The following is a 69,933-nucleotide window of genomic DNA, read 5'->3' on the forward strand; positions in this document are numbered from 1 at the left end:
GCCAGCTAACTATCAATTATTACCGCCCTTTATTACACATTATTAGCTAGCGACAGGACTCGTTCTCAAGAAAATTGACTGAAACTCACATTAATTCACCTAAATACACAACTGTGTTCTGAAATCCGACATGAAATATAGCTAACGTTGCCTTTACGACCACGACTGAAACTCACCTTAATTCATCCAAATGTTTCCTGAAATACGTGATGACAACTAAATCAACGACTGAAACTCACCTTAATTCACCGAAATACACAACTGTGTTCCGAAATCCGCGATGAAATATAGCTAACGTTACCTTTACAACTATCTTTCTCACAAGTACTCGGAATGATGGAGAACTAACTGCAAAGAACTTCTCCGTGGATTTTGGGGGAGGCGGGACATGAACGACAGACTCTCTTTTCGTTCTTTTATCTCTCTCTCCATTCTCTCTGTCTTTTCTCAGATTAATTTTTTTTTCAAATTGAAGCTGCTTTATTGGCATGAAAAACATTGTGTCAATATTGCCAAAGCAACAATGTATACAATCTAAATGTTTGTGTTCTGCAAAGTATTTTTATTCTCAGTCCGCAGAATGGACCACGTATCATTGAACCATGATACCGTGAATTACCAATTGATATACACTATTAGTTTCTGGGAAATACATCCTTGTTTCTATCACTTCTAGCATATTTATTGTGACCCCATTCCTGAAAGCTCACCCTTCCAGGAACACATATGTTTGTTCCCCCTCAACGTAGACCCTTTATAACAATCACATATGTTTGGACTTTGTCTGGATTTAGGACTAGCAGAGGATACCTATAAACCATAAAAGCAAGGGGGTCACAGTTGAGAAAATTGGCTAAATAATGAAAAAGAATCTAATCAACAATTACATAATAGTCAATTAACTATTGACTTTTTCATTTGTAAATCATTATTATAATGCAAATGAAACCTAGAGTTGGGTTTATATAGCCATGGGGGGAATGAGAAAAGTTGTATATGTATTAGGTTGTGAAGATCTTTGATTACATGTAAAACAAAACGACTCAACGCTGAACTAAATCAAAATATGTCTACAACTCACAAGTTATTAAAAATGTGTAAAAAATTGAAATACATAATATATGTAACCCATCTCAATATTCCCTAGAGACATATTCTGAACTTTTAAACAAAATTGTAAACTCGTTACACATACTTATGCTACTTTCACATAATACAATGTCAGTGTCAGCATCCTTCGATGCTGTGGGGAATGTGTTATATCTTGTACATGTTCCCCCCTATAGATATTCCTTAACATCCTAGATACTAGAACTTTAGTAGTACATAACAGTGTAATAGCGTAGTACTACAGTACGGACCTGTCTTGACATCCTCGTTTGAAACGTTAAAACTTCTTGTTTATTGTCAGAACTAGCCTTCTGGATATGTGTGGTACTGTATATAAAACATCAGTGACTAATTGATTCACCAAAGGTTCTTGTTCTCTACAGTTTAACATAAAACATATTTCCCTCCACTCTAAAAATATACTTTCGAATTATAAACATGTAAATAAAAAAGGAATACTAAAATAGCCAATGTGTCGTCATGTCATATACATTATAACCCGAGGGGGTCGAAATTGTTGTTCAAATGTTGCATATACATGTTTTAGTATCTAGATATTGTGTTATGTTAGAATGTCTAATAAACAACTATTTTATACATTAATAATATTGTTTTGTCAGAAATATATAATAATAATGTTTTACCTGCACTTGTATGCAAACGATACGGTTGAGTACTCTATCGCCCGCCCTGCTGATCATACTCTATCTGAACTACATTATGCTTTCAATATTTTGCAGAAAACCTTTGACCTTAAATTATTATTGAATACATGGAAAACTAAGTATGTTTTTTTCTAGAGTACACAAAAATGATTCTAATGATTGAAGTGTACGTCCCTAGTATGGTGGTGTATCAGTAAATACGTTAAGTTGACTTTTTTTAAAACATATTTTTAAAAACATATTGATGAGTTAATTAAGATGCTGAATATTAAAAGATCGGCGCACGAGTAGCGAGTCAAGGCGTCCTTGTTGGCCTATCAGGGGATGCTGGGAAACGCTGCCCTCTCCTTCTGATGCACTGTTACCACGTACACCATGTAGCCCACGTCGTTCTCCATCATCCACTTGAAGGTCTGACCCCGGTACTTGCCGAACTGAACCGTGCACCGGCTCAGGACGACCATCTCTGCACTGGGGTCACCTCCCTCGGAGACGACGCGGGCTCGAGCCTCTGCCTCCACTTCCTCCCACTTCTTAGTCCTCACAGGAGGGCCCTGAGCACCAGAAGCAGGGCCCTCCTGAAGCAGCCACTCTTACTGCCTGGGGTGTGGCCTTGAGGACCAACTCCTGTGAGGGCGTTGTGAGGTTCTGAATAATGCACTACAACCCAATACTATATGTGATTGTGATTGAATACTCAATGTGATTGAATATTAGCAACTGTTGGCCTGGGCGCCTGGGTGTCTGTGTGTGTGTGTGCTGGAAGTAACAGTTAGCCCCAGATAAGTGTGCTGGGAAGCTGTGGTTAGCCTTGAGCGGGAACAGTGTGCATTTGTATACAGGTGGAAATAGCGCAGACAATGTTGCAGAGCTGTCTGACCTCAGTCTCTGGGGTGAGGGAGTGTAATCTACACAGCAACAGCGCCGGGACACCAAAGAGCGCAAAGAGGCTAGGACTAGCCTGAGCGCCGGCGATAGGCTGGGTGAGTCTAAACCACGCCCAGTCTCTACTCTGACAGGCCGGCTCGGAAGCGGGAACTATCTCTGTCATGAGTATATTATAATATCTTTGTCAGGAACAAGTCAGTTCCTTGTTCCACCCTGCGGGGTGGTGCAGTGAACCCGTATATACGAAAGTTGCATTTGCCATTTATTACTTAGTTAATAAAAAATGCATAGCATACAATTAGTGACTCTTTGTCATACTTGTCCTTATACCAGATTGAATTTACGCAACCCTAACAATGTGAAACGGAACCTTGGATTTTTCATTTTAGGAGGCAAGAAAAAAAACTATTATCATGACTGATGAGTGCAGTGACAAGTGACAGTATAACCATATTAGATACATATAAAGGAACTTACGTTTGCTTGATAGGTCTGCTAGGAGAAGGACAGCAGTGGGGGGTTATGGGTAGGGTTAGGGTGATTATTATTTCATATGCAGTTAAATTCAGTTTACATAGAAAGACACGTTTGCCCTCAATGACCATCAGGCTGTCACATATCATACAATGCATTCAAATACATAAACTTCAAACGCATGCCATCAAAAAACGAAAGAAAATAGACAATTAAATAGTATAGAATTGCAACTTTTAGTTGATATAGATGTTAGCTAAGGTTTTACAGGATTGTCAGTGGTCAAATAAACTTTGTGAATTTTGTACACCTACAGTAGCTAGCGATATTAAGTAGCCATGTGCTTTAATCACCAGGTCAAAACAGTGATGACAGACACAGAAGCCCAGTGTAGGAGTTTTAATGATGAACCAGAGTATACATAGGGAAACAGGATGAAATGGAAGATAATTATTGCAATGTAAATCCAATAAACATTAAATAAATGTCAGCAATCTATACACACAAAATAACACACCATAGTTCACGAGTTGGAGCATCGGCTGTAGCTGTCATCCTGCGTGTAGCTGTCATCCTGCGTGTAGCTGTCATCCTGCATGTAGCTGTCATCCTGCGTGTAGCTGTCATCCTGCATGTAGCTGTCATCCTGCATGTAGCTGTCATCCTGCATGTAGCTGTCATCCTGTATGTAGCTGTCATCCTGCATGTAGCTGTCATCCTGCATGTAGCTGTCATCCTGCATGTAGCTGTCATCCTGCGTGTAGCTGTCATCCTGCGTGTAGCTGTCATCCTGCGTGTAGCGGTCATCCTGCATGTAGCTGTCATCCTGCATGTAGCTGTCATCCTGCATGTAGCTGTCATCCTGTATGTAGCTGTCATCCTGCATGTAGCATGTAGCTGTCATCCTGCATGTAGCGGTCATCCTGCATGTAGCTGTCATCCTGTATGTAGCTGTCATCCTGTATGTAGCTGTCATCCTGCATGTAGCTGTCATCCTGCATGTAGCTGTCATCCTGCATGTAGCTGTCATCCTGTATGTAGCGGTCATCCTGCGTGTAGCGGTCATCCTGCATGTAGCTGTCATCCTGCATGTAGCTGTCATCCTGCGTGTAGTGGTCATCCTGCGTGTAGCGGTCATCCTGCATGTAGCTGTCATCCTGCATGTAGCTGTCATCCTTCTCCCAGACCCATGGTGACCAGAGGTTGGAGTCCAACCTCGGTAAGGACCCGGATGTCCCAGACGGGACACCTGATCTATTTGAGGGGGGAGAGGGAGAGGAGGATGACCTGAGAGAGCTTGAGGAGGAGGATGACCCCACCATGTCCTTGCCCGACCTCGATGACCATCTCCCACCAGTCCCTCCACTCAGGAAGGCCGCTCCACCGCCCACTCAACCCAACCCATCCCAGGTACCTGTCGTCACACCCCCTGATGACACTATGGAGGAGATGGACACTGCACCAGCTGCCAGTCAGGACCCGGAGGATGACGTAAGTGCCTATCCACATCCTAAACAGCTCACTCTCAAGTTTCTTTCCATTCATACCTATTAATCTGACTATTAATCCAACCCTTCCCCACAACTCTTCTAATTTCCAGGAGTACATAGGACCTGATGGGGTTAGTGGATACCAGCACGTGGTCCTCCTGGCCAAGAGTCTGCTGAGGCTGCTGGAGGGGCCATGGATCTCTAATAGGCAAATAGAGGAGATCATGGCTCTCTGGGGAAATCTTCCGGAGAGAGACAAGGCGGCAGTCTCCTACCCCGAGAGGTTCCGGGACCGAGTCCTGCAGGGGAGCTTCAACAATTCAAAGAGCTCAACCGTGACGGGGGAAGAGAGTATGAAGCGGTATGTACTGCACATTGTTCTAAACTCACTACACACATAAAGACATAAGTGTATTTCTCATTAACGTGATGTTTCCTTTTGTTAACTTAATCTACCTTCAGCTCCCTGCTTGGCCAAGACTCTGGACCTGCTCAGTGGCCCAACACCAGCAGGACAGTGGAGGCCATTTTTGTGGAGCTGTGCCACAAACACCCTGCTGGCAAGACGGTTCTTGGTAACCGGGTCAACAGGTGGGCTGCTATCCTGGGGGACTACAGGAGAATCAGGACCATGGTGCTGGGCAGCCCAAACCTCAATACCCACACAAGGCTGCAATTATTCGAGGTCAACAAGCTGACCTTGACACAGTGGTAAGTTTAAAAAATAAATGTTGGTATATTTTATGTGTAGTTCACTGGTTGACAGTGTTCCTGATAACAGTAAACATATTTCACGTTTTTCACACAGGTACAACAAATGGATATCCTCTATGGAGAGAGTGGCCCTGCACCAGAACCGGGACAGCATGACTGCAGAGAGGGAGGAGTCAGGCCCCTTCCACACTGCAGTCTGGAGCACTTCACCGCTGTCAGCCCCATCAACCAGCAGCACCTACCAGCTGCCAGAGGACAGAACGGGGCAGGCTACACAGCGTGGCAGAGCAGCCACTTGTCAGCCACTGCCACCTCTACCGCCACCCAGTCTGCCTACCACCTCCCTCCCTATAACGCCAGTCTCCCAAGACCTGCCCTCGACCTCCACTCCTCTTCCCCCTCCTCCTGCTGGTGGACCCAAGGTCTCCAGGACCACTGAATGGAGAAGGAGGAAGAGGCTGGAGTCTGGCATTAAAGTCAGAGCGCACAAGCCATACGAAGGCTATAAGTGCTCTAAATGTGGCAAGCCGAAAACTGCAGAGTTTGGACACAGTATGTATGGTTCTGTGAGATTCTGTGCCGCTTCCTCTGGTGGCCAAACTGTGGAGGAGTGGCTGGCACTCATGAGGGCCCAGCATGGTGCTAGCCAAGGCCAGTAAACTCTGACTGACTGACTGATTGGTGTGTCAATTGTAAAGTCGTTTTTGTACATATGTTCTTTGTTGTTTATTTATTTTTTAAGACATTCATTGTTAATCTCTTGTACATTTAGCTCATTTCAAATCATCTTAACTTGTACAGTAGGTGTAGGGGACATTATGCTGGGTTGTTTCACATGTAACATTCCCTGTGAAATAAATAATAATTGAATGCAAGCACTTTTTCTCCCTTGAAATTCATTTTGATTTATTGTCATACACTCTCTTTAAAGTTCAACAAATATAAAGACAAGTAAATCTGTCATCATTTTCTTAGTCAATAAACACACTGTTTACAGAGTTGTAACACACAAAAAAACAATAATACAGTCAAGTTCTACTTCTAGATTTGAGATGACCAGCAGATACTACAGGTGACAGCAGGGAGTCAAACCCCCCCAGTGACGCCCACTAATCTCTGATTGATTGCTGCACACCTTCTCTCCCCCTTTCGCTCTCTCCCTCTTTTTCTCTTTCGCCCTCCCCCTTTTTCTTTCTCTCGTTTTTTCTCTCCCCCTTTTCTGTCATTTTTTCTCTCTCCCTCCCCTTTTTGTCTCCATCCCCTTTTTGTCTCCCTCCCCTTTTTGTCTCGCTCTCCCCTTTTTCTCTCCCTCCCCTCTTTTACTCTTGTTCTTGCAAGAGAAAGAGGTTGCAATTTTCTGAGGCCTCTGCCTCAGAGAGTTGCAACGTATGCTGGGTTATATCGCTTCAGCTCTACGAAACAAATTACATCTTGTTTTCCTGTGTAGAGCAAACCAAAATTACAGCCTGTTTGTTTTCCTGTGTAGTGCACCCAAATTACAACTTGTTTGCATCCAAAATGGCTCCCTATTCCCTATTTAGTGTACTCGTTTTGCCCATAGGGTCCAAAGTAGAGCACTATATAAGGAATAGGGTGTGATTTGGTATACATCCTTGACTGACTCATCTTGGGGATACCTAGAAAGTAGGCTACTATGGGGTTATACACTCTCTTTAAAGTTCAACAAATAAAAAGACAAGTAAATCTGTCATCATTTTCTTAGTCAATAAACACACTGTTTACAGAGTTGTAACACAAAAACAATAATACAGTCAAGTTCTACTCAGAGATTTGAGATGGCCAGCAGATACTACAGGTGACAGCAGGGCGTCAAACCCCCAGTGACGCCCACTAATCTCTGATTGGTTGCTGCACACCTTCTCTCTCCCCCTTTCGCTTTCTCCCTCTTTTTCTCTTTCGCCCTTCCCCTTTTTCTCTCGTTTTTTCTCTCCCTCCCCTTTTTCTGTCATTTTTTCTCTCCCTTCCCTTTTTGTCTCCCTCTCCCCTTTTTCTCTCCCTCCCCTCTTTTTCTCTTGTTCTTGCAAGAGAAAGAGGTTGCAACTCTCTGAGGCAGAGGCCTTTGCCTCAGAGAGTGCAACGTATGCTGGATTATATGCGAAACGTATGCTGGGTTATAACTGACCATCCTACCAATCCTCGACTTCGGTGATGTCATTTACAAAATAGCCTCCAATACCCTACTCAATAAATTGGATGCAGTCTATCACAGTGCCATCCGTTTTGTCACCAAAGCCCCATACACTACCCACCACTGCGACCTGTACACTCTCGTTGGCTGGCCCTCGCTTCATACTCGTCGCCAAACCCACTGGCTCCAGGTCATCTACAAGACCCTGCTAGGTAAAGTCCCCCCTTATCTCAGCTCGCTGGTCACCATAGCGGCACCTACCTGTAGCACGCGCTCCAGCAGGTATATCTCTCTGGTCACCCCCAAAACCAATTCTTCCTTTGGCCGCCTCTCCTTCCAGTTCTCTGCTGCCAATGACTGGAACGAACTACAAAAATCTCTGAAACTGGAAACACTTATCTCCCTCACTAGCTTTAAGCACCAGCTGTCAGAGCAGCTCATAGATTACTGCACCTGTACATAGCCCATCTATAATTTAGCCCAAACAACTACCTCTTTACCTACTGTATTCATTTATTTATTTTTGCTCCTTTGCACCCCATTATTTCTATCTCTACTTTGCACTTTCTTCCACTGCAAACCAACCATTCCAGTGTTTTTTTACTTGCTATATTGTATTTACTTCGCCACCATGGCCTTTTTTTATATTTTTATTTATTTATATATATATATTTTGTTTGCCTTCACCTCCCTTATCTCACCTCACTTGCTCACATTGTATATAGACTTATTTTTCACTGTATTATTGACTGTATGTTTGTTCTACTCCATGTGTAACCATGTGTTGTTGTATGTGTCGAACTGCTTTGCTTTATCTTGGCTAGGTCGCAATTGTAAATGAGAACGTGTTCTCAATTTGCCTACCTGGTTAAATAAAGGTGAAATAAATAAAATAAAAATATGCGAAACGTATGCTGGGTGATATGGGAGTACACTGTCCCATCTAGGACGTTGATAGGGTAGAACATAACGACGTAACAAAAGCCCGTGCACAAAACCCCACCCACTCACTGAAACCCGACACGCTCTGGGGCTGCATTCACAAAAGGTCCTCACACACAGATGTAGAAGGAAATAAACATTACAACACACAAGGTAGCCATTTAACGATGCATTATTATCCCTACCAGGTTCACGTCTATACAATATCCTGTGGGAATCTTCAACGGGTGGTTTTTGAGCCTCCAAAGATCCGTTTGACCCCAACCAGGATACAAAACGTCAGGGGGTTGTGCTCTATATATGAGGGCCTCTCCTTTGTCCCTAATGTTCTCGATTCAGTAGAACGATGGACAGAGAAGAATGGGCAATATCCTTGGGCAATTTGCACAATTTTATCTGTTCCAAATGTTCCAAATACCCATATTGTACCATTAGTTCTCTCCTCCAATCAGAAGCTTCAGTTTGTTCCAAATTGGAGAAAGAGAGCAAAAATCCATCAATGAAGAACCTAGCTTGTTCCAAAAGTTTTTAAGCCAATCATCTTCCTCTGAAATTTTCCTAACGTCACTTCATCACAAAATATTTTTCTAGGAAGCCATTTATGCTACTCGGTGAGTATCTGAGGTAATTTTGCTTAATTTCCAACGAATTTAACGTCGATGACTATAAATGTGATGAAATATGACAATAACACCTCTAGTCAACCGACTTGTTTGACAACATGGTCTACCCAAATTGTGTAATTTAACAACGGTCATAACGTTATATCGCTAGCTACTGTAGGTGTACAAAATTCACAAAGTTTATTTGACCACTGACAATCCTGTAAAACCTTAGCTAACATTTATATCAACTAAAAGTTGAAATTCTATACTATTTAATTGTCTATTTTCTTTCGTTTTTTGATGGCATGCGTTTGAAGTGTATGTAGTTGAATGCATTGTATGATATGTGACAGCCTGATGGTCATTGGGGGCAAACGTGTCTTTCTATGTAAACTGAATTTAACTGCATATGAAATAATAATCACCCTAACCCTACCCATAACCCCCAAACCCCCCACTGCTGTCTTCCTCCTAGCAGACCTATCAAGCAAACGTAAGTTTCTTTATATGTATCTAATATGGTTATACTGTCACTTGTCACTGCACTCATCAGTCATGATAATAGTTTTTTTTTTGCCTCCTAAGATGGAAAATCCAAGGTTCCGTTTCACGCCCTCACAGGAGTTGGTCCTCAAGGCCACACCCCAGGCAGTAAGAGTGGCTGCTGACGGCCCCCCTGCTTCTGGTGCTCAGGGCTCTCCTGTGAGGACTAAGAAGTGGGAGGAAGTGGAGGCAGAGGCTCGCGCCCGCGTCGTCTCCGAGGGAGGTGACCCCGGTGCAGAGATGGTCATCCTGAACCGGTGCACGGTTCCGTTCGGCAAGTACTGGGGTCAGACATTCAAGTGGATGATGGAGAACGACGTAGGCTACATGTGTACGTGGTAACAGTACATCAGAAGGAGAGGGAGCGAGAGCGCAGCGTTTCCCAGCATCCCCTGATGGGCCAACAAGGACGCCTTGACTCGCTACTCGTGCGCCAATCCGGCCTTCGCTGAGATGGTCAGGTTCAACCGGGCACAGGAGGAAGCTAAAGTCCTGTCCTCCCAGCCAGGTGAGTTTGTTTAATTCTCCTCATTGTATGTAAGATGTAACTCTTTTGCTCTGACAGTTAATTGGTTCCCGTGCTGATTTCAGGCCAGGAGGGCCTGGCCCTTGTTGGCATCAGGAAGTACAAGTGGGACTCGCTGCAGGACCTGTATGAGACTACAGGTGCAGACAGGATAAGGTAATGGGCATGTGTCTTTTGTGTTTTCTATGTTCAGCTCAGTGTGTTTTATGCAACATTTTACATCTGAAACGTTCCCTCTGCTGTGTCTCACAGATATGTCAGGAGCTTGAGGATGCAGACACCCCGTTATCCTGGGACTGCAATGGCCGCCTTGATTGGCTACATTCAGCGCAGAGACCAGGAGGGGGTAGCTGCTGTGGCCCAGCCCGCCTCAGCCAGCACCACCCCCGCCAGTAACACCCGGCCCAAGAGTGCGGCTACGTAAGTGTTACATATCATCTTAAAGGAAAATATAATTCTACTTGTTCCACACAGTTGGAAATGATGACATATTTGCTATGTTTCGTTTTCAAAGGCCTCTTGGTCCTGCGATCTCTGCGTTCCTGTCAAGGCGCTCTCTCACCCAGGTGAACTGCAGTCGAAGATGAAGAAGCTCATTGCCTCTCAGCCTGCAGTTCAAGGTGAGTGTGTAGTTACACATGTAAGATAATATGAACTTTTTGGATAAGCTGTGTAGCTCACGATCCTTTCTCTCTCCACGTGATATAGGGGTGTCTTTCCCTCGACCAGCACTGCCACCAACAGATCTATCGGACTCAGAGCTGGTCAAAGCAGCTGCTGACATAGACACATGTATGTTTTTACGTCACTATTCATTGACAAAGGACATTTAATACGTTTTCAGTTAACGTTTGCTGACATATTAAAGTGTGTTCAATGTTTCCCTATCATCAGCCCGAGGAAATGTATTGGTAAGAATCATCTGGGTTTAGAGGAGAGTCACTGCATGTATGAACTATTAAATATCGTATCTTGCCACTGTAGCTGTCATCCTGTATGTAGCTGTCATCCTGCATGTAGCTGTCATCCTGCATGTAGCTGTCATCCTGCATGTAGCTGTGATCCTGCATGTAGCTGTCATCCTGCATGTAGCTGTCATCCTGTATGTAGCTGTCATCCTGCATGTAGCTGTCATCCTGCGTGTAGCTGTCATCCTGCATGTAGCATGTAGCTGTCATCCTGCATGTAGCTGTCATCCTGCATGTAGCTGTCATCCTGCATGTAGCTGTCATCCTGCATGTAGCTGTCATCCTGCATGTAGCTGTCATCCTGCGTGTAGCTGTCATCCTGCATGTAGCATGTAGCTGTCATCCTGCATGTAGCTGTCATCCTGCATGTAGCTGTCATCCTGCATGTAGCTGTCATCCTGCATGTAGCTGTCATCCTGCATGTAGCTGTCATCCTGCATGTAGCATGTAGCTGTCATCCTGCATGTAGCTGTCATCCTGCATGTAGCTGTCATCCTGCATGTAGCTGTCATCCTGTATGTAGCTGTCATCCTGCATGTAGCTGTAATCCTGCGTGTAGCTGTCATCCTGCATGTAGCTGTCATCCTGCATGTAGCTGTCATCCTGCATGTAGCTGTCATCCTGTATGTAGCTGTCATCCTGCATGTAGCTGTCATCCTGCGTGTAGCTGTCATCCTGCGTGTAGCTGTCATCCTGCATGTAGCTGTCATCCTGCGTGTAGCTGTCATCCTGCATGTAGCTGTCATCCTGCATGTAGCTGTCATCCTGCATGTAGCTGTCATCCTGCATGTAGCTGTCATCCTGCATGTAGCTGTCATCCTGTATGTAGCTGTCATCCTGTATGTAGCTGTCATCCTGCATGTAGCTGTCATCCTGCATGTAGCTGTCATCCTGCGTGTAGATGTCATCCTGCGTGTAGCTGTCATCCTGCGTGTAGCTGTCATCCTGCGTGTAGCTGTCATCCTGCATGTAGCTGTCATCCTGCATGTAGCTGTCATCCTGCATGTAGCTGTCATCCTGCATGTAGCTGTCATCCTGCATGTAGCTGTCATCCTGCATGTAGCTGTCATCCTGCATGTAGCTGTCATCCTGTATGTAGCTGTCATCCTGTATGTAGCTGTCATCCTGCATGTAGCTGTCATCCTGCATGTAGCTGTCATCCTGTATGTAGCTGTCATCCTGCATGTAGCTGTCATCCTGCGTATAGCTGTCATCCTGCATGTAGCTGTCATCCTGTATGTAGCTGTCATCCTGTATGTAGCTGTCATCCTGCATGTAGCTGTCATCCTGCATGTAGCTGTCATCCTGCATGTAGCTGTCATCCTGCGTGTAGCTGTCATCCTGCGTGTAGCTGTCATCCTGCGTGTAGCTGTCATCCTGCATGTAGCTGTCATCCTGCATGTAGCTGTCATCCTGCATGTAGCTGTCATCCTGCATGTAGCTGTCATCCTGTATGTAGCTGTCATCCTGCATGTAGCTGTCATCCTGCATGTAGCTGTCATCCTGCATGTAGCTGTCATCCTGCATGTAGCTGTCATCCTGCATGTAGCTGTCATCCTGCATGTAGCTGTCATCCTGTATGTAGCTGTCATCCTGTATGTAGCGGTCATCCTGTATGTCACTTAATCATGACTTTCTCTTTTCCATTTTAATCACTCATTTAATTTCAGTTTTACACTCAAACTTGACCAACACTCATTTCATTGTTTTTTGTTACATCCTATCACTGATTGATATTCATCTGGGCATGTTGGAATGTGCTATTAACTTAATTACTGTTATCTACATTTGTAATATGTCTGTCCATTCATGCACGCATTCATGCCTGCCCCGGTCCCTGCTCCTGCCCCACAGGGGCAGAGCGAAGAGGAGGATTTGCCCCGGCAGTACTTCCTGCCTCCAAGGCCCTCAGAAAGTGCTGAGGTAAATTCATCAACTGTAATTACTCCACATTGTTAAGATATTAACCACGATGCCAAATTGGACACAGTTGTCTCCTCTCCTGCATATTCTCTCCCTGTCCGTTTCTCTGAAACATTACCATCCATTCGCCCCCGCCCCATCACTCTCTCGTCTCACTCAGCTGCTGATTCCAGAGAGTTGGCATTCATCTCTCACCAAGTAGCAGCAGTGGTGGATCGGCCGCACGCTGTTCACCAGGAATCCCCGACCCCTTCTTCGCATGTCAGCTGTTCCTTTGGATGCCCGTACCTATATGGGCATACAAGCTGGCACGCCCCCAGTCTGCAAGACTCTGCAAGACCACCCGGAGGGTCTTGGACATCGACCTCTTGTATCTCATGGCCACTGAGTGCCTGGAATGCGGTCGATGTAAGAAGGTGGCGGGGTGGTCACGGGACCTTGTCAGTCAGCTGGACGCTCGGCATCTCTGCCAGTTTCCAGCAATATTGACATAGAAGTAACTTCACAAGATTTAGTTAGTTAGTAATAAAGTAAAATAAAAGCGTGTCATTCATATGCTTTATCTCTCTCTCTCTCTGGGCTGTCCTGTGACCTGCGGGTTGTGAGGATGCTGAGGTCGCGCACTTTGGGGAACAGTGCGTCACAGACCTACAGCAAGCTGTGTGAAAGTCACAGCGAGTCCTGGATGCGGAGTGGAATACGGTACCTCGGGGAGTGCGAGCAGTTTCTGGCCTTGGGCACTGGGCGGCAGTTCACTGATCTACCGGAGATGCCCCCGGTGCCCTCACCTGTCTGGCTGCTGACAGTCTACAGCCATGACGTGTTGTCGCGGCTGGACGAGGTGAAGGCCAGGGTCACCTCCATCTTTGGGTCCATCTTAAAGATGGACTCTACCAAGAAGGTGAGTTTTCACTTAGAAATGTGAAGATAAGTCGTGTCTGATTTTGTACATCTATATTTAAATAATGTCTTGACCTTTCTGTCTTTGTGTGTCCGTCTCCAGGTGACTAAAAAGCTTGCGGGTACCGCTGCAGACACGGCCGCCTGGGTTACCAACGTCGGTAATGAGCATGGACTGGTCCTCGTCAGTGTCGTCACTGCCGGTGAGGGCGAGGGCTGCTCCCCAAGGCGGCTGGTCTCATGGAGTGGTACAGGCTCGCCGGGGTGGCGCCCCCCCAGCTCATGTACGTGGACTGAGACTGCTGCTCCAGCTTTGGTGGATCAAAGACAGCTGCCATGTACAATGAGTGGGACCAGCTGGTGATTCGGCTGGACATCTGGCACCTGATGCGGCGGTTTGCGCCAGGTGTCACCACTGAGAGCCACCAGCTCTACAGTCCCTTCATGCGGCAGCTGTCAGCCTGCATCTTTGAGTGGGATGCAGGCGATGTCCGCCGACTGCTGGAGGCCAAGACGTCTGCGCTGGAGGGGAGGCACGGGATGGTCGGCCTCACCGAGGAGGAGGTTTCGAGGCTGATCGGCAGGAAGGAGATTGCACTTCACTGTCGGGGTTGTACGCGTGGAGCTGCGGCGACCGAAGTCCTTCTCCTTGACCTCCTCGAGACCTTCAACAGCGAGAAGGGGGTCGACACCCTGGGCATCCCGTTGCTGGACTCCATCCACATCCAGGCAATCTGGCAAGAGCAGAGGCGCCACCTCCACTGCATACAAGACCCACCCGGGGTATACAGGTGTACACCGAGACCGGCAAAATCACGCCACGCCTTGGTTTATCTCTGCGCACCGGGCTCCACATCCTTGGAGTCATTCCACCTCAACCGGTAAATGTCATTGTGTAGCTTAAAGTAATGCTTAATGTTTAATGTTAACAGTAACAGCTCTCCCACCCTAATCATGCATTGTTCTCTCAGGTACCAGGGCAAATGCAATGCATTTCCAGGCATTCCTGTTGGATGGACTGGTGAGGTGAAACGAGGACCGTGCGCATGCAGCAGTGGAGGGAAAGAACAGGCAGTCCCTGCTCTCCTACAGTGGCCACCTGCAGCACATCCTTAACCTTAGCAGCCAAAGGGTGCTTGGCAAGGAACAGGGTAAGGACTACTCCAAGCCTAGCGAGTACACGGGTAAGTCGAGTAAGAGAACGAACATTTACATCAATCTTATTAATTACATCCCATTAACACTTCCCTACTCTGCTTTTGCCAGATTTTTATTTTTTTGCTTAAATAGGGGAACTCCTCGGAGTGGAGTACCTGTACTCGCAGACTGGCAGAGTGCTGCAGGATGTCAGCGTGGACCCTGACCTTCCTGGAAGAGGCAGCCACCGTCAAGCAGCTCGATGAGGAGGACGAGGGCTTTCAGGAGGATGTGGACCCGACAATCCACATCCCTCATGTCACTCATATGAGCGCCCCGTCCTCCAGCTCAGCTGCACCTCTGTCAGGGGAACCCGCTGACGCATCCAGGTCTGGGCCATCCAGTCCCACCGCCCCTGAAGACGGAAGCTCTCCTGAGGCCCCTGATCGACACGGTTCTCCTCACCCTGACAACTCCTCTGATTCAGAGGTAATTATAATTGACCTTTTGTGTTGTTGAAAATAAAAATGTTATTGCAACCTCTTTGAAATAAGAAATTGAGACAAACTCAAGACAATTTTCGGTGTTTAATACCAAGGATGCCCTCAGCTGAGTGCATTCGTTTAGAAAGCTCACAACACGTCTTATACTCTTCCCTTGTAGACGTCACCTCCCTAGTTATACATTTTATGACCCCAATGACTCTCCCCTTCTTTCCCCTGTGTAATGTCCACGGTCCTCTCTTTGTTTAGCTATCCATCTTCTGGGCCTGACCCTGATCTCTGATCCTAGGCAATTTCCTCTTGTCTGATTAGGTCATGGTTTGTAAATTAGCATACACAAAGTTTCTTGACCTAAACTCCGTTAATACTCACAGTAATCATTCACTAAACAGGATTAAAAAACTACAGTTTAACTTGAAACATGTTACATTTTAACAGATTCCATCTGTTGATTTTCAGTTACACAATATAAAACATCTTCTATTTCCTTTGTAGAAGAATCTTATGTGTTACCCCTAAATGTTTGACAACGTCCTCATCGATTCTTCCATGTCTCTTTATCTTCAGGGGGAGACGCAAGGCCCTAATGCAATGCCTGGCTACCAGCATGTCCGCAGGCTTGCCAGGGCCTTGGTGGGGGTGAGGAACCGTCAGGGGCTGTCGGACCGCAGGGTAGACGGTCTGGTGGCGCTGTGGCTGGCGCTTGATCTACCCTGCCCGACACCAGGAGAGGATCGTTCAGGGGCGGTTCAAGGCAACGAAGGGGAAGTCGTCCATTGTCATAGTAAAAGACTCTCTCTAATGGTATGTTGTTAGTGTTCATGTCCTCCACCTTACTATTATATTGCCTGCCTCTACATTAAATGCAAATGAAGGTCAGGCGATGGCTATCATTATTTTCAATGTTCTCTAATTATTTATCTCCTCTGTTTCAGTTGCCTTCTTGGACTCAACTCGGGCCCTGCAAATTGGCCGGGCACCAGCCGTTTGGTGGAGGCCATTTGCAGTCAGCTCTACCAAATCCATCCCAGCGCCATCAGCCTACTTTATGATACAGAATGCAGGGATGTGTACTGAACCTGTACCCATAATAAAACAAAGTGCTCTATGCATCTAAAGGCTTTAATGAAGTGGCATCTGCATTCATATAGATGATTTTGCAATAGTCTAGGACCAGTAAGAACATAGATTGAACTATCTGCTTTGTATTATTAAGCAAGAGGCCTGACCTATTTCTATAGAAGAAGACCCTTTTTATATTCAGCATCTTAATTAACTCATCAATATGTTTTAAAAAAAAGACAACTTAACGTATTTACTGATACACCACCGTACTAGGGACGTACACTTCAATCATTAGAATAATTTTTGTGTCCTCTAGAAAACAACATACTTAGTTTTCCATGTATTCAATAATAATTTAAGGTCAAAGGTTTTCTGCAAAATATTGAAAGCATAATGTAGTTCAGATAGAGTATGATCAGCAGGGCGGGCGATAGAGTACTCAACCGTATCGTCTGCATACAGGTGCAGGTAAAACATTATTATTATTATATATTTCTGACAAAACAATATTATTCATGTATAAAATAGTTGTTTATTAGACATTCTAACATAACACAATATCTAGATACTAAAACATGTATATGCAACATTTGAACAACAATTTCGACCCCCTCGGGTTATAAAGTATATGACATGACGACACATTGGCTATTTTAGTATTCCTTTTTTTATTTACATGTTTATAATTCGAAAGTATATTTTTAGAGTGGAGGGAAATATTTTTATGTTAAACTGTAGAGAACAAGAAGCTTTGGTGAATCAAAGAGTCACTGATGTTTTGTATACAGTACCACACATATCCAGAAGGCTCGTTCTGACAATAAACAAGAAGTTTTAACGTTTCAAACGAGGATGTCAAGACAGGTCCGTACTGTAGTACTACGCTATTACACTGTTATGTACTACTAATGTTCTAGTATCTAGGATGTTAAGGAATATCTATAGGGGGGAACATGTACAAGATATAACACATTCCCCACTGCATCGAAGGATGCTGACACTGACATTGTATTATGTGAAAGTAGCATAAGTATGTGTAATGAGTTTACAATTTTGTTTAAAAGTTCAGAATATGTCTAGGGAATATTGAGATGGGGTACATATATTATGTATTTCCATGTCTTACACATGTTTAATAACTTGTGAGTTGTAGACATATTTTGATTTAGTTCAGCGTTGAGTCGTTTTGTTTTACATGTAATCTAAGATCTTCACAACCTAATACATATACAACTTTTTTCATTCCCCCCATGGCTATATAAACCCAACTCTAGGTTTCATTTGCATTATAATAATGATTTACAAATGAAAAAGTCAATAGTTAATTGCATATTATGTAATTGTTGATTAGATTCTTTTTCATTATTTAGCCAATTTTCTCAACTGTGACCCCCTTGCTTTTATGGTTTATAAAATCCGTTGCTAGTCCTAAATCCAGACAAAGTCCAAACATATGTGATTGTTATAAAGGGTATACGTTGAGGGGGAACAAACATATGTGTTCCTGGAAGGGTGAGCTTTCAGGAATGGGGTCACAATACATATGCTAGAAGTGATAGAAACAAGGATGTATTTCCCAGAAACTAATAGTGTATATCAATTGGTAATTCACGGTATCATGGTTCAATGATACGTGGTCCATTCTGCGGACTGAGAATAAAAATACTTTGCAGAACACAAACATTTAGATTGTATACATTGTTGCTTTGGCAATATTGACACAATGTTTTTCATGCCAATAAAGCAGCTTCAATTTGAAAAAAATTATAATTTGAGAAAAGACAGAGAGAAAGGAGAGAGAGAGAAAAGAACGACAAGAGAGTCTGTCGTTCATGTCCCGCCTCCCCTAAAATCCACGGAGAAGTTCTTTGCAGTTAGTTCTCCATCATTCCGAGTACTTGTGAGAAAGATAGTTGTAAAGGTAACGTTAGCTATATTTCATCGCGGATTTCGGAACACAGTTGTGTATTTCGGTGAATTAAGGTGAGTTTCAGTCGTTGATTTAGTTGTCATCACGTATTTCAGGAAACATTTGGATGAATTAATGTGAGTTTCAGTCGTGGTCGTAAAGGTAACGTTAGCTATATTTCATGTCGGATTTCAGAACACAGTTGTGTATTTAGGTGAATTAATGTGAGTTTCAGTCGATTTTCTTGAAAACGAGTCCTGTCGCTAGCTAATAATGTGTAATAAAGGGCGGTAATAATTGATAGTTAGCTGGCTAACGAGTTAACGTTATATATTTAGCCAATGTAGTTAACGTGCAGTGTTAACTTAGTGTACTACAACGCACACTTGCCAGCTAGCTAACGTTATATGTAGAATGAAATGGACATTTAACGCTGTATGGGCCAGCTAGCTAACGTTATATGTAGAATGAAATGGACATTTAACGCTGTATGGGCCAGCTAGCTAAAGTTATATGTAGAATGAAATTGACATTTAACGCTGTATGTGCTCTACTGTAAGCAGGGTAACTATGTGGTCCACTGTGTATTGCTGTCAACAAATAACGTGTGTGTATGTGTGTGAATAACCTCTCTTAATGAAAGGAAGAATGGATTATGTTCACACCCCTGCTTTCCGCTTGGTGCCCTCACCCTGAGGGCATCTGAAGAGGCTGCCAGGGTTGCCAGGACCATCCAGGAGGAAGAGTGTACAGGTGTAGTCCAGGTGCTGAAGCCACGACAAGTGAAGGAGAAGGCAAAGGCTTGTGTGGTAGCCAGTTGGGGTGACCCGGATGATAGCCGACTGGTGGACAGTGAGAGTGCCATCCAGTTCGGCAAATACCGTGGTCAAACCTTCAAGTGGCTGCTAAGCCACGATGTCGGCTATGCTGTCATGGTCTTGGCTTCTCACCAGCAAGAGAGGGAGAGGATGGACACAGACACGTCTTCTGAAATGGCCAACAAGGACCGGTTTGACTGGTACTCTTTTCCTTAAATAGTTGTATTTTCTTATAAAATTACATAAACATGAAATCAGTCAGAATCACAATACAATTTATAACATTTTCCCAACAATCCGGACAGGTATACTAACCTGTTTCCTGAGGTCCAGAAGGCAGTGGAGGAACGCAGGTTACGGGACGGGACCTTGCCCCCCCGACCTGACCAGGAGGACTCGCGCCTCGTTGGCTTTGGGAACCACAAGTCCCTTACCTACAAAGAGCTTTATGAGGCCAAAGACAAGGAAAGGAAGAGGTATAGTGACCTTACATTGTAAAAATCTCTTTAAGCCTCTTGTTGGCCTGTTTGGAGACTTGTTTATTTCCTTTATCTCAATACAGCTACATGGCCTGCGTTAGGAAATACCAAGTAAAGCCGGGGACCTCAATGGGCCACTTCAAGGTCTATGTCCAGCGCAGGGACACAGCAACAGCTGTAGAGCCTCCTAATCCATGTAAATATATATTCTGTAGTCATCTAAGTCAATCAAACAGTAAATCAAACAGTGTAGCAGTTGACAATATAACTGTGTCATTATGTTTGTCTGTGTTTCTTAAGTGCCGAGCCATCGGATCAGGAGGTGCTGTCTATCTGCGTGGGTTTTGACCAAGGTACTCTATGTTATGGCACTTTATTGTTTTTTTCTGTTGAGAAGAATATACATATGAAATGACCTTTCCCCTAATAACTATCTGTTGTTGTTAGCATTAACAGGATACACTTTAAAGTGGTAAGGTAAGTGGTAAAATTGTTAAAACACCTCCTAGCTGGGCTTAGAAATCACTGTAGAATTTCTCATTTTTGCATCCATTTTGCTTGCCATAGAAAAATCCTTCCTCATCTTTTTGTGGAATGAATTGTTTACTGTAGCTTGTCTTGTCACCATTCCAACCTGTATTTCAGTCTGCATCACTTTGCTTTGCCTATTCCTTGCTTGTAGATGTCTACCCACTATACATCTGTCGTTTGTATCTTTTAAATGTAGATTGTGTTTAACCTAGATTCCTAACCTCTACCACTGATAACACTGATCAAAACTAAACCAAAGTGCATTGGCTGTCAACAGGCTGTTAACATGTTTTGAAGCTGAAGCTCTATTCTAATTTCATTATTTCACTTATTTCTCTGAAATATTTTGTGAGACTAACTCCTGTGCTCCTGTAGCAGTTCCTACTGCTCCCACCCCCACCGCACCCCCTGCTGTGCTAGCTCCTACTGCTCCCACTCCCACCGCGCCCCCTGCTGTGCTAGCTCCTACTGCCCCTCCTCAGCTCCAGTCAGCCTCCCAGCCAACAGCTGGACCACTACAGCCTGCTGCTGACGCTCAGGTAAACGTCTCACCTCAACTATGACTTGGCTATTTCATTTCACTTTTGGTTGTGTGGGGATGGAAAAGAAATGTATTGATTCTCTGCTCTGTTGCAGGTGCTTCTCCCTGAGGGATGGAAGCAGACCCTCCCAAAGGAGCAGCAAGAGTGGGTCAGTCGGGCCATTTTCATCAGGAACAAGCAGCTCAAATGTGTCCTGAAAAGCCAGCTTGAGCTGTGGTACTTCCCTCCTCTGCCTCCTAACATCAGCCATCAGCCTCCAGCTTCTCCCTCCGCCTACTTCCTCCGGCCATTCTGCCTCTGGATGCCCTACCGCCTGTGGGCCTTTAAGTTTGTGTGCACCCAGCCACGGTGCAAGCGTCAAAAGCTCACAGGCTGTGGGGTGTACAAGACAGTCCGGAGGGTGCTTGACATGGACGGCTGGTATTATATGGGGACAGAATACCTGGAGTGCCGCCTCTGTAAGAAGAAGCTAGCAGGATGGTCGCTGGATATCTTGGACCAGCTGGACGCAAGTCATCGCTCCATTTTCCCAGCCATCTTGACTTACAGGTTAGTAATTCACACCTCTGAAAATCAAAGCTCTTGTTCACTTTGAGGAAAAACAGAAAAAAGCATCATGGTGAGAAAAAGAGGCGGTCAGTAGGTTCTTGTCAACACTGAGGTTTTGATTTGTCAAAGCCCCATTGACATGTTAATTAGCTCTTTGCCCCATTGAAATGTTAATGAGCTCTTTGATCTGAATGTCTGACCTTTGATCTCTTATCAGGAACTTCCCAAACAAAGCAAAGTGTTTCAAAGTCACCCTTTCCCAAGCCCCTCCTTCCCTTATCAAAGTGTTTCTAGAACCCCCCTCCACACTCCTCACCCTCTTCTCCTCCTTTCCCCCACAATTGTCTCTGTGTATTAGGCTGTCATGTGACCTGAAGGTGGTCAGGCTGATGAGAGAGAGGACACTGGGGAACAGTGTGACCAGGCTGTACAACCAGCTGAGGGAGCAGCACAGCCAGACCTGGATGAGTCGGACCCTGTACTACCTGTCCGTCTGTGACCACTTTGTAGTCCCAGGTGCCGCACCACTGAGGGTAACACCTCCTCCTCCCTTTTTGGATGTGCCCTCAGCCCAGTGGCTGCTGACTGTCCACGGCTACGACGTTCTGTTCCAGCTGGAGGACTTCAAGGCCAGAGTCACCTCCATCTTTGGGTCCATCCTGAAGATGGATTCAACCAAGAAGGTGATTCAAGATGTTTTGACCAGAAATAATACTAGTTAGTTAGAGACAATCAAATGAATAATAATTTATTATGACTTATTTTATGACTTAATAAATGTATTGTGAAACTTTGTGTCCACTCACTGACATGACTGTGTGTTTGTCTGTCTTGTCTGTCTGTGTTTGTTTGACTCCCCTCAGGTGACCAAGAAACTAGCTGGGGCAGCACACGGGACAGCAGCGTGGGCCACAAATGTGGGCAATGAGTACGGCCAGGTGCTCATTACGGTCCTCACTGACAGCGAAGGAGAGGGCCTGCTCGACATGGCAGCTGGCCTCCAGCAGCGCTACAGTAGAGCTGGAGTGGCACCTCCCAAGCTGCTCTATGTCACCCGGGACTGCTGCGCCCTGATGGGAAAGGGGAAGACGGCAGCCATGTTCAGCCAGTGGGAGGAACTCATCGTCCGGCTGGATGTGGGGCACCTCATCCGTCGCTTTGCTCGGGGAGTGACAACAGAGAGCCATCCTCTGTATGCTCTCTTTTTGCGGCGGCTCTCCTCCTGCATGTTGGTGTGGTGTGCAGAGGATGTGGAGCGCCTGCTGGAGGCCAAGCGAGGTGAGCTCAAGGTGAGCCACATCACGGGGCTCAGCGACGCACAGGTGTTGAAGAGGATCCGCCTGAAGGAGATGGCTCGGCACTGTCGTCGCCGCACGCGCGGGGCGGAGGAGACCGAGCGTCTCATCGGGGAGCTCCTGGAGACCTTCATCGATGCCACAGACACCCTGGGCGTCCGGCTCCTGGACCGTGACCGAATGCAGGCCATCTGGCAGACCCAGAGACAACACCTGGTCTGTATTCAGGACCCCCCTGGTGTCAGCATCTACACCAACAAGGGCAAGGACGTGACCAAGGGAGGGGTCATCCTGCCTGTGTTGCGCTGCGCCCGTGAGTCCACCTCCCTGGAGTCTTTCCACCTCCACCTCAACCACTTCATTCCTGGTATGTTAAATGTAAAACTGGATCATGTTGTTACGTCATGTTGTGTGTTAACAACTGTGTGCATGTGAGGAGTTCTTATTTCTTGTTGTTGTCGTCATTTATAGGAACAAGTGCGTCTGCCGAGCACTTTCAGGCCTACCTCCTTGAAGGGTTGGTTCGGTGGAATGAGGACCGTGCCGAAGCTGCAGCGGAGGGGGGGGGACAGAAGCAGACCCTGCACTGCTATGATGGTGTAGCCCAGCACGCCATCAATGAGCTGAGCCAGAAGCTCCTGGGCCGCAGTCTTGTGAAGGATCACACAAGGCCTGCAAAGTACACTGGTATGTATTTCTAAATTATACACACACACTAAAACATGTACAGTTCTGTTTATGTACAACTCTCTTTTTTTTTTGTCTCTTTGTTTAAGGGGAACTCATTGGGGTCAAGTATCTCTTCTCCCAGAGCCATGGTGACCAGAGGTTGGAGTCCAACCTCGGTAAGGACCCGGATGTCCCAGACGGGACACCTGATCTATTTGAGGGAGGAGAGGTAGAGGAGGATGACCTGGGAGAGCTTGAGGAGGAGGATGACCCCACCATGTCCTTGCCCGACCTCGATGACCATCTCCCACCAGTTCCTCCACTCAGGAAGGCCACTCCACCGCCCACTCAACCCAACCCATCCCAGGTACCTGTCGTCACACCCCCTGAGTGGCTGGCACTCATGAAGGCCCAGCGTGGTGCTAGCAAAGGCCAGTAAACTCTGACTGACTGACTGATTGGTGTGTCAATTGTAAAGTCGTTTTTGTACATATCTTCTTTGTTGTTTATTTATTTTTTACGACATTCATTGTTAATCTCTTGTACATTTAGCTCATTTCAAATCATCTTAACTTGTACAGTAGGTGTAGGGGACATTATGCTGGGTTGTTTCACATGTGACATTCCCTGTGAAATAAATAATAATTGAATGCAAGCACATTTTCTCCTTTGAAATTCATTTTGATTTATTGTCATACACTCTCTTTAAAGTTCAACAAATAAAAAGACAAGTAAATCTGTCATTTTCATAGTCAATAAACACACTGTTTACAGAGTTGTAACACACAAAAAAACAATAATACAGTCAAATTCTACTCAGAGATTTGAGATGACCCAGATACTACAGGTGACAGCAGGGAGTCAAACCCCCCCAGTGACGCCCACTTATCTCTGATTGATTGCTGCACACCTTCTCTCCCCCTTTCACTCTCTCCCTCTTTTTCTCTTTCGCCCTCCCCCTTTTTCTTTCTCTCGTTTTTTCTCTCCCTCCCCCTTTTCTGTCATTTTTTTCTCTCTCCCTCCCCTTTTTGTCTCCCTCCCCTTTTTGTCTCCCTCTCCCTTTTTTCTCTCCCTCCCCTCTTTTACTCTTGTTCTTGCAAGAGAAAGAGGTTGCAACTTTCTGAGGCCTCTGCCTCAGAGAGTTGCAACGTATGCTGGGTTATATCGCTTCAGCCCTACGAATCAAATTACAGCTTGTTTTCATGTGTAGTGCACCCAAATTACAACTTGTTTGCATCCAAAATGGCACCCTATTCCCTATTTAGTGTACTCGTTTTGCCCATAGGGTCCAAAGTAGAGCACTATATAAGGAATAGGGTGTGATTTGGGATACATCCCTTGACTGACTCATCTTGGGGATACCTAGAAAGTAGGCTACTATGGGGTCTGGTCAAAAGTAGTGTAAGGAATGGGGTGCCATATGGGATGCAAACTTATAAAGTATGGTTGACTCTGGACCCCATGTACCCTCCTCTCTTCTAGGGCCCTATGTTGTCTTTTTAGGAGTCCTGAGGTTCCGTCAAATCTCATTCCACCCTAGTCCCTATCAATAAACCGCGATGCTCCGTCTCGTCGAGGGTTAGCCGATGTTCCAACTCGTGAACTATGGTGTGTTATTTTGTGTGTATAAATTGCTGACATTTATTTAATGTTTATTGGATTTACATTGCAATAATTATCTTCCATTTCATCCTGTTTCCCTATGTATACTCTGGTTCATCATTAAAACTCCTAGACTGCGCTTCTGTGTCTGTCATCACTGTTTTGACCTGGTGATTAAAGCACATGGCTACTTAATATGCATTGTTGACACATCCCTGCCAACTCCTCCTCTCACCCAGCAAAACCCCCCATTTCCCCTCCTCCTTGGACAGAGAAGAACGGGCAATATCCTTGGGCAATTTGCAAATTTTTATCTGTTCCAAATGTTCCAAATACCCATATTGTTCCATTAGTCCTCTCCTCCAATCAGATGCTTCAGTTTGTTCCAAATTGGAGAAAGAGAGCAAAAATTCACCAATGAAGAGCCTAGCTTGTTCCAAAAGTTTTTAAGTCAATCATCTTCCTCTGAAATTTTCCTAAAGTCACTTCATCACAAAATATTTTTCTATCAGCCATTGATGCTACTCGGTGAGTATCTGAGGTAATTTTGCTTAATTTCCAACGAATTTAACGTCGATGACTATAAATGTGATGAAATATGACAATAACACTTCTAGTCAACCGACTTGTTTGACGACAAGGGCTACCCAAATTGTGTAATTTAACAACGGTCATAACGTTAAAGCGCTAGCTACTGTAGGTGTACAAAATTCACAAAGTTTATTTGACCACACAATCCTGTAAAACCTTAGCTAACATCTATATCAACTAAAAGTTGAAATTCTATACTATTTAATTGTCTATTTTCTTTCGTTTTTTGATGGCATGCGTTTGAAGTGTATGTAGGTGAATTCATTGTATGATATGTGACAGCCTGATGGTCATTGGGGGCAAACGTGTCTTTCTATGTAAACTGAATTTAACTGCATATGAAATAATAATCACCCTAACCCTACCCATAACCCCCCACTGCTGTCCTTCTCCTAGCAGACCTATCAAGCAAACGTAAGTTCCTTTATATGTATCTAATATGGTTATGCTGTCACTTGTCACTGCACTCATCAGTCATGATAATAGTTTTTTTCTTGCCTCCTAAGATGGAAAATCCAAGGTTCCGTTTCACGCCCTCACAGGAGTTGGTCCTCAAGGCCACACCCCAGGCAGTTAAAGTGGCCGCTGATGGCCCCCCTGCTTCTGGTGCTCAGGGCCCTCTTGTGAGGACTAAGAAGTGGGAGGAAGTGGAGGCAGAGGCTCGAGCCCGCGTCGTCTCCGAGGGAGGTGACCCCGGTGCAGAGATGGTCGTCCTGAGCCGGTGCACGGTTCAGTTCGGCAAGTACCGGGGTCAGACCTTCAAGTGGATGATGGAAAACGACGTGGGCTACATTGTGCACGTGGTAGCAGTGCATCAGAAGGAGAGGGAGCGAGAGCGCAGCGTTTCCCAGCATCCCCTGATGGGCCAACAAGGACGCCTTGCCTCGCTACTCGTGCGCCTATCCGGCCTTCGCTGAGATGGTCAGGTTCAACCGGGCGCACGAGGAAGCTAAAGTCCTGTCCTCCCAGCCAGGTGAGTTTGTTTAATTCTCCTCATTGTATGTAAGATGTAACTCTTTTGCTCTGACAGTTAATTGGTTCCCGTACTGATTTCAGGCCAGGAGGGAAAGGCCCTTGTTGGCATCGGGAAGTACAAGTGGAACACGCTGCAGGACCTGTATAAGGCTACGGGTGCAGACAGGATAAAGTAACGGGCGTACGTCTTTTGTGTTTTCTATGTTCATCTCAGTGTGTTTTATGAAAACATTTTACATCTGAAATGTTCCCTCTGCTGTGTCTCACAGATATGTCAGGAGCTTGAGGACGCAGACACACCGTTATCCTGGGAGTGCGATGGCCGCCTTGATTGACTACATTCAGCGCAGAGACCAGGAGGGGGTAGCTGCTGTGGCCAGGCCCGCCGCAGCCAGCACCACCCCCACCAGTAACACCCGTCCCAAGAGTGCGGCTACGTAAGTGTTACATATCATCTTAAAGGAAAATATAATTCCACTTGTTCCACACAGTTGGAAATTATGACATATTTGCTATGTTTTGTTTTCAAAGGTCTCTTGGTCCTGCGATCTCTGCGTTCCTGTCAAGGCGCTCTCTCACCCCAGGTGAACTGCAGGCGAAGATGAAGAAGCTCATGACTTCTCAGCCTGCAGTTCAAGGTGAGTGTCTAGTTACACATGTAAGATAATATGAACTTTTTGGATAAGCTGTGTAGCTCACAATCCTTTCTCTCTCCACGTGATATAGGGGTGTCTTTCCCTCGACCAGCACTGCCACAGACAGATCTATCGGACGCAGAGCTGGTCAAAGCAGCTGCTGACAGACACATGTATGTCACTATTAATTGACTTAGGACATTTGATAAGTTTTCAGTTAAAGTTTGCTGTCATATTAAAGTGTGTTCAATGTTTCCCTATCATCAGCCCACGGAAATGTATTGGTAAGAGTCATCTGGGTTTAGAGGAGAGTCACTGCATGAATGAACTATTAAATATCTTAGCTGTCATCCTGCGTGTAGCTGTCATCCTGCGTGTAGCTGTCATCCTGCATGTAGCTGTCATCCTGCATGTAGCTGTCATCCTGCATGTAGCTGTCATCCTGAGTGTAGCTGTCATCCTGAGTGTAGCTGTCATCCTGCGTGTAGCTGTCATCCTGCGTGTAGCTGTCATCCTGCGTGTAGCTGTCATCCTGCATGTAGCAGTCATCCTGTATGTAGCTGTCATCCTGCGTGTAGCTGTCATCCTGCATGTAGCTGTCATCCTGCGTGTAGCTGTCACCCTGCGTGTAGCTGTCACCCTGCGTGTAGCTGTCACCCTGCGTGTAGCTGTCACCCTGCGTGTAGCTGTCATCCTGCGTGTAGCTGTCATCCTGCGTGTAGCTGTCACCCTGCGTGTAGCTGTCACCCTGCGTGTAGCTGTCACCCTGCGTGTAGCTGTCACCCTGCGTGTAGCTGTCATCCTGCATGTAGCTGTCATCCTGCGTGTAGCTGTCACCCTGCGTGTAGCTGTCACCCTGCGTGTAGCTGTCACCCTGCGTGTAGCTGTCACCCTGTGTGTAGCTGTCACCCTGTGTGTAGCTGTCACCCTGTGTGTAGCTGTCACCCTGTGTGTAGCTGTCATCCTGTGTGTAGCTGTCATCCTGCATGTAGCTGTCATCCTGCATGTAGCTGTCATCCTGCATGTAGCTGTCATCCTGCATGTAGCTGTCATCCTGCATGTAGCTGTCATCCTGCATGTAGCTGTCATCCTGCATGTAGCTGTCATCCTGCATGTAGCTGTCATCCTGTATGTCACTTAATCATGACTTTCTCTTTTCCATTTTAATCACTCATTTCATTTCAGTTTTACACTCAAACTTGACCAACACTCATAAATGTTTTTGTTACATCCTATCACTGATTGATATTCATCTGGGCATGTTGGAATGTGCTATTAACTTAATCACTGTTATCTACATTTGTAATATGTCTGTCCATTTCATGCATGCATTTATTTTATTTATTCATTAATTAATTTAACCTATTTATTTCTGTGTCACTGCAAAAGCCGTAGCCCTACAGGTCCCCCCCATTGCTCCCTCGGCCTCTGCTTCCAACTGACCAAGCCCCTGTTCCTGCCCCGGTCCTGGCCCCGGCCCCTGCTCCTGCCCCGCTGGGGCAGAGCGAAGAGGAGGATTTGCCCCGGCAGTCCTTCCTGCCTCCAAGGCCCTCCTCAGAAAGTGCTGAGGTAAATTCATCAACTGTAATTACTCCACATTGTTAAGATATTGTTAAGATATTAAACACGATGCCAAATTGGACACAGTGGGCACACACTGCAAGGCTGGGCTCTACAAGACCATCCGGAGGGTCTTGGACATCGACCTCTTGTATCTCATGGCCACTGAGTGCCTGGAATGCGGTCGGTGTAAGAAGGTCGCGGGGTGGTCACGGGACCTTGTCAGTCAGCTGGACGCTCGGCATCGCTGCCACTTTCCAGCAATATTGACATACAAGTAAGCTCACAAGATTTTGTTAGTTAGTAATGAAGTAAAATGAAAGCGTGTCATTCATATGCTTTATATCTCTCTCTCTCCTCTAGGTCTGGGCCATCCAGTCCCACCGCCCCTGAAGACGGAAGCTCTCCTGAGGCCCCTGATCGACACGGTTCTCCTCACCCTGACAACTCCTCTGATTCAGAGGTAATTATAATTGACCTTTTGTGTTGTTGAAAATAAAAATGTTATTGCAACCTCTTTGAAATAAGAAATTGAGACAAACTCAAGACAATTTTCGGTGTTTAATACCAAGGATGCCCTCAGCTGAGTGCATTCGTTTAGAAAGCTCACAACACGTCTTATACTCTTCCCTTGTAGACGTCACCTCCCTAGTTATACATTTTATGACCCCAATGACTCTCCCCTTCTTTCCCCTGTGGAATGTCCACGGTCCTCTCTTTGTTTAGCTATCCATCTTCTGGGCCTGACCCTGATCTCTGATCCTAGGCAATTTCCTCTTGTCTGATTAGGTCATGGTTTGTAAATTAGCATACACAAAGTTTCTTGACCTAAACTCCGTTAATACTCACAGTAATCATTCACTAAACAGGATTAAAAAACTACAGTTTAACTTGAAACATGTTACATTTTAACAGATTCCATCTGTTGATTTTCAGTTACACAATATAAAACATCTTCTATTTCCTTTGTAGAAGAATCTTATGTGTTACCCCTAAATGTTTGACAACGTCCTCATCGATTCTTCCATGTCTCTTTATCTTCAGGGGGAGACGCAAGGCCCTAATGCAATGCCTGGCTACCAGCATGTCCGCAGGCTTGCCAGGGCCTTGGTGGGGGTGAGGAACCGTCAGGGGCTGTCGGACCGCAGGGTAGACGGTCTGGTGGCGCTGTGGCTGGCGCTTGATCTACCCTGCCCGACACCAGGAGAGGATCGTTCAGGGGCGGTTCAAGGCAACGAAGGGGAAGTCGCCCATTGTCCCAGGAAAAGACTCTCTCCATCGGTATGTTGTTAGTGTTCATATCCTCCACCTTACTATTATATTGCCTGCCTCTACATTAAATGCTTATGAAGGTTAGTTGATGGCTATCATTATTTTTCAATGTTCTCTAATTATTTATCTCCTCTGTTTCAGTTGCCTACTTGGACTCAACTCGGGCCCTGCAAATTGGCCGGGCACCAGCCGTTTGGTGGAGGCCATTTGCAGTCAGCTCTGCCAAATCCATCCCAGCGCCATCAGCCTACTTTATGATACAGAATGCAGGGATGTGTACTGAACCTGTACCCATAATAAAACAAAGTGCTCTATGGTCAAATGCATCTAAAGGCTTTAATGAAGTGGCAGCTGTATTCATATAGATGATTTTGCAATAGTCTAAGACCAGTAACAACATAGATTGAATTATCTGCTTTGTACTATTAAGCAAGAGGCCTGACCTATTTCTATAGATGAAGCCCCTTTTTATATTCAGCATCTTAATTAACTCATCAATATGTTTAAAAAAAAAAGACAACTTAACGTATTTACTGATACACCACCATACTAGGGACGTACACTTCAGTCATTAGAATCATTTTTGTGTACTCTAGAAAACAACATACTTAGTGTTCCATGTATTCAATAATAATTTAAGGTCAAAGGTTTTCTGCAAAATATTGAAAGCATAATGTAGTTCAGATAGAGCATGATCAGCAGGGCGGGCGATAGAGTACTCAACGGTATCGTCTGCATACAGGTGCAGGTAAAACATTATTATTATATATTTCTGACAAAACAATATTATTCATGTATAAAATAGTTGTTTATTAGACATTCTAACATAACACAATATCTAGATACTAAAAAATGCATATGCAACATTTGAACAACAATTTCGACCCCGTCGGGTTATAATGTATATGACATGACGACACATTGGCTATTTTAGTATTCCTTTTTTATTTACATGTTTGTAATTCGAAAGTATATTTTTAGAGTGGAGGGAAATATTTTTTATGTTAAACTGTAGAGAACAAGAACCTTTGGTGAATCAAAGAGTCACTGATGTTTTATATACAGTACCACACATATCCAGAATGCTCGTTCTGACAATAAACAAGAAGTTTTAACATTTCATACGAGGATGTCAAGACAGGTCCGTACTGTAGTACTACGCTATTACACTGTTATGTACTACTAATGTTCTAGTATCTAGGATGTTAAGGAATATCTATAGGGGGGAACATGTACAAGATATAACACATTCCCCACTGCATCGAAGGATGCTGACACTGACATTGTATTATGTGAAAGTAGCATAAGTATGTGTAACGAGTTTACAATTTTGTTTAAAAGTTCAGAATATGTCTCTTGGGAATATTGAGATGGGGTACATATATTATGTATTTCAATTTCTTACACATTTTTAATAACACTTGTGAGTTGTAGACATATTTTGATTTAGTTCAGCGTTGAGTCGTTTTTTTATTTTTATACATGTAATCTAAGATCTTCACAACCTAATACATATACAACTTTTTTCATTCCCCCGAAGGCTATATAAACCCAACTCTAGGTTTAATTTGCATTATAATAATGATTTACAAATGAAAAAGTCAATAGTTAATTGACTATTACGTAATTGTTGATTAGATTCTTTTTCATTATTTAGCCAATTTTCTCAACTGTGACCCCCTTGCTTTTATGGTTTATAGGTATCCTCTGCTAGTCCTAAATCCAGACAAAGTCCAAACATATGTGATTGTTATAAAGGGTCTACGTTGAGGGGGAACAAACATATGTGTTCCTGGAAGGGTGAGCTTTCAGGAATGGGGTCACAATACATATGCTAGAAGTGATAGAAACAAGGATGTATTTCCCAGAAACTAATAGTGTATATCAATTGGTAATTCACGGTATCATGGTTCAATGATACGTGGTCCATTCTGCGGACTGAGAATAAAAATACTTTGCAGAACACAAACATTTAGATTGTATACATTGTTGCTTTGGCAATATTGACACAATGTTTTTCATGCCAATAAAGCAGCTTCAATTTGAAAAAAATTATAATTTGAGAAAAGACAGAGAGAAAGGAGAGAGAGAGAAAAGAACGACAAGAGAGTCTGTCGTTCATGTCCCGCCTCCCCTAAAATCCACGGAGAAGTTCTTTGCAGTTAGTTCTCCATCATTCCGAGTACTTGTGAGAAAGATAGTTGTAAAGGTAACGTTAGCTATATTTCATCGCGGATTTTGGAACACAGTTGTGTATTTCGGTGAATTAAGGTGAGTTTCAGTCGTTGATTTAGTTGTCATCACGTATTTCAGGTACATTTGGATGAATTAATGTGAGTTTCAGTCGTGGTCGTAAAGGTAACGTTAGCTATATTTCATGTCGGATTTCAGAACACAGTTGTGTATTTAGGTGAATTAATGTGAGTTTCAGTCGATTTTCTTGAAAACGAGTCCTGTCGCTCGCCAATAATGTGTAATAAAGGGCGGTAATAATTGATAGTTAGCTGGCTAACTAGTTAACGTTATATATTTAGCCAATGTAGTTAACGTGCAGTGTTAACTTAGTCTACTACAACGCACACTTGCCAGCTAGCTAACGTTATATGTAGAATAAAATTGACATTTAACGCTGTATGGGCCAGCTGGCTAACGTTATATGTAGAATGAAATGGACATTTAACGCTGTATGGGCCAGCTAGCTAACGTTATATGAAGAATGAAATTGACATTTAACGCTGTATGGGCCAGCTGGCTAACGTTATATGTGGAATGAAATTGACATTTAATGCTGTATGGGCCAGCTAGCTAACGTTATATGTGGAATGAAATGGACATTTAACGCTGTATGGGCTCTACTGTAAGCAGGGTAGCTATGTGGTCCACTGTGTATTGCTGTCAACAAATAACAACGTGTGTGTATGTGTGTGAATAACCTCTCTTAATGAAAGGAAGAATGGATTATGTTCACACCCCTGCTTTCCGCTTGGAGCCCTCTGGTGCCCTCACCCTGAGGGCATCTGAAGAGGCTGCCAGGGTTGCCAGGACCATCCAGGAGGAGTGTACAGGTGTAGTCCGGGTGCTGAAGCCACGACAAGTGAAGGAGAAGGCAAAGGCTTGTGTGGTAGCCAGAGGGGGTGACCCGGATGATAGCCGACTGGTGGACAGTGAGAGTGCCATCCAGTTCGGCAAATACCGGGGTCAAACCTTCAAGTGGCTGCTAAGCCACGATGTCGGCTATGCCGTCATGGTCTTGGCTTCTCACCAGCAAGAGAGGGAGATGGGGGACACAATCACGTCTTCTGAAATGGCCAACAAGGACCGGTTTGACTGGTACTCTTTTCCTTAAATAGTTGTAATTTCTTATAAAATTACAAAAACATGAAATCAGTCAGAATCACAATACAATTTATAACATTTTCCCAATCATCCGGACAGGTATACCAACCTGTTTCCTGAGGTCCAGAAGGCAGTGGAGGAACGCAGGGTACGGGACGGGACCTTGCCCCCCCAACCTGACCAGGAGGACACAGCAACAGCTGTAGCGCCTCCTAATCCATGTAAATATATATTCTGTAGTCATCTAAGTCAATCAAACAGTAAATCAAACAGTGTAGCAGTTGACAATATAACTGTGTCATTATGTTTGTCTGTGTTTCTTAGCTGCCGAGCCATCGGATCAGGAGGTGCTGTCTATCTGCGTGGGTTTTGACCAAGGTACTCTATGTTATGGCACTTTATTGTTTATTTCTGTTGAGAAGAATATACATATGAAATGACCTTTCCCCTAATAACTATCTGTTGTTGTTAGCATTAACAGGATACACTTTAAAGTGGTAAGGTAAGTGGTCAAATTGTTAAAACACCTCCTAGCTGGGCTTAGAAATCACTGTAGAATTTCTAATTTTTGCATCCATTTTGCTTGCCATAGAAAATCCTTCCTCATCTTTTTGTGGAATGAATTGTTTACTGTAGCTTGTCTTGTCACCATTCCAACCTGTATTTCAGTCTGCATCACTTTGATTGGCCTATTCCTTGCTTGTAGATGTCTACCCACTATACATCTGTCGTTTGTATCTTTTAAATGTAGATTGTGTTTAACCTAGATTCCTAACCTCTACCACTGATAACACTGATCAAAACTAAACCAAAGTGCATTGGCTGTCAACAGGCTGTTAACATGTTTTGAAGCTGAAGCTCTATTCTAATTGAATTATTTCACTTATTTCTCTGAAATATTTTGTGAGACTAACTCCTGTGCTCCTGTAGCAGTTCCTACTGCTCCCACCCCCACCGCACCCCCTGCTGTGCTAGCTCCTACTGCTCCCACTCCCACCGCACCCCCTGCTGTGCTAGCTCCTACTGCTCCCACTCCCACCGCGCCCCCTGCTGTGCTAGCTCCTACTGCCCCTCCTCAGCTCCAGTCAGCCTCCCAGCCAACAGCTGGACCACTACAGCCTGCTGCTGACGCTCACCTCAACTATGACTTGGCTATTTCATTTCACTTTTGGTTGTGTGGGGATGGAAAAGAAATGTATTGATTCTCTGCTCTGTTGCAGGTGCTTCTCCCTGAGGGATGGAAGCAGACCCTCCCAAAGGAGCAGCAAGAGTGGGTCAGTCAGGCCATTTTCATCAGGAACAAGCAGCTCAAATGTGTCCTGAAAAGCCAGCTTGAGCTGTGGTACTTCCCTCCTCTGCCTCCTAACATCAGCCATCAGCCTCCAGCTTCTCCCTCCGCCTACTTCCTCCGGCCATTCTGCCTCTGGATGCCCTACCGCCTGTGGGCCTTTAAGTTTGTGTGCACCCAGCCACGGTGCAAGCGTCAAAAGCTCACAGGCTGTGGGGTGTACAAGACAGTCCGGAGGGTGCTTGACATGGACGGCTGGTATTATATGGGGACAGAGTACCTGGAGTGCCGCCTCTGTAAGAAGAAGCTAGCAGGATGGTCGCTGGATATCTTGGACCAGCTGGACGCAAGTCATCGCTCCATTTTCCCAGCCATCTTGACTTACAGGTTAGTAATTCACACCTCTGAAAATCAAAGCTATTGTTCACTTTGAGGAAAAACAGAAAAAAGCATCATGGTGAGAAAAAGAGGCGGTCAGTAGGTTCTTGTCAACACTGAGGATTTGATTTTTCAAAGCCCCATTGAAATGTTAATTAGCTCTTTGCCCCATTAAAATGTTAATTAGTTCTTTGATCTGAATTTCTGACCTTTGATCTCTTATCAGGAACTGCCCAAACAAAGCAAAGTGTTTCAAAGTCACCCTTTCCCAAGCCCCTCCTTCCCTTATCAAAGTGTTTCTAGAACCCCCCCTCCACACTCCTCACCCTCTTCTCCCCCCCCCCAATTGTCTCTGTGTATTAGGCTGTCCTGTGACCTGAAGGTGGTCAGGCTGATGAGAGAGAGGACACTGGGGAACAGTGTGACCAGGCTGTACAACCAGCTGAGGGAGCAGCACAGCCTGACCTGGATGAGTCGGACCCTGTACTACCTGTCCGTCTGTGACCACTTTGTAGTCCCAGGTGCCGCACCACTGAGGGTAACACCTCCTCCTCCCTTTTTGGATGTGCCCTCAGCCCAGTGGCTGCTGACTGTCCACGGCTACGACGTTCTGTTCCAGCTGGAGGACTTCAAGGCCAGAGTCACCTCCATCTTTGGGTCCATCCTGAAGATGGATTCAACCAAGAAGGTGATTCAAGATGTTTTGACCAGAAAAAATACTAGTTAGTTAGAGACAATCAAATGAATAATAATTTATTATGACTTATTTTATGACTTAATAAATGTGTTGTGAAACTTTGTGTCCACTCACTGACATGACTGTGTTTGTCTGTCTTGTCTGTCTGTGTTTGTTTGACTCCCCTCAGGTGACCAAGAAACTAGCTGGGGCAGCACACGGGACAGCAGCGTGGGCCACAAATGTGGGCAATGAGTACGGCCAGGTGCTCATTACGGTCCTCACTGACAGCGAAGGAGAGGGCCTGCTCGACATGGCAGCTGGCCTCCAGCAGCGCTACAGTAGAGCTGGAGTGGCACCTCCCAAGCTGCTCTATGTCAACCGGGACTGCTGCGCCCTGATGGGAAAGGGGAAGACGGCAGCCATGTTCAGCCAGTGGGATGAACTCATCGTCCGGCTGGATGTGGGGCACCTCATCCGCCGCTTTGCTGGGGGAGTGACAACAGAGAGCCATCCTCTGTATGCTCTCTTTTTGCGGCGGCTCTCCTCCTGCATGTTGGTGTGGTGTGCAGATGATGTGGAGCGCCTGCTGGAGGCCAAGCGAGGTGAGCTCAAGGAGAGCCACATCACGGGGCTCAGCGACGCACAGGTGTTGAAGAGGATCAGCCTGAAGGAGATGGCTCGGCACTGTAGCCCAGCACGCCATCAATGAGCTGAGCCAGAAGCTCCTGGGCCGCAGTCTTGTGAAGGATCACACAAGGCCTGCAAAGTACACTGGTATGTATTTCTAAATTATACAATTATACACACACACTAAAACATGTGCAGTTCTGTTTATGTACAACTCTCTTTTTTGTTGTCTCTTTGTTTAAGGGGAACTCATTGGGGTCGAGTATCTCTTCTCCCAGACCCATGGTGACCAGAGGTTGGAGTCCAACCTTGGTAAGGACCCGGATGTCCCAGACGGGACACCTGATCTATTTGTGGGAGGAGAGCTTGAGGAGGAGGATGACCTGAGAGAGCTTGAGGAGGAGGATGACCCCACCATGTCCTTGCCCGACCTCGATGACCATCTCCCACCAGTCCCTCCACTCAGGAAGGCCGCTCCACCGCCCACTCAACCCAACCCATCCCAGGTACCTGTCGTCACACCCCCTGATGACACTATGGAGGTGGTGGACACTGCACCAGCTACCAGTCAGGACCCAGAGGATGACGTAAGTGCCTATCCACATCCTAAACAGCTCACTCTCAAGTTTCTTTCCATTCATACCTATTAATCTGACTATTAATCCAACCCTTCCCCATGACTCTTCTAATTTCCAGGAGTACATAGGACCTGATGGGGTTAGTGGATACCAGCACGTGGTCCTCCTGGCCAAGAGTCTGCTGAGGCTGCTGGAGGGGCCATGGATCTCTAATAGGCAAATAGAGGAGATCATGGCTCTCTGGGGAAATCTTCCAGAGAGAGACAAGGCGGCAGTCTCCTACCCCGAGAGGTTCCGGGACCGAGTCCTGCAGGGGAGCTTCAACAATTCAAAGAGCTCAACCGTGACGGGGGAAGAGAGTATGAAGCGGTACGTACTGCACATTGTTCTAAACTCACTACACACATAAAGACATAAGTGTATTTCTCATTAACGTGATGTTTCCTTTTGTTAACTTAATCTACCTTCAGCTCCCTGCTTGGCCAAGACTCTGGACCTGCTCAGTGGCCCAACACCAGCAGGACAGTGGAGGCCATTTTTGTGGAGCTGTGCCACAAACACCCTGCTGGCAAGACGGTTCTTGGTAACCGGGTCAACAGGTGGGCTGCTATCCTGGGGGACTACAGGAGAATCAGGACCATGGTGCTGGGCAGCCCAAACCTCAATACCCACACAAGGCTGCAACTGTTCCAGGTCAACAAGCTGACCTTGACACAGTGGTAAGTTTAAAAAATATATTTTGGTATATTTTATGTGTAGTTCACTGGTTGACAGTGTTCCTGATAACAGTAAACATATTTCACGTTTTTCACACAGGTACAACAAAAACAAAGAGTGGCCCTGCACCAGAACCGGGACAGCATGACTGCAGAGAGGGAGGAGTCAGGCCCCTTCCACACTGCAGTCTGGAGCACTTCACCGCTGCCAGCCCCATCAACCAGCAGCACCTACCAGCTGCCAGAGGACAGAACGGGGCAGGCTACACAGCGTGGCAGAGCAGCCACTTGTCAGCCACTGCCACCTCTACCGCCACCCAGTCTGCCTACCACCTCCCTCCCTATAACGCCAGTCTCCCAAGACCTGCCCTCGACCTCCACTCCTCTTCCCCCTCCTCCTGCTGGTGGACCCAAGGTCTCCAGGACCACTGAATGGAGAAGGAGGAAGAGGCTGGAGTCTGGCATTAAAGTCAGAGCGCACAAGCCATACGAAGGCTATAAGTGCTCTAAATGTGGCAAGCCGAAAACTGCAGAGTTTGGACACAGTATGTATGGTTCTGTGAGATTCTGTGCCGCTTCCTCTGGTGGCCAAACTGTGGAGGAGTGGCTGGCACTCATGAGGGCCCAGCATGGTGCTAGCCAAGGCCAGTAAACTCTGACTGACTGACTGATTGGTGTGTCAATTGTAAAGTCGTTTTTGTACATATGTTCTTTGTTGTTTATTTATTTTTTAAGACATTCATTGTTAATCTCTTGTACATTTAGCTCATTTCAAATCATCTTAACTTGTACAGTAGGTGTAGGGGACATTATGCTGGGTTGTTTCACATGTAACATTCCCTGTGAAATAAATAATAATTGAATGCAAGCACTTTTTCTCCCTTGAAATTCATTTTGATTTATTGTCATACACTCTCTTTAAAGTTCAACAAATATAAAGACAAGTAAATCTGTCATCATTTTCTTAGTCAATAAACACACTGTTTACAGAGTTGTAACACACAAAAAAACAATAATACAGTCAAGTTCTACTTCTAGATTTGAGATGACCAGCAGATACTACAGGTGACAGCAGGGAGTCAAACCCCCCAGTGACGCCCACTAATCTCTGATTGATTGCTGCACACCTTCTCTCCCCCTTTCGCTCTCTCCCTCTTTTTCTCTTTCGCCCTCCCCCTTTTTCTTTCTCTCGTTTTTTCTCTCCCCCTTTTCTGTCATTTTTTCTCTCTCCCTCCCCTTTTTGTCTCCGTCCCCTTTTTGTCTCCCTCCCCTTTTTGTCTCGCTCTCCCCTTTTTCTCTCCCTCCCCTCTTTTACTCTTGTTCTTGCAAGAGAAAGAGGTTGCAATTTTCTGAGGCCTCTGCCTCAGAGAGTTGCAACGTATGCTGGGTTATATCGCTTCAGCTCTACGAAACAAATTACATCTTGTTTTCCTGTGTAGAGCAAACCAAAATTACAGCCTGTTTGTTTTCCTGTGTAGTGCACCCAAATTACAACTTGTTTGCATCCAAAATGGCTCCCTATTCCCTATTTAGTGTACTCGTTTTGCCCATAGGGTCCAAAGTAGAGCACTATATAAGGAATAGGGTGTGATTTGGTATACATCCTTGACTGACTCATCTTGGGGATACCTAGAAAGTAGGCTACTATGGGGTTATACACTCTCTTTAAAGTTCAACAAATAAAAAGACAAGTAAATCTGTCATCATTTTCTTAGTCAATAAACACACTGTTTACAGAGTTGTAACACAAAAACAATAATACAGTCAAGTTCTACTCAGAGATTTGAGATGGCCAGCAGATACTACAGGTGACAGCAGGGAGTCAAACCCCCAGTGACGCCCACTAATCTCTGATTGGTTGCTGCACACCTTCTCTCTCCCCCTTTCGCTTTCTCCCTCTTTTTCTCTTTCGCCCTTCCCCTTTTTCTCTCGTTTTTTCTCTCCCTCCCCTTTTTCTGTCATTTTTTCTCTCCCTTCCCTTTTTGTCTCCCTCTCCCCTTTTTCTCTCCCTCCCCTCTTTTTCTCTTGTTCTTGCAAGAGAAAGAGGTTGCAACTCTCTGAGGCAGAGGCCTTTGCCTCAGAGAGTGCAACGTATGCTGGATTATATGCGAAACGTATGCTGGGTTATAACTGACCATCCTACCAATCCTCGACTTCGGTGATGTCATTTACAAAATAGCCTCCAATACCCTACTCAATAAATTGGATGCAGTCTATCACAGTGCCATCCGTTTTGTCACCAAAGCCCCATACACTACCCACCACTGCGACCTGTACACTCTCGTTGGCTGGCCCTCGCTTCATACTCGTCGCCAAACCCACTGGCTCCAGGTCATCTACAAGACCCTGCTAGGTAAAGTCCCCCCTTATCTCAGCTCGCTGGTCACCATAGCGGCACCTACCTGTAGCACACGCTCCAGCAGGTATATCTCTCTGGTCACCCCCAAAACCAATTCTTCCTTTGGCCGCCTCTCCTTCCAGTTCTCTGCTGCCAATGACTGGAACGAACTACAAAAATCTCTGAAACTGGAAACACTTATCTCCCTCACTAGCTTTAAGCACCAGCTGTCAGAGCAGCTCATAGATTACTGCACCTGTACATAGCCCATCTATAATTTAGCCCAAACAACTACCTCTTTACCTACTGTATTCATTTATTTATTTTTGCTCCTTTGCACCCCATTATTTCTATCTCTACTTTGCACTTTCTTCCACTGCAAACCAACCATTCCAGTGTTTTTTTACTTGCTATATTGTATTTACTTCGCCACCATGGCCTTTTTTATATTTTTATTTATTTATATATTTTGTTTGCCTTCACCTCCCTTATCTCACCTCACTTGCTCACATTGTATATAGACTTATTTTTCACTGTATTATTGACTGTATGTTTGTTCTACTCCATGTGTAACCATGTGTTGTTGTATGTGTCGAACTGCTTTGCTTTATCTTGGCTAGGTCGCAATTGTAAATGAGAACGTGTTCTCAATTTGCCTACCTGGTTTAAATAAAGGTGAAATAAATAAAATAAAAATATGCGAAACGTATGCTGGGTGATATGGGAGTACACTGTCCCATCTAGGACGTTGATAGGGTAGAACATAACGACGTAACAAAAGCCCGCGCACAAAACCCCACCCACTCACTGAAACCCGACACGCTCTGGGGCTGCATTCACAAAAGGTCCTCACACACAGATGTAGAAGGAAATAAATATTACAACACACAAGGTAGCCATTTAACGATGCATTATTATCCCTACCAGGTTCACGTCTATACAATATCTTGTGGGAATCTTCAACGGGTGGTTTTTGAGCCTCCAAAGATCCGTTTGACCCCAACCAGGATACAAAACGTCAGGGGGTTGTGCTCTATATATGAGGGCCTCTCCTTTGTCCCTAATGTTCTCGATTCAGTAGCACATATACTCAAATTGGAACGATGGACAGAGAAGAATGGGCAATATCCTTGGGCAATTTGCAAATTTTTATCTGTTCCAAATGTTCCAAATACCCATATTGTACCATTAGTCCTCTCCTCCAATCAGATGCTTCAGTTTGTTCCAAATTGGAGAAAGAGAGCAAAAATCCACCAATGAAGAACCTAGCTTGTTCCAAAAGTTTTTAAGCCAATCATCTTCCTCTGAAATTTTCCTAACGTCACTTCATCACAAAATATTTTTCTAGGAAGCCATTGATGCTACTCGGTGAGTATCTGAGGTAATTTTGCTTAATTTCCAACGAATTTAACGTCGATGACTATAAATGTGATGAAATATGACAATAACACCTCTAGTCAACCGACTTGTTTGACGACATGGGCTACCCAAATTGTGTAATTTAACAACGGTCATAACGTTATATCGCTAGCTACTGTAGGTGTACAAAATTCACAAAGTTTATTTGACCACTGACAATCCTGTAAAACCTTAGCTAACATTTATATCAACTAAAAGTTGAAATTCTATACTATTTAATTGTCTATTTTCTTTCGTTTTTTTGATGGCATGCGTTTGAAGTGTATGTAGTTGAATGAATTGTATGATATGTGACAGCCTGATGGTCATTGGGGGCAAACGTGTCTTTCTATGTAAACTGAATTTAACTGCATATGAAATAATAATCACCCTAACCCTACCCATAACCCCCAAACCCCCCACTGCTGTCTTCCTCCTAGCAGACCTATCAAGCAAACGTAAGTTTCTTTATATGTATCTAATATGGTTATACTGTCACTTGTCACTGCACTCATCAGTCATGATAATAGTTTTTTTTTTGCCTCCTAAGATGGAAAATCCAAGGTTCCGTTTCACGCCCTCACAGGAGTTGGTCCTCAAGGCCACACCCCAGGCAGTAAGAGTGGCTGCTGACGGCCCCCCTGCTTCTGGTGCTCAGGGCCCTCCTGTGAGGACTAAGAAGTGGGAGGAAGTGGAGGCAGAGGCTCGCGCCCGCGTCGTCTCCGAGGGAGGTGACCCCGGTGCAGAGATGGTCATCCTGAACCGGTGCACGGTTCCGTTCGGCAAGTACCGGGGTCAGACATTCAAGTGGATGATGGAGAACGACGTAGGCTACATGTGTACGTGGTAACAGTACATCAGAAGGAGAGGGAGCGAGAGCGCAGCGTTTCCCAGCATCCCCTGATGGGCCAACAAGGACGCCTTGACTCGCTACTCGTGCGCCGATCCGGCCTTCGCTGAGATGGTCAGGTTCAACCGGGCACAGGAGGAAGCTAAAGTCCTCCCAGCCAGGTGAGTTTGTTTAATTCTCCTCATTGTATGTAAGATGTATCTCTTTTGCTCTGACAGTTAATTGGTTCCCGTGCTGATTTCAGGCCAGGAGGGCCTGGCCTTTGTTGGCATCAGGAAGTACAAGTGGGACTCGCTGCAGGACCTGTATGAGACTACAGGTGCAGACAGGATAAGGTAATGGGCATGTGTCTTTTGTGTTTTCTATGTTCAGCTCAGTGTGTTTTATGCAACATTTTACATCTGAAACGTTCCCTCTGCTGTGTCTCACAGATATGTCAGGAGCTTGAGGACGCAGACACCCCGTTATCCTGGGAGTGCGATGGCTGCCTTGATTGGCTACATTCAGCGCAGAGACCAGGAGGGGGTAGCTGCTGTGGTCAGGCCCGCCGCAGCCAGCACCACCCCCGCCAGCTAACACCCGGCCCAAGTGCGGCTACGTAAGTGTTACATATCATCTTAAAGGAAAATATAATTCTACTTGTTCCACACAGTTGGAAATGATGACATATTTGCTATGTTTCGTTTTCAAAGGTCTCTTGGTCCTGCGATCTCTACGCTCCTGTCAAGGCGCTCTCTCACCCAGGTGAACTGCAGTCGAAGATGAAGAAGCTCATTGCTTCTCAGCCTGCAATTCAAGGTGAGTGTCTAGTTACACATGTAAGATAATATGAACTTTTTGGATAAGCTATGTAGCTCACAATCCTTTCTCTTTCCACGTGATATCGGGGTGTCTTTCCCTCGACCAGCACTGCCACCGACAGATCTATCGGACGCAGAGCTGGTGAAAGCAGCTGCTGACAGACACACGTATGTTTTTACGTCACTATTAATTGACAAAGGACATTTGATAAGTTTTGATAAGTATTCAGTTAAAGTTTGACATATTAAATAGTGTTAAATTTTCCCTATCATCAGCCCAAGGAAATGTATTGGTAAGAGTTATCTGGGTTTAGAGGAGAGTCACTGCATGTAAGAACTATTAAATATCTTACCTTGCCACTTTAGCTGTCATCCTGCATGTAGCTGTCATCCTGCGTGTAGCTGTCACCCTGCGTGTAGCTGTCACCCTGCGTGTAGCTGTCACCCTGCGTGTAGCTGTCACCCTGCGTGTAGCTGTCATCCTGCATGTAGCTGTCATCCTGCGTGTAGCTGTCATCCTGCGTGTAGCTGTCATCCTGCGTGTAGCTGTCATCCTGCGTGTAGCTGTCATCCTGCGTGTAGCTGTCACCCTGCGTGTAGCTGTCACCCTGCGTGTAGCTGTCACCCTGCGTGTAGCTGTCACCCTGCGTGTAGCTGTCACCCTGCGTGTAGCTGTCATCCTGCGTGTAGCTGTCATCCTGCATGTAGCTGTCATCCTGCATGTAGCTGTCATCCTGCATGTAGCTGTCATCCTGCATGTGGCTGTCATCCTGCATGTAGCTGTCATCCTGCATGTAGCTGTCATCCTGTATGTCACTTAATCATGACTTTCTCTTTTCCATTTTAATCACTCATTTCATTTCAGTTTTACACTCAAACTTGACCAACACTCATTTCATTGTTTTTTGTTACATCCTATCACTGATTGATATTCATCTGGGCATGTTGGAATGTGCTATTAACTTAATTACTGTTATCTACATTTGTAATATGTCTGTCCATTCATGCACGCATTCATGCCTGCCCCGGTCCCTGCTCCTGCCCCACAGGGGCAGAGCGAAGAGGAGGATTTGCCCCGGCAGTACTTCCTGCCTCCAAGGCCCTCAGAAAGTGCTGAGGTAAATTCATCAACTGTAATTACTCCACATTGTTAAGATATTAACCACGATGCCAAATTGGACACAGTTGTCTCCTCTCCTGCATATTCTCTCCCTGTCCGTTTCTCTGAAACATTACCATCCATTCGCCCCCGCCCCATCACTCTCTCGTCTCACTCAGCTGCTGATTCCAGAGAGTTGGCATTCATCTCTCACCAAGTAGCAGCAGTGGTGGATCGGCCGCACGCTGTTCACCAGGAATCCCCGACCCCTTCTTCGCATGTCAGCTGTTCCTTTGGATGCCCGTACCTATATGGGCATACAAGCTGGCACGCCCCCAGTCTGCAAGACTCTGCAAGACCACCCGGAGGGTCTTGGACATCGACCTCTTGTATCTCATGGCCACTGAGTGCCTGGAATGCGGTCGATGTAAGAAGGTGGCGGGGTGGTCACGGGACCTTGTCAGTCAGCTGGACGCTCGGCATCTCTGCCAGTTTCCAGCAAAATTGACATACAAGTAACTTCACAAGATTTAGTTAGTTAGTAATAAAGTAAAATAAAAGCGTGTCATTCATATGCTTTATCTCTCTCTCTCTGGGCTGTCCTGTGACCTGCGGGTTGTGAGGATGCTGAGGTCGCGCACTTTGGGGAACAGTGCGTCACAGACCTACAGCAAGCTGTGTGAAAGTCACAGCGAGTCCTGGATGCGGAGTGGAATACAGTACCTCGGGGAGTGCGAGCAGTTTCTGGCCTTGGGCACTGGGCGGCAGTTCACTGATCTACCGGAGATGCCCCCGGTGCCCTCACCCGTCTACAGCCATGACGTGCTGTCGCGGCTGGACGAGGTGAAGGCCAGGGTCACCTCCATCTTTGGGTCCATCTTAAAGATGGACTCTACCAAGAAGGTGAGTTTTCACTTAGAAATGTGAAGATAAGTCGTGTCTGATTTTGTATATCTATATAACAATAATGTCTTAACCTTTCTGTCTTTGTGTGTCCGTCTCCAGGTGACCAAAAAGCTCGCGGGTACCGCTGCAGACACGGCCGCCTGGGTTACCAACGTCGGCAACGAGCATGGACTGGTCCTCATCAGTGTCCTCACTGCCGCTGAGGGCGAGGGCCTGCTCCCCATGGCGGCTGGTCTCATGGAGCGGTACCGGCTCGCCGGGGTGGCGCCCCCCCAGCTCATGTACGTGGACCGAGACTGCTGCTCCAGCTTCGGCGGATCAAAGACAGCTGCCATGTACAATGAGTGGGACCAGCTGGTGGTTCGGCTGGACATCTGGCACCTGATGCGGCGGTTCGCGGCAGGTGTCACCACTGAGAGCCACCAGCTCTACGGTCCCTTCATGCGGCAGCTGTCAGCCTGCATCTTTGAGTGGGATGCAGGCGATGTCCGCCGACTGCTGGAGGCCAAGAGGTCTGCGCTGGAGGGGAAGCACGGGATGGTCGGCCTCACCGAGGCGGAGGTTTCGAGGCTGATCGGCAGGAAGGAGATTGCACTTCACTGTCGGCGTCGTACGTGTGGAGCTGCGGCGACCGAAGTCCTTCTCCTTGACCTCCTCGAGACCTTCAACAGCGAGAAGGGGGTCGACACCCTGGGCATCCCGTTGCTGGACTCCATCCACATCCAGGCAATCTGGCAAGAGCAGAGGCGCCACCTCCACTGCATACAAGACCCACCCGGTGTACAGCTGTACACCGAGACCGGCAAAATCACGCCACGCCTTGGTTTATCTCTGCGCACGGGGCTCCACATCCTTGGAGTCATTCCACCTCAACCGGTAAATGTCATTGTGTAGCTTAAAGTAATGCTTAATGTTTAATGTTAACAGCAACAGCTCTCCCACCCTAATCATGCATTGTTCTCTCAGGTACCAGGGCAAATGCAATGCATTTCCAGGCATTCCTACTGGATGGACCGATGAGGTGGAACGAGGACCGTGCGCAGGCAGCAGTGGAGGGAAAGAACAGGCAGCCCCTGCTCTCCTACAGTGGCCACCTGCAGCACATCCTTAACCTTAGCAGCCAAAGGGTGCTTGGCAAGGAACAGGGTAAGGACTACTCCAAGCCTAGCGAGTACACGGGTAAGTCGAGTAAGAGAATGAACATTTACATCAATTGCATTAATTACATCCCATTAACACTTCCCTACTCTGCCTTTGCCTGATTTTTTGTTTGTTTTTGCCTTAATAGGGTAACTCCTCGGAGTGGAGTACCTGTACTCGCAGACTGGCAGAGTGCTGCAGGATGTCAGCGTGGACCCTGGCCTTCCGGAAGAGGCAGCCGCCGTCGCCCAGCTCGACGAGGAGGACGAGGGCTTTCAGGAGGATGTGGACCCGACAATCCACATCCCTCATGTCACTCATATGAGCGCCCCGTCCTCCAGCTCAGCGGCACCTCTGTCAGGGGAACCCGCTGACGCATCCAGGTCTGGGCCATCCAGTCCCACCGCCCCTGAAGACGGAAGCTCTCCTGAGGCCCCTGATCGACACGGTTCTCCTCACCCTGACAACTCCTCTGATTGAGGTAATTATAATTGACCTTTTGTGTTGTTGAAAATAAAAATGCTATTGCAACCTCTTTGAAATAAGGAATTGAGACAAAAAACTCAAGACAATTTTCGGTGTTTAATACCAAGGATGCCCTCAGCTGAGTGCATTCGTTTAGAAAGCTCACAACACGTCTTATACTCTTCCCTTGTAGACGTCACCTCCCTAGTTATACATTTTATGACCCCAATGACTCTCCCCTTCTTTCCCCTGTGGAATGTCCACGGTCCTCTCTTTGTTTAGCTATCCATCTTCTGGGCCTGACCCTGATCTCTGATCCTAGGCAATTTCCTCTTGTCTGATTAGGTCATGGTCTCTAAATTAGCATACACAAAGTTTCATGACCTAAACTCCATTTAATACTCACAGTAATCATTCACGAAACAGGATTAGAAAACTACAGTTTAACTTGAAACATGTTACATTTTAACATGTTGTGTAACTGTTGATTTTCAGTTACACAATATAAAACATATTCTATTTCCTTTGTAGAAGAATCTTATGTGTTACCCCTAAATGTTTGACATCGTCCTCATCGATTCTTCCATGTCTCTTTATCTTCAGGGGGAGACGCAAGGCCCTAATGCAATGCCTGGCTACCAGCATGTCCGCAGGCTTGCCAGGGCCTTGGTGGGGGTGAGGAACCGTCAGGGGCTGTCGGACCGCAGGGTAGACGGTCTGGTGGCGCTGTGGCTGGCGCTTGATCTACCCTGCCCGACACCAGGAGAGGATCGTTCAGGGGCGGTTCAAGGCAACGAAGGGGAAGTCGTCCATTGTCATAGGAAAAGACTCTCTCTAATGGTATGTTGTTAGTGTTCATGTCCTCCACCTTACTATTATATTGCCTGCCTCTACATTAAATGCAAATGAAGGTCAGGCGATGGCTATCATTATTTTTCAATGTTCTCTAATTATTTATCTCCTCTGTTTCAGTTGCCTTCTTGGACTCAACTTGGGCCCTGCAAATTGGCCGGGCACCAGCCGTTTGGTGGAGGCCATTTGCAGTCAGCTCTGCCAAATCCATCCCAGCGCCATCAGCCTACTTTATGATACAGAATGCAGGGATGTGTAGTGAACCTGTACCCATAATAAAACAAAGTGCTCTATGGTCAAATGCATCTAAAGGCTTTAATGAAGTGGCATCTGCATTCATATAGATGATTTTGCAATAGTCTAGGACCAGTAAGAACATAGATTGAACTATCTGCTTTGTATTATTAAGCAAGAGGCCTGACCTATTTCTATAGAAGAAGACCCTTTTTATATTCAGCATCTTAATTAACTCATCATGTTTTTAAAAAAGACAACTTAACGTATTTACTGATACACCACCGTACTAGGGACGTACACTTCAATCATTAGAATCATTTTTGTGTCCTCTAGAAAACAACATACTTAGTTTTCCATGTATTCAATAATAATTTAAGGTCAAAGGTTTTCTGCAAAATAATGAAAGCATAATATAGTTCAGATAGAGCATGATCAGCAGGGCGGGCGATAGAGTACTCAACCGTATCGTCTGCATACAGGTGCAGGTAAAACATTATTATTATATATTTCTGACAAAACAATATTATTCATGTATAAAATAGTTGTTTATTAGACATTCTAACATAACACAATATCTAGATACTAAAACATGTATATGCAACATTTGAACAACAATTTCGACCCCCTCGGGTTATAAAGTATATGACATGACGACACATTGGCTATTTTAGTATTCCTTTTTTTATTTACATGTTTATAATTCGAAAGTATATTTTTAGAGTGGAGGGAAATATTTTTATGTTAAACTGCAGAGAACAAGAAGCTTTGGTAAATCAAAGAGTCACTGATGTTTTATATACAGTACCACACATATCCAGAAGGCTCGTTCTGACAATAAACAAGAAGTTTTAATGTTTCAAACGAGGATGTCAAGACAGGTCCGTACTGTAGTACTACGCTATTACACTGTTATGTACTACTAATGTTCTAGTATCTAGGATGTTACGGAATATCTATAGGGGGGAACATGTACAAGTTATAACACATTCCCCACAGCATCGAAGGATGCTGACACTGACATTGTATTATGTGAAAGTAGCATAAGTATGTGTAAAGAGTTTACAATTTTGTTTAAAAGTTCAGAATATGTCTCTAGGGAATATTGAGATGGGGTACATATATTATGTATTTCAATGTCTTACACATTTTTAATAACACTTGTGAGTTGTAGACATATTTTGATTTAGTTCAGCGTTCAGTCGTTTTTTTTTTATTTATGTTTTTACATGTAATCTAAGATCTTCACAACCTAATACATATACAACTTTTTTCATTCCCCCCATGGCTATATAAACCCAACTCTAGGTTTCATTTGCATTATAATAATGATTTACAAATGAAAAAGTCAATAGTTAATTGACTATTATGTAATTGTTGATTAGATTATTTTTCATTATTTAGCCAATTTTCTCAACTGTGACCCCCTTGCTTTTATGGTTTATAGGTGTCCTCTGCTAGTCCTAAATCCAGACAAAGTCCAAACATATGTGATTGTTATAAAGGGTCTACGTTGAGGGGGAACAAACATATGTGTTCCTGGAAGGGTGAGCTTTCAGGAATGGGGTCACAATAAATATGCTAGAAGCGATAGAAACAAGGATGTATTTCCCAGAAACTAATAGTGTATATCATTGGTAATTCACGGTATCATGGTTCAATGATACGTGGTCCATTCTGCGGACTGAGAATAAAAATACTTTGCAGAACACAAACATTTAGATTGTATACATTGTTGCTTTGGCAATGTTGACACAATGTTTTTCATGCCAATAAAGCAGCTTCAATTTGAAAAAAAATATAATTTGAGATAAAACAGAGAGAAAGGAGAGAGAAAAGAACGAAAAGAGTCTGTCGTTCATGTCCCGCCTCCCCCAAAATCCACGGAGAAGTTCTTTGCAGTTAGTTCTCCATCATTCCGAGTACTTGTGAGAAAGATAGTTGTAAAGGTAACGTTAGCTATATTTCATCGCGGATTTCGGAACACAGTTGTGTATTTCGGTGAATTAAGGTGAGTTTCAGTCGTTGATTTTGTTGTCATCACGGATTTCAGGAACCATTTGGGTATTTAGATGAAATAATGTGAGTTTCAGTCGTGGTCGTAAAGGTAACGTTAGCTATATTTCGTCGAGGATTTGATGTTTTAGGTGAATTAATGTGAGTTTCAGTCAATTTTCTTGAAAACGAGACCTGTCGCTAGCTAATAATGTGTAATAAAGGGCGGTAATAATTGATAGTTAGCTGGCTATCTAGTTAACGTTATATATTTATATATTTAGCCAATGTAGTTAACGTGCAGTGTTAACTTAGTGTACTACAACGCACACTTGCCAGCTAGCTAACGTTATATGTAGAATAAAATGGACATTTAACGCTGTATGGGCCAGCTAGCTAACGTTATATGTAGAATGAAATGGACATTTAACGCTGTATGGGCCAGCTAGCTAACGTTATATGTAGAATGAAATGGACATTTAACGCTGTATGGGCCAGCTGGCTAACGTTATATGTAGAATGAAATGGACATTTAACGCTGTATGGGCCAGCTGGCTAACGTTATATGTAGAATGAAATTGACATTTAACGCTGTATGGGCTCTACTGTAAGCAGGGTAACTATGTGGTCCACTGTGTATTGCTGTCAACAAATAACATGTGTGTGAATAACCTCTCTTAATGAAAGGAAGAATGGATTATGTTCACACCCCTGCTTTCCGCTTGGAGCCCTCTGGTGCCCTCACCCTGAGGGCATCTGAAGAGGCTGCCAGGGTTGCCAGGACCATCCAGGAGGAAGAGTGTACAGGTGTAGTCCGGGTGCTGAAGCCACGACAAGTGAAGGAGAAGGCAAAGGCTTGTGTGGTAGCCAGAGGGGGTGACCCGGATGATAGCCGACTGGTGGACAGTGAGAGTGCCATCCAGTTCGGCAAATACCGTGGTCAAACCTTCAAGTGGCTGCTAAGCCACGATGTCGGCTATGCCGTCATGGTCTTGGCTTCTCACCAGCAAGAGAGGGAGATGGGGGACACAAACTTGTCTTCTGAAATGGCCAACAAGGACCGGTTTGACTGGTACTCTTTTCCTTAAATAGTTGTAATTTCTTATAAAATTACAAAAACATGAAATCAGTCAGAATCACAATACAATTTATAACATTTTCCCAACCATCCGGACAGGTATACCAACCTGTTTCCTGAGGTCCAGAAGGCAGTGGAGGAACGCAGGGTACGGGACGGGACCTTGCCCCCCCGACCTGACCAGGAGGACACAGCAACAGCTGTAGCGCCTCCTAATCCATGTAAATATATATTCTGTAGTCATCTAAGTCAATCAAACAGTAAATCAAACAGTGTAGTAATTGACAATATAACTGTGTCATTATGTTTGTCTGTGTTTCTTAGCTGCCGAGCCATCAGATCAGGAGTTGCTGTCTATCTGCATGGGTTTTGACCAACCATATGTTATGGCACTTTATTGTTTATTTCTGTTGAGAAGAATATACATATGAAATGACCTTTCCCCTAATAACTATCTGTTGTTGTTAGCATTAACAGGATACACTTTAAAGTGGTAAGGTAAGTGGTAAAATTGTTAAAACACCTCCTAGCTGGGCTTAGAAATCACTGTAGAATTTCTCATTTTTGCATCCATTTTGCTTGCCATAGAAAAATCCTTCCTCATCTTTTTGTGGAATGAATTGTTTACTGAAGCTTGTCTTGTCACCATTCCAACCTGTATTTCAGTCTGCATCACTTTGCTTTGCCTATTCTTTGCTTGTAGATGTCTACCCACTATACATCTGTCGTTTGTAGCTTTTAAATGTAGATTGTGTTTAACCTAGATTCCTAACCTCTACCACTGATAACACTGATCAAAACTAAACCAAAGTGCATTGGCTGTCAACAGGCTGTTAACATGTTTTGAAGCTGAAGCTCTATTCTAATTAAATTATTTCACTAATTTCTCTGAAATATTTTGTGAGACTAACTCATGTGCTCCTGTAGCAGTTCCCACTGCTCCCACTCCCACCGCACCCCCTGCTGTGCTAGCTCCTACTGCTCCCACTCGCTCCGCGCCCCCTGCTGTGCTAGCTCCTACTGCCCCTCCTCAGCTCCAGTCAGCCTCCCAGCCAACAGCTGGACCACTACAGCCTGCTGCTGACGCTCAGGTAAACGTCTCACCTCAACTATGACTTGGCTATTTCATTTCACTTTTGGTTGTGTGGGGATGGAAAAGAAATTTATTGATTCTCTGCTCTGTTGCAGGTGCTTCTCCCTGAGGGATGGAAGCAGACCCTCCCAAAGGAGCAGCAAGAGTGGGTCAGTCGGGCCATTTTCATCAGGAACAAGCAGCTCAAATGTGTCCTGAAAAGCCAGCTTGAGCTGTGGTACTTCCCTCCTCTGCCTCCTAACATCAGCCATCAGCCTCCAGCTTCTCCCTCCGCCTACTTCCTCCGGCCATTCTGCCTCTGGATGCCCTACCGCCTGTGGGCCTTTAAGTTTGTGTGCACCCAGCCACGGTGCAAGCGTCAAAAGCTCACAGGCTGTGGGGTGTACAAGACAGTCCGGAGGGTGCTTGACATGGATGGCTGGTATTATATGGGGACAGAGTACCTGGAGTGCCGCCTCTGTAAGAAGAAGCTAGCAGGATGGTCGCTGGATATCTTGGACCAGCTGGACGCAAGTCATCGCTCCATTTTCCCAGCCATCTTGACTTACAGGTTAGTAATTCACACCTCTGAAAATCAAAGCTCTTGTTCACTTTGAGGAAAAACAGAAAAAAGCATCATGGTGAGAAAAAGAGGCGGTCAGTAGGTTCTTGTCAACACTGAGGTTTTGATTTTTCAAAGCCCCATTGAAATGTTAATTAGCTCTTTGCCCCATTGAAATGTTAATTAGCTCTTTGATCTGAATTTCTGACCTTTGATCTCTTATCAGGAACTGCCCAAACAAAGCAAAGTGTTTCAAAGTCACCCTTTCCCAAGCCCCTCCTTCCCTTATCAAAGTGTTTCTAGAACCCCCCTCCACACACTCCTCACCCTCTTCTCCTCATTTTCCCCCCCAATTGTCTCTGTGTATTAGGCTGTCCTGTGACCTGAAGGTGGTCAGGCTGATGAGAGAGAGGACACTGGGGAACAGTGTGACCAGGCTGTACAACCAGCTGAGGGAGCAGCACAGCCTGACCTGGATGAGTCGGACCCTGTACTACCTGTCCGTCTGTGACCACTTTGTAGTCCCAGGTGCCGCACCACTGAGGGTAACACCTCCTCCCTTTTTGGATGTGCCCTCAGCCCAGTGGCTGCTGACTGTCCACGGCTACGACGTTCTGTTCCAGCTGGAGGACTTCAAGGCCAGAGTCACCTCCATCTTTGGGTCCATCCTGAAGATGGATTCAACCAAGAAGGTGATTTAAGATGTTTTGACCAGAAATAATACTAGTTAGTTAGAGACAATCAAATGAATAATAATTTATTATGACTTATTTTATGACTTAATAAATGTATTGTGAAACTTTGTGTCCACTCACTGACATGACTGTGTGTTTGTCTGTCTTGTCTGTCTGTGTTTGTTTGACTCCCCTCAGGTGACCAAGAAACTAGCTGGGGCAGCACACGGGACAGCAGCGTGGGCCACAAATGTGGGCAATGAGTACGGCCAGGTGCTCATTACGGTCCTCACTGACAGCGAAGGAGAGGGCCTGCTCGACATGGCAGCTGGCCTCCAGCAGCGCTACAGTAGAGCTGGAGTGGCACCTCCCAAGCTGCTCTATGTTAACCGGGACTGCTGCGCCCTGATGGGAAAGGGGAAGACGGCAGCCATGTTCAGCCAGTGGGATGAACTCATCGTCCGGCTGGATGTGGGGCACCTCATACGTCGCTTTGCTCGGGGAGTGACAACAGAGAGCCATCCTCTGTATGCTCTCTTTTTGCGGCGGCTCTCCTCCTGCATGTTGGTGTGGTGTGCAGATGATGTGGAGCGCCTGCTGGAGGCCAAGCGAGGTCAGCTCAAGGAGAGCCACATCACGGGGCTCAGCGACGCACAGGTGTTGAAGAGGATCAGCCTGAAGGAGATGGCTCGGCACTGTCGTCGCCGCACGCGCGGGGCGGAGGAGACCGAGCGTCTCATCGGGGAGCTCCTGGAGACCTTCATTGATGCCACAGACACCCTGGGTGTCCGGCTCCTGGACCGTGACCGAATGCAGGCCATCTGGCAGACCCAGAGACGACACCTGGTCTGTATTCAGGACCCCCCTGGTGTTAGCATCTACACCAACAAGGGCAAGGACGTGACCAAGGGAGGGGTCATCCTGCCTGTGTTGCGTTGCGCCCGTGAGTCCACCTCCCTGGAGTCTTTCCACCTCCACCTCAACCGCTTCATTCCTGGTATGTTAAATGTAAAACTGGATCATGTTGTTACGTCATGTTGTGTGTTAACAACTGTGTGCATGTGAGGAGTTCTTATTTCTTGTTGTTGTCGTCGTCATTTATAGGAACAAGTGCGTCTGCCGAGCACTTTCAGGCCCACCTCCTTGAAGGGTTGGTTCGGTGGAATGAGGACCGTGCCGAAGCTGCAGCGGAGGGGGGGGGACAGAAGCAGACCCTGCACTGCTATGATGGTGTAGCCCAGCACGCCATCAATGAGCTGAGCCAGAAGCTCCTGGGCTGCAGTCTTGTGAAGGATCACACAAGGCCTGCAAAGTACACTGGTATGTATTTCTAAATTATACACACACACTAAAACATGTACAGTTCTGTTTATGTACAACTCTCTTTTTTGTTGTTGTTTCTTTGTTTAAGGGGAACTCATTGGGGTCGAGTATCTCTTCTCCCAGACCCATGGTGACCAGAGGTTGGAGTCCAACCTCGGTAAGGACCCGGATGTCCCAGACGGGACACCTGATCTATTTGAGGGAGGAGAGGTAGAGGAGGAGGACCTGGGAGAGCTTGAGGAGGAGGATGACCCCACCATGTCCTTGCCCGACCTCGATGACCATCTCCCACCAGTCCCTCCACTCAGGAAGGCCACTCCACCGCCCACTCAACCCAACCCATCCCAGGTACCTGTCGTCACACCCCCTGATGACACTATGGAGGAGGTGGACACTGCACCAGCTGCCAGTCAGGACCCGGAGGATGACGTAAGTGCCTATCCACATCCTAAACAGCTCACTCTCAAGTTTCTTTCCATTCATAACTATTAATCTGACTATTAATCCAACCCTTCCCCATGACTCTTCTAATTTCCAGGAGTACATAGGACCTGATGGGGTTAGTGGATACCAGCACGTGGTCCTCCTGGCCAAGAGTCTGCTGAGGCTGCTGGAGGGGCCATGGATCTCTAATAGGCAAATAGAGGAGATCATGGCTCTCTGGGGAAATCTTCCGGAGAGAGACAAGGCGGCAGTCTCTTACCCCGAGAGGTTCCGGGACCGAGTCCTGCAGGGGAGATTCAACAATTCACAGAGCTCAACCGTGACGGGGGAAGAGAGTATGAAGCGGTACGTACTGCACATTGTTCTAAACTCACTACACACATAAAGACATGAGTGTATTTCTCATTAACGTGATGTTTCCTTTTGTTAACTTAATCTACCTTCAGCTCCCTGCTTGGCCAAGACTCTGGACCTGCTCAGTGGCCCAACACCAGCAGGACAGTGGAGGCCATTTTTGTGGAGCTGTGCCACAAACACCCTGCTGGCAAGACGGTTCTTGGTAACCGGGTCAACAGGTGGGCTGCTATCCTGGGGGACTACAGGAGAATCAGGACCATGGTGCTGGGCAGCCCAAACCTCAATACCCACACAAGGCTGCAACTGTTCCAGGTCAACAAGCTGACCTTGACACAGTGGTAAGTAAAAAAATATATTTTGGTATATTTTATGTGTAGTTCACTGGTTGACAGTGTTCCTGATAACAGTAAACATATTTCACATTTTTCACACAGGTACAACAAATGGATATCCTCTATGGAGAGAGTGGCCCTGCACCAGAACCGGGACAGCATGACTGCAGAGAGGGAGGAGTCAGGCCCCTTCCACACTGCAGTCTGGAGCACTTCACCGCTGCCAGCCCCATCAACCAGCAGCACCTACCAGCTGCCAGAGGACAGAACGGGGCAGGCTACACAGCGTGGCAGAGCAGCCACTTGTCAGCCACTGCCACCTCTACCGCCACCCAGTCTGCCTACCACCTCCCTCCCTATAACGCCAGTCTCCCAAGACCTGCCCTCGACCTCCACTCCTCTTCCCCCTCCTCCTGCTGGTGGACCCAAGGTCTCCAGGACCACTGAATGGAGAAGGAGGAAGAGGCTGGAGTCTGGCATTAAAGTCAGAGCGCACAAGCCATACGAATGCTATAAGTGCTCTAAATGTGGCAAGCCGAAAACTGCAGAGTTTGGACACAGTATGTATGGTTCTGTGAGATTCTGTGCCGCTTCCTCTGGCGGCCAAACTGTGGAGGAGTGGCTGGCACTCACGAGGGCACAGCATGGTGCTAGCCAAGGCCAGTAAACTCTGACTGACTGACTGATTGGTGTGTCAATTGTAAAGTCGTTTTTGTACATATGTTCTTTGTTGTTTATTTATTTTTTAAGACATTCATTGTTACTCTTGTACATTTAGCTCATTTCAAATCATCTTAACTTGTACAGTAGGTGTAGGGGACATTATGCTGGGTTGTTTCACATGTAACATTCCCTGTGAAATAAATAATAATTGAATGCAAGCGCTTTTTCTCCCTTGAAATTCATTTTGATTTATTGTCATACACTCTCTTTAAAGTTCAACAAATAAAAAGACAAGTAAATCTGTCATCATTTTCTTAGTCAATAAACACACTGTTTACAGAGTTGTAACACACAAAAAAACAATAATACAGTCAAGTTCTACTCATAGATTTGAGATGACCAGCAGATACTACAGGTGACAGCAGGGAGTCAAACCCCCGCAGTGACGCCCACTAATCTCTGATTGATTGCTGCACACCTTCTCTCCCCCTTTCGCTCTCTCCCTCTTTTTCTCTTTCGCCCTCCCCCTTTTTCTTTCTCTCGTTTTTTCTCTCCCTCCCCCTTTTCTGTCATTTTTTCTCTCTCCCTCCCCTTTTTGTCTCCCTCTCCCCTTTTTCTCTCCCTCCCCTCTTTTACTCTTGTTCTTGCAAGAGGAAGAGGTTGCAACTCTCTGAGGCAGAGGCCTCTGCTTCAGAGAGTTGCAACGTATGCTGGGTTATATCGCTTCAGCCCTACGAATCAAATTACAGCTTGTTTTCCTGTGTAGAGCAAACCAAAATTACAGCCTGTTTGTTTTCCTGTGTAGTGCACCCAAATTACAACTTGTTTGCATCCAAAATGGCACCCTATTCCCTATTTAGTGTACTCGTTTTGCCCATAGGGTCCAAAGTAGTGCACTATATAAGGAATAGGGTGTGATTTGGTATACATCCTTGACTGACTCATCTTGGGGACACCTAGAAAGTAGGCTACTATGGGGTCTGGTCAAAAGTAGTGCACTGTAGGGAATGGGGTGCCATATGGGATGCAAACTTATAAAGTATGGTTGACTCTGGACCCCATGTACCCTCCTCTCTTCTAGGGCCCTATGTTGTCTTTTTAGGAGTCCTGAGGTTCCGTCAAATCTCATTCCACCCTAGTCCCTATCAATACACAGTGATGCTCCATCTGGTCGAGGGTTAGCCGATGTTCCAACTCGTGAACTATGGTGTGTTATTTTGTGTGTATAGATTGCTGACATTTGTTTAATGTTTATTGGATTTACATTGCAATAATTATCTTCCATTGTATCCTGTTTCCCTATGTATACTCTGGTTCATCATTAAAACTCCTAGACTGGGCTTCTGTGTCTGTCATCACTGTTTAGATCTGGTGTTCAAAGCACATGGCTACTTAATATGCATTGTTGACACATCCCTGCCAACTCCTCCTCTCACCCAGCTAAACCCCCCATTTCCCCTCCTCCTTGGACAGAGAAGAATGGGCAATATCCTTGGGCAATTTGCAAATTTGTATCTGTTCCAAATGTTCCAAATACCCATATTGTTCCATTTGTCCTCTCCTCCAATCAGAGCTTCAGCTTGTTCCAAATTGGAGAAAGAGAGCAAAAACCAACCAATAAAGAGCCTAGCTTGTTCCAAAAGTTTTTCAGCCAATCATCTTCCTCTAAAATTTTCCTAACATCGCTTCTTCAAAATCTTTCTCTAGGCAGCCATTGATTGAGCAAATTTTGCCTAATTTGCAAAGAATTTAACATCAACGACTATAAATGTGATGAAATATGACAATAACAAGTCAAGCCAACCGAATTGTTTAACTACAGGGGCTACCCAAATTGTTTAATTTAACAACGTCTGTAGATCGCTAGCTACTGTAGCTATAGTAATAGTGTGCAGCATGCTGTTAGCATTGGCTATAAAATATTTTTCTAACAGAAATTGATGATCTAAAATATTTTGCTGACAGAAATTGATGATACCCGGTGAATATATGATGGAAGTGTGCTTAGTTGGCAAAGAAATGAAAATAATCGACGAGTAGCACGTCTAGTCAACCGAATTGTTTGACTACAGGGGCTACCCAAGCTGTGTAATTTAACAACGTGTTTAGATCGCTAACTACTTTAAACTAGGTTTACAAAATCTCAAAAGATATTTTGACCGCTGACAACCCTATAAAACCTTAGCTAAAATTTCTATCATCTCAAAGTTGGAATTGTATACTACTTAAATGTCTATTTTCCTTCGTTTTTTGATGGCATGCATTTGAAGTGTATGTAGTTGGATGCATTGTCTGATATGTGACAACCTGGGGCAAACGTGTCTTTCTATGAATTTAACTAAACTGAATTTAACTGCATATAAGTTATTAACCCTGACCCGGCACCCCCCACCACACTGCTGAACCTAGCAGACCTATCAAGCAAACGTGAGTTCCTTTATATGTACCTAATACGGTTATGCTGTCGCTTGTCACAAAACCAACCTAACTAACCAAGAACCAACCAAACTAACCAAGAAACAACTTCATCAGATGACAGTGTAACAGTATAACTTTAGTACGTCCCCTCGCCCCGACACGGGCGCGAACCAGGGACCCTCTGCACACATCAACAACTGACACCCACGAAGCGTCGTTACCCATCGCTCCACAAAAGCCGCGGCCCTTGCAGAGCAAGGGGCAACACTACTAATAGGTTTCAGAGCAAGTGACGTAACTGATTGAAACGCTAGTAGCGCGTACCCGCTAACTAGCTAGCCATTTCACATCCGTTACAACAGTCTTATAACATGTTATTCAATAAATCTATGTTTTGTTCGAAAAATGTGCATATTTGAGCTATAAATCAGTTTTACATTGCAGCTACCATCACAGCTACCGTCAGAAATAGCACCGAAGCAGCCAGAGTAATTACAGACACCAACGTCAAATACCTAAATACTCATCATAAAACATTTCTGAAAAATACATGGTGTACAGCAAATGAAAGACAGGCATCTTGTGATTCCAGCCAATATTTCCGATTTCTTAAATTCGTTGGAAATTAAGCAAAATTACCTCAGATAGCTGATAGAAAGCTGATAGATTAGCTGATAGATTACCTCAATGGCTGATAGAAAAATATTTTGTGATGAAGTGACGTTAGGAAAATTTCAGAGGAAGATGATTGGCTTAAAAACTTTTGGAACAAGCTAGGCTCTTCATTGGTGGATTTTTGCTCTCTTTCTCCAATTTGGAACAAACTGAAGCATCTGATTGGAGGAGAGGACTAATGGAACAATATGGGTATTTGGAACATTTGGAACAGATAAAAATTTGCAAATTGCCCAAGGATATTGCCCGTTCTTCTCTGTCCAAGGATGAGGGGAAATGGGGGGTTTTGCTGGGTGAGAGGAGGAGTTGGCAGGGATGTGTCAACAATGCATATTAAGTAGCCATGTGCTTTAATCACCAGGTCAAAACAGTGATGACAGACACAGAAGCCCAGTGTAGGAGTTTTAATGATGAACCAGAGTATACATAGGGAAACAGGATGAAATGTAAGATAATTATTGCAATGTAAATCCAATAAACATTAAATAAATGTCAGCAATCTATACACACAAAATAACACACCATAGTTCACGAGTTGGAACATCGGCTGCCCCTCGACGAGACGGAGCATCACTGTGTATTGATAGGGACTCACTCCATTATTTTCCCCTCTCCTATTTACCCGTCCCTTCATTTCCCTCCCTATTTCCCCTCCCACATTCCCCCCCCTATTTTTGCCTCCCCTACTTCCCTCTTTATTTTCCCCTCTCCTAATTTCCCCCCTCCCAGTTTTCCCTGCCCCTCCCATATTTCCCCTTCCCCCTATTTTCCTCCTCCCATATTACCCTTTCCCTCCCCAATATTTTTCCCACTATTTTCCCCTCCCATATTTCCCTCCCCCTCCCACATTTCCCCCCCTGTTTTCACCTCCCCTATTTCCCCTCCTTATACTTCCCTACCCCTATTTTCCCCTCCCATATTTCCCTCCCTCTCCCCTATATTTCCCCCACTATTTTTACCCTCCCATATTTAATTTCCCCCTCCTATTTTCCTCCCCCCTATTGTCCTTCTACCTCCCCTATTTTCCCATCACCTCCCCCTTTTTCCTCCTCCAATATATCCCTTTCCCTCCCCTATATTTTTCCCACTATTTTCCTCCTCCCCTATTTTCCCCTCCAATATATCCCTTTCCCTCCCCTATATTTTCCCCACTATTTTCCCCTCCCATATTTCCCTCTCCGTCCCCTAAATTTTTCCCACTATTTTCCTCTCCCATATTTCACTTCCCCTCCTCTATTTTCTGCCACGTTTCCCCTCCCCTATTTCTCCATCCCCCTTTTCATCTTCCCCTCCCCTATTTTCCCTCACATATTTCCCTTTCCCTCCCCTATATTTTTCCCTCCCATATTTCACTTCCCTACCCCTATTTTCCCCTCCCCTATTTTCCCCTCCCCTATATTTTCCCACTATTTACCCCTCCCATATTTCACACCCCCTCCCCTATTTACCACTCCCATATTTTATTTTCCTTGCCCCTATTTTCCCCTCCCCTCCCCTATTGCCCACTCCCCTATTTCCCCTCACTTATTTCCCCTCCCCTATTTTTCCCTCCCCTATTTCACCTCCCTTCCTCTATTTTCCACCACGTTTCCCCTCACCTATTTCCCCCTCCTCTATTTTCCCCTTATTTTCCCCACCTCTACTTCCCTTCCCTCCTCTATTTCCCTTCCCCTCCCCTATATTTCCCCTTCCATTTCACTATTTACCCATCCCCTATTTTCCACCTCCCCTATTTTCCCCTCCAATATTTCCCTTTCCTTCCCCTATATTTTCCCCACTATTTTCCCCTCCCATATTTCACTTCCTCTCCCCTATTTTCCGCCACGTTTCCCCTCTCCTATTTCCCACTCCCCTATTTAACCCTCCCTTCATTTCCCTCCCTATTCCCCTCCCTTATTCCCCTCTCCTAATTTTTCCCCCTCCCATATTTCCCTTCCCCTCTCATATTTCCCCCTCCCCCATATTTTTCCCACTATTTTTCCCTATTTTCCCCCTATTTCCCGCTACATTTCACCTCTCATATTTCCCCTCCCCTATATTTCTCCCGCTATTTCCCCTCCCATATTTCACCTCCCTCCCCTATTTCCCCACCCTTATTTTCCACCACTTTTCCCCCACCCCTATATTTCTCACACTATTTTCCCCTCCCATATTTCCGTTTCCCTCCCCTGTATTTTTCCAACTTTTATCCCCTCCCCTATTATCCCCTCCCTTCATTTCCCTCCCTATTTCCCCTCCCCTGATTCCCTCCTTTTTCCCCCTGTCCTAATTTTACCCCTCCCCCTGTTCCCCCTCCCCCATATTTTTCACGCTACTTTACCCCTATTTCCCGCCACTTTTCCCCTCCCAAAATTCCTTTCCCCTCCCCTATATTTCCCCCACTATATCCCCCTCCCATATTTAACTTCCCTCCCCTATTTCCCACTCCCCTATTTCCCCTCCCCTATTTTCCCTTATTTGTCCCCTCCCCTATTTCCCTTCCACTCCCATCCCCTATTTCCACTTCCTTATTTTCCCCTCCCCCTATTTTCCCCTCCCCCCTTGTTTTACCCCTCCCTTCATTTCCCTCCCCAATCACCCATCCCCTATTTCCCTCCTTAATTTCTCCTCTCCTAATTTTCCCCCTTCCCGTTTTTCACTTCCCCTCCACTATTTCCCCCTCCCTCTATTTCCCCCCTCCTATTTTCCCCTTATTTTCCAGTCCCATATTACCCTTCCCCATTCCCTATTTCCCACCCCCCTATTTTTCCCTCCCATATTTCCCTTCCCCTCCCCTATATTTCCCCCACTATTTCCCCTCCCCCATTCCCCCCCTATTTTTGCCTCCCGTATTTCACTCCTTATTTTCCCCGGGCACACCCAATAGGGGGCACCCCTGGTCATTTAGACGTTTTTCAAAAAATCTTCCAAAAAACGACCGAGTCCCACTTCTCTCTCATTGCACTATGTTAGTCTGTGGAACTTAGTCTGTGGAACAAAAGCTGAACATAGTGCAATGAGAAAGAAATTGGACTCAAATTTTTCTGATGATTTAAAAAAAACTTTTTCTCTCTCCCTTTTTCTCTCTCCCCCTTTCGCTCTCTCTCTCCCCTTTTCTCTCTCTCCACTCTCTCCCACTTTTTCTCTCTCCCCTTTCTCTCTCTCCCCTTTTCTCTCTCCACCTTTCACTCTCTCTCCCTTTTTCTCTCTCCTTCCCTTTTTCTCTCTCCCGCTTTCTCTCTCTCTCTCCCCTTTTCTCTTTCTCACCCTCCCTTTTTGTCACACCCTTTCGCTTTCTCTCTCCCTTTTTGTCTCTCTCTCCCCCCTTTTCTCTATCTCTCTTTTCTCTCCTCATTCTCCCCCTTTTCTCTCTCCCCCCTTTCCCTACCTTTTTCTCAATCCCCCTTTCTCTCGCTCTCTCCCACTTTTTCTCTCTCCCCTTTTCTCTCTCTCCCCTTATCTCTCTCCCCTCTCTCCCTCCCTTTTTCTCAATCCCCCTTTCTCTGGCTCTCCCCCACTTTTTCTCTCACCCCTTTCTCTCCCTCCATTTTTCTCACTCCCCTTTCGCTCTCTCTCTCCCTTTTTCTCTCTCTCCTTTTTTGTCTCTCTCTCCCCCATTTTCTCTTTCTTTCTTTTCTCTCCTCATTCTCCACCTTTTTCTCTCTTTCCCCTCTCTCCCTCCCTTTTCTTCCCCCTTTTCTCTCTCTCTCTCCCATTTTCTCTCTCTCTCTCCCTTGTTTCTCTCTCCCCCCTTTTCTCTATCCCCTTTTTTCGCTCTCTCCCTTTTTTCTCTTTCGCCCTCCCCCTTTTTCTTTCTCTCATTTTTTCTCTCTCCCTCCCCTTTTTCTTTCCCTCCCCTCTTTTTCTCTTGTTCTTGCAAGAGAAAGAGGTTGCAACTCTCTGAGGCAGAGGCCTGGGTTATATCGCTTCAGCCCTACGAATCAAATTACAGCTTGTTTTCCTATGTAGAGCAAACCAAAATTACAGCCTGTTTGTTTTCCTGTGTAGTGCACCCAAATTACAACTTGTTTGCATCCAAAATGGCAAACTATTCTCTATTTAGTGTACTCGTTTTGCCCATAGGGTCCAAAGTAGTGCACTATATAAGGAATAGGGTGTGATTTGGGATACATCCTTGACTGACTCATCTTGGGGACACCTAGAAAGTAGGCTACTATGGGGTCTGGTCAAAAGTAGTGTAGGGAATGGGGTGCCATATGGGATGCAAACTTATAAAGTATGGTTGACTCTGGACCCCATGTACCCTCATCTCTTCTAGGGCACTATGTTGTCTTTTTAGGAGTCCTGAGGTTCCGTCAAATCTCATTCCACCCTAGTCCCTATCAATACACAGTGATGCTCCGTCTCGTCGAGGGGCAGCCGATGATCCGTCTCCTCGGAGGGGCAGCCGATGCTCCGTCTTGTCGAGGGGGCAGCCGATGTTCCAACTCGTGAACTATGGTGTGTTATTTTGTGTGTATAAATTGCTGACATTTATTTAATGTTTATTGGATTTACATTGCAATAATTATCTTCCATTTCATCCTGTTTCCCTATGTATACTCTGGTTCATCATTAAAACTCCTACACTGGGCTTCTGTGTCTGTCATCACTGTTTTGACCTGGTGATTAAAGCACATGGCTACTTAATATGCATTGTTGACACATCCCTGCCAACTCCTCCTCTCACCCAGCAAAACCCCCCATTTCCCCTCCTCCTTGGACAGAGAAGAATGGGCAATATCCTCGGGCAATTTGCAAATTTTTATCTGTTCCAAATGTTCCAAATACCCATATTGTTCCATTAGTCCTCTCCTCCAATCAGATGCTTCAGTTTGTTCCATATTGGAGAAAGAGAGCAAAAATCCACCAATGAAAAGCCAAGCTTGTTCCAAAAGTTTTTAAGCCAATCATCTTCCTCTGAAATTTTCCTAACGTCACTTCATCACAAAATATTTTGCTGTCAGCTATTGATGCTACGGTGAGTATCTGAGGTAATTTTGCTTAATTTGCAACGAATTTAACATCGAGGACTATAAATGTGATGAAATATGACAATAACACGTCTAGTCAACCGACTTGTTTGACTACAGGGGCTACCCAAAATGTGTAATTTAACAACGTTCGTAGATGGCTAGCTACTGTAGGTGTACAAAACTCACAAAGTTCATTTGACCACTGACAATCCTGTAAAACCTTAGCTAACATCTATATCAACTCAAAGTTGGAATTCTATCCTATTTAATTGTCTATTTTCTTTTGTTTTTTGATTGCATGCGTTTGAAGTGTATGTAGTTGAATGCATTGTATGATATGTGACAACCTGATGGTCATTGGGGGCAAACGTGTCTTTTTATGTAAACTGAATTTAACTGCATATGAAATAATAATCACCCTACCCATAACCCACAAATCCCCCACTGCTGTCCTCCTTCTAGCAGACATATCAAGCAAACATAAGTTCCTTTTTAATGTACCTAATATGGTTATGCTGTCACTTGTCACTGCACTCATCAGTCATGATAATATATTTTTTTCTTACCTCCTAAGATGGAAAATCCAAGGTTCCGTTTCACGCCCTCACAGGAGTTGGTCCTCAAGGCCCTACCCCAGGCTGTAAGAGTGGCTGCTGACGGCCCCCCTGCTTCTGGTGCTCAGGGCCCTCCTGTGAGGACTAAGAAGTGGGAGGAAGTGGAGGCAGAGGCTCGAGCCCGCGTCGTCTCCGAGGGAGGTGACCCCGGTGCAGAGATGGTCATCCTGAGCCGGTGCATGGTTCAGTTCGGCAAGTACCGGGGTCAGACCTTCAAGTGGATGATGGAGAACGACGTGGGCTACATGGTGTACGTGGTAACAGTGCATCAGAAGGAGAGGGAGCAGGAGCGCAGCGTTTCCCAGCATCCCCTGATGGGCAAACAAGGATGCCTTGCCTCGCGACTTGTGCGCCGATCCGGCCTTCGCTGAGATGGTCAAGTTCAACCGGCGCATGAGGAAGCTAAAGTCCTGTCCTCCCAGCTAGGTGAGTTTGTTTAATTCTCCTCATTGTATGTAAGATGTAACTCTTTTGCTCTGTTAATTGGTTCCAGTGGTTCCAACAGTTAATTGGTTCCAGTGCTGGTTTCAGGCCAGGAGGGCAAGGCCCTTGTTGGCATCGGGAAGTACAAGTGGGACACGCTGCAGGACCTGTATGAGGCTACGGGTGCAGACAGGATAAGGTAATGGGGGCACGTGTCTTTTGTGTTTTCTATGTTCATGTCAGTGTGTTTTATGCAACATTTTACATCTGAAACGTTCCCTCTGCTGTGTCTCTCACAGATATGTCAGGAGCATGAGGACGCAGACACCCCGTTATCCTGGGAGTGCGATGGCCGCCTTGATTGGCTACATTCAGCGCAGAGACCAGGAAGGGGTAGCTGCTGTGGCCAGGCGCAGCCAGCACCACCCCCCGCCAGTAACACCCGGCCCAAGATTGCGGCTACGTAAGTGTTACATATCATCTTAAAGGAAAATATAATTCCACTTGTTCCACACAGTTGGAAATGATGACATATTTGCTATGTTTTGTTTTCAAAGGCCTCTTGGTCCTGCGATCTCTGCGTTCCTTTTAAGACGCTCTCTCACCCAGGTGAACTGCAGGTGAAGATGAAGCCTGCAGTTCAAGGTGAGTGTCTAGTTACACATGTAAGATAATATGAACTTTTTGGATAAGCTGTGTAGCTCACAATCTTTTCTCTCTCCAAGTGATATAGGGGTGTCTTTCCCTCGACCAGCACTGCCACAGACAGATCTATCAGATGCAGAGCTGGTCAAAGCAGCTGCTGACAGACACATGTATGTTTTTACGTCACTATTAATTGACAAAATGTATTGGTAAGAGTCATCTGGGATTAGAGGAGAGTCACTGCATGTATGAACTATTAAATATCGTATCTTGCCACTGTAGCTGTCATCCTGCATGTAGCTGTCATCCTGCGTGTAGCTGTCATCCTGTATGTAGCTGTCATCCTGCATGTAGCTGTCATCCGGTATGTAGCTGTCATCCTGCATGTAGCTGTCATCCTGTATGTAGCTGTCGTCCTGCATGTAGCTGTCATCTTGCATGTAGCGGTCATCATGCGTGTAGCTGTCACCCTGCATGTAGCTGTCATCCTGTGTGTAGCTGTCATCCTGTATGTCACTTAATCATGACTTTCTCTTTTCCATTTTAATCACTTATTTCATTTCAGTTTTACACTCAAACTTGACCAATACTCATTTCATTTTTTTGTTACATCCTATCACTGATTGATATTCATCTGGGCATGTAGGAATGTGCTATTAACTTAATCACTGTTATCTACATTTGTAATATGTCTGTCCATTTCATGCATGCATTTATTTTATTTATTCATTCATTAATTTAACCTATTTATTTCTGTGTCACTGCAAAAGCCGTAGCCCTACAGGTCCCCCCCATTGCTCCCTCGGCCTCTGCTTCCAACTGACCAAGCCCCTGTTCCTGCCCCGGTCCTGGCCCCGGTCGCTGCTCCTGCCCCACGGGGGCAGAGCGAAGAGGAGGATTTGCCCCGGCAGTCCTTCCTGCCTCCAAGGCCCTCCTCAGAAAGTGCTGAGGTAAATTCATCAACTGTAATTACTCCACATTGTTAAGATATTAAACACGATGCCAAATTGGACACAGTGGGCACACACTGCAAGGCTGGGCTCTACAAGACCATCCGGAGGGTCTTGGACATCGACCGCTGGTATCTCATGGCCACTGAGTGCCTGGAATGCGGTCGGTGTAAGAAGGTCGCGGGGTGGTCACGGGACCTTGTCAGTCAGCTGGACGCTCGGCATCGCTGCCAGTTTCCAGCAATATTGACATACAAGTAAGTTCACAAGATTTTGTTAGTTAGTAATAAAGTAAAATGAAAGCGTGTCATTCATATGCTTTATATCTCTCTCTCCTCTAGGTCTGGGCCATCCAGTCCCACCGCCCCTGAAGACGGAAGCTCTCCTGAGGCCCCTGGTCGACACGGTTCTCCTCACCCTGACCACTCCTCTGATTGAGGTAATTATAATTGACCTTTTGTGTTGTTAAAAAAATACATGCTATTGCAACCTCTTTGAAATAAGGAATTGAGACAAAAAACTCAAGACAATTTTCAGGTGTTTAATACCAAGGATGCCATCAGCTGAGTGCATTCATTTAGAAAGCTCACAACACGTCTTATACTCTTCCCTTGTAGACGTCACCTCCCTAGTTATACATTTTATGACCCCAATGACTCTCCCCTTCTTTCCCCTGTGGAATGTCCACGGTCCTCTCTTTGTTTAGCTATCCATCTTCTGGGCCTGACCCTGATCTCTGATCCTAGGCAATTTCCTCTTGTCTGATTAGGTCATGGTTTCTAAATTAGCATACACAAAGTTTCATGACCTAAACTCCATTAATACTCACAGTAATCATTCACTAAACAGGATTAAAAAACTACAGTTTAACTTGAAACATGTTACATTTTAACAGATTCCATCTGTTGATTTTCAGTTACACAATATAAAACATCTTCTATTTCCTTTGTAGAAGAATCTTATGTGTTACCCCTAAATGTTTGACATCGTCCTCATCGATTCTTCCATGTCTCTTTATCTTCAGGGGGAGAAGCAAGGCCCTAATGCAATGCCGGGCTACCAGCATGTCCGCAGGCTTGCCAGGGCCTTGGTGGGGGTGAGGAACCGTCAGGGGCTGTCGGACCGCACCAGGAGAGGATCGTTCAGGGGCGGTTCAAGGCAACGAAGGGGAAGTCGTCCATTGTCGTAGGAAAAGACTCTCTCTAATGGTATGTTGTTAGTGTTCATGTCCTCCACCTTACTATTATATTGCCTGCCTCTACATTAAATGCTTATGAAGGTTAGTTGATGGCTATCATTATTTTTCAATGTTCTCTAATTATTTATCTCCTCTGTTTCAGTTGCCTTCTTGGACTCAACTCGGGCCCTGCAAATTGGCCGGGCACCAGCCTTTGGTGGAGGCCATTTGCAGTCAGCTCTGCCAAATCCATCCCAGCGCCATCAGCCTACTTTATGATACAGAATGCAGGGATGTGTACTGAACCTGTACCCATAATAAAACAAAGTGCTCTATGGTCAAATGCATCTAAAGGCTTTAATGAAGTGGCATCTGCATTCATATAGATGATTTTGCAATAGTCTAGGACCAGTAAGAACATAGATTGAACTATCTGCTTGGTATTATTAAGCAAGAGGCCTGACCTATTTCTATAGAAGAAGCCTATTTTGATTTTCAGCATCTTAATTAACTCATCAATATGTTTTTAAAAATATGTTTTTTAAAAAGACAACTTAACGTATTTACTGATACACCACCGTACTAGGGACGTACACTTCAATCATTAGAATAATTTTTGTGTCCTCTAGAAAACAACATACTTAGTTTTCCATGTATTCAATAATAATTTAAGGTCAAAGGTTTTCTGCAAAATAATGAAAGCATAATGTAGTTCAGATAGAGTATGATCAGCGATAGAGTACTCAACCGTATCGTCTGCATACAGGTGCAGGTAAAACATTATTATTATATATTTCTGACAAAACAATATTATTAATGTATAAAATAGTTGTTTATTAGACATTCTAACAGAACACAATATCTAGATACTAAAACATGTATATGCAACATTTGAACAACAATTTCGACCCCCTCGGGTTATAAAGTATATGACATGACGATACATTGGCTATTTTAGTATTCCTTTTTTATTTACATGTTTATAATTCGAAAGTATATTTTTAGAGTGGAGGGAAATATGTTTTATGTTAAACTGTAGAGAACAAGAACCTTTGGTGAATCAAAGAGTCACTGATGTTTTATATACAGTACCACACATATCCAGAAGGCTCGTTCTGACAATAAACAAGAAGTTTTAACGTTTCAAACGAGGATGTCAAGACAGGTCCGTACTGTAGTACTACGCTATTACACTGTTATGTACTACTAATGTTCTAGTATCTAGGATGTTAAGGAATATCTATAGGGGGGAACATGTACAAGATATAACACATTCCCCACAGCATCGAAGGATGCTGACACTGTCACGTTCCTGACCTGTTTTCTGTTGTTTTTGTATGTGTTTAGTTGGTCAGGGCGTGAGTTGGGGTGGGTAGTCTATGTTATGTGTTTCTATGTTGGGTTAATGTGTTGCCTGATATGGTTCTCAATTAGAGGCAGGTGTTTGACGTTTCCTCTGATTGAGAACCATATTAAGGTAGGCTGTTCTCACTGTTTGTTTGTGGGTGATTGTTGCTGTGTCTGTGTTTGTGCACCACACGGTACTGTTTCGTTTTGTTTAGTCTGTTCGTGCGTTCTTCGTTTTATGGTAGTTCGCATGTTTAGGTCTGTTGACGTCGTTTGTTGTTTTGTAGTTTGTCTTGTATTTTCGTATTCGTTATTATAATTAAATTCATTATGTCTACATACCTCGCTGCGTGTTGGTCCGATCCATGCTCCTCCTCGTCTGAGGAGGAGAACGACTTCGACAGCCGTTACAGACACTGACATTGTATTATGTGAAAGTAGCATAAGTATGTGTAATGAGTTTACAATTTTGTTTAAAAGTTCAGAATATGTCTAGGGAATATTGAGATGGGGTAC

General features: G+C 45.3%; 4 protein-coding genes and 2 long non-coding RNA genes across 11 annotated transcripts; all 6 read left to right on the forward strand.

Annotated features, from left to right (window-relative positions):
* The first annotated feature begins 9,066 nt into the window (after positions 1-9,066).
* Positions 9,067-29,997, forward strand: LOC120032995. Of its 5 annotated transcripts, XR_005473881.1 has the most exons (14): positions 9,067-9,530; positions 9,623-10,088; positions 10,172-10,262; positions 10,359-10,526; positions 10,621-10,726; positions 10,815-10,898; positions 11,001-11,017; positions 12,929-12,997; positions 13,158-13,898; positions 14,001-14,778; positions 14,869-15,048; positions 15,164-15,523; positions 16,105-16,341; positions 16,473-17,944. XR_005473881.1 is itself a non-coding variant. In XM_038979278.1 (7 exons), the coding sequence occupies exons 4-7, from the start codon at positions 14,944-14,946 to the stop codon at positions 16,587-16,589; spliced, it is 795 nt and encodes a 264-aa protein (XP_038835206.1). In that variant the 5' UTR covers positions 12,684-12,997; positions 13,158-13,898; positions 14,001-14,778; positions 14,869-14,943; the 3' UTR covers positions 16,590-17,944. The 5 variants fall into 5 exon arrangements, 2 of the variants coding, with proteins under 2 accessions (XP_038835206.1, XP_038835207.1); XR_005473882.1 differs by lacking the exons at positions 16,105-16,341; positions 16,473-17,944 and adding exons at positions 29,121-29,220; positions 29,802-29,997 and having other exon boundaries at positions 9,067-10,088; positions 15,164-15,423; XR_005473880.1 differs by having other exon boundaries at positions 9,067-10,088.
* On the forward strand, positions 20,117-24,052 carry LOC120032994. Its single transcript, XM_038979277.1, has 8 exons — positions 20,117-20,161; positions 20,256-20,285; positions 20,715-20,878; positions 20,976-21,430; positions 21,789-22,113; positions 22,294-23,092; positions 23,197-23,412; positions 23,502-24,052. Exons 4-8 carry the CDS (start codon positions 21,183-21,185, stop codon positions 23,831-23,833), a joined length of 1,920 nt encoding a protein of 639 aa, XP_038835205.1. The 5' UTR covers positions 20,117-20,161; positions 20,256-20,285; positions 20,715-20,878; positions 20,976-21,182; the 3' UTR covers positions 23,834-24,052.
* Positions 29,998-33,605: 3,608 nt separating the features above from the next.
* On the forward strand, positions 33,606-34,362 carry LOC120032843. The gene is made up of 3 exons (XR_005473859.1): positions 33,606-33,743; positions 33,838-33,867; positions 34,296-34,362. It is a non-coding gene; the product is annotated as an uncharacterized LOC120032843 (long non-coding RNA).
* Positions 34,363-34,792: 430 nt separating this feature from the next.
* LOC120032449 lies at positions 34,793-36,363 on the forward strand. The gene is made up of 4 exons (XM_038978554.1): positions 34,793-35,040; positions 35,395-35,719; positions 35,898-36,170; positions 36,280-36,363. The coding sequence occupies exons 1-4, from the start codon at positions 34,793-34,795 to the stop codon at positions 36,361-36,363; spliced, it is 930 nt and encodes a 309-aa protein (XP_038834482.1).
* Positions 36,364-41,324: 4,961 nt separating this feature from the next.
* On the forward strand, positions 41,325-43,416 carry LOC120033046. The gene is made up of 7 exons (XR_005473897.1): positions 41,325-41,825; positions 41,918-42,378; positions 42,462-42,552; positions 42,649-42,815; positions 42,910-43,015; positions 43,125-43,185; positions 43,294-43,416. It is a non-coding gene; the product is annotated as an uncharacterized LOC120033046 (long non-coding RNA).
* Positions 43,417-43,762: 346 nt separating this feature from the next.
* Positions 43,763-48,815, forward strand: LOC120032362. 2 transcript variants are annotated; one of them, XM_038978406.1, is made up of 7 exons: positions 43,763-44,135; positions 44,296-45,019; positions 45,122-45,898; positions 45,989-46,201; positions 46,311-46,643; positions 47,231-47,467; positions 47,600-48,815. In XM_038978406.1, the coding sequence occupies exons 2-4, from the start codon at positions 44,690-44,692 to the stop codon at positions 46,040-46,042; spliced, it is 1,161 nt and encodes a 386-aa protein (XP_038834334.1). In that variant the 5' UTR covers positions 43,763-44,135; positions 44,296-44,689; the 3' UTR covers positions 46,043-46,201; positions 46,311-46,643; positions 47,231-47,467; positions 47,600-48,815. The 2 variants fall into 2 exon arrangements, with proteins under 2 accessions (XP_038834334.1, XP_038834333.1); XM_038978405.1 differs by having other exon boundaries at positions 45,989-46,168; positions 47,600-48,814.
* The last annotated feature ends 21,118 nt before the right edge of the window (positions 48,816-69,933 follow it).

The sequence above is a fragment of the Salvelinus namaycush genome, chromosome 39, assembly GCF_016432855.1.
Source record: "Salvelinus namaycush isolate Seneca chromosome 39, SaNama_1.0, whole genome shotgun sequence".
NCBI lineage: Eukaryota > Metazoa > Chordata > Actinopteri > Salmoniformes > Salmonidae > Salvelinus > Salvelinus namaycush.

Excerpts from the sequence above, each read along its gene's own strand:
- LOC120032995 (XM_038979279.1), top strand. The coding sequence starts at position 14,944 with ATGCAGCAGTGGAGGGAAAGAACAGGCAGTCCCTGCTCTCCTACAGTG. Across the intron at positions 15,049-15,187 it reads GGTGCTTGGCAAGGAACAGG|GGGAACTCCTCGGAGTGGAG; the intron begins GTAAGGACTACT and ends TTGCTTAAATAG. Across the intron at positions 16,342-16,472 it reads GTAAAAGACTCTCTCTAATG|TTGCCTTCTTGGACTCAACT; the intron begins GTATGTTGTTAG and ends CCTCTGTTTCAG.
- LOC120032994 (XM_038979277.1), top strand. The coding sequence starts at position 21,183 with ATGCCCTACCGCCTGTGGGCCTTTAAGTTTGTGTGCACCCAGCCACGG. Across the intron at positions 22,114-22,293 it reads AGATGGATTCAACCAAGAAG|GTGACCAAGAAACTAGCTGG; the intron begins GTGATTCAAGAT and ends GACTCCCCTCAG. Across the intron at positions 23,093-23,196 it reads CCTCAACCACTTCATTCCTG|GAACAAGTGCGTCTGCCGAG; the intron begins GTATGTTAAATG and ends CGTCATTTATAG.
- LOC120032449 (XM_038978554.1), top strand. The coding sequence starts at position 34,793 with ATGCCCTACCGCCTGTGGGCCTTTAAGTTTGTGTGCACCCAGCCACGG. Across the intron at positions 35,041-35,394 it reads CCAGCCATCTTGACTTACAG|GCTGTCCTGTGACCTGAAGG; the intron begins GTTAGTAATTCA and ends TCTGTGTATTAG. Across the intron at positions 36,171-36,279 it reads AACTCATCGTCCGGCTGGAT|ATGATGTGGAGCGCCTGCTG; the intron begins GTGGGGCACCTC and ends TGTGGTGTGCAG.
- LOC120032362 (XM_038978406.1), top strand. The coding sequence starts at position 44,690 with ATGCTTTATCTCTCTCTCTCTGGGCTGTCCTGTGACCTGCGGGTTGTG. Across the intron at positions 45,020-45,121 it reads AGATGGACTCTACCAAGAAG|GTGACCAAAAAGCTCGCGGG; the intron begins GTGAGTTTTCAC and ends GTCCGTCTCCAG. Across the intron at positions 45,899-45,988 it reads GAGTCATTCCACCTCAACCG|GTACCAGGGCAAATGCAATG; the intron begins GTAAATGTCATT and ends TTGTTCTCTCAG.